General features: G+C 45.4%; 4 protein-coding genes and 1 pseudogene across 6 annotated transcripts; 1 reads left to right on the top strand and 4 right to left on the bottom strand.

Annotated features, from left to right (window-relative positions):
- The first annotated feature begins 22,255 nt into the window (after nucleotides 1–22,255).
- Nucleotides 22,256–25,533, top strand: LOC136475872 (ALA-interacting subunit 3-like). Its single transcript, XM_066473516.1, has 8 exons — nucleotides 22,256–22,755; nucleotides 23,286–23,344; nucleotides 23,437–23,511; nucleotides 23,592–23,705; nucleotides 23,882–23,952; nucleotides 24,078–24,378; nucleotides 24,756–25,045; nucleotides 25,172–25,533. The coding sequence occupies exons 1-8, from the start codon at nucleotides 22,671–22,673 to the stop codon at nucleotides 25,224–25,226; spliced, it is 1,050 nt and encodes a 349-aa protein (XP_066329613.1). The 5' UTR covers nucleotides 22,256–22,670; the 3' UTR covers nucleotides 25,227–25,533.
- On the bottom strand, nucleotides 25,486–30,327 carry LOC136475871 (uncharacterized; annotated as a pseudogene).
- Nucleotides 30,328–30,504: 177 nt separating this feature from the next.
- On the bottom strand, nucleotides 30,505–31,358 carry LOC136475876 (uncharacterized). The gene has a single exon (XM_066473521.1). The coding sequence runs from the start codon at nucleotides 31,327–31,329 to the stop codon at nucleotides 30,979–30,981; it is 351 nt and encodes a 116-aa protein (XP_066329618.1). The 5' UTR covers nucleotides 31,330–31,358; the 3' UTR covers nucleotides 30,505–30,978.
- Nucleotides 31,359–31,455: 97 nt separating this feature from the next.
- Nucleotides 31,456–45,107, bottom strand: LOC136475873 (uncharacterized). Of its 3 annotated transcripts, XM_066473518.1 has the most exons (5): nucleotides 44,847–45,107; nucleotides 44,573–44,639; nucleotides 44,034–44,362; nucleotides 35,692–36,585; nucleotides 35,335–35,584 (listed from the first exon to the last, which is right to left on the bottom strand). In XM_066473518.1, the coding sequence occupies exons 1-4, from the start codon at nucleotides 45,105–45,107 to the stop codon at nucleotides 36,568–36,570; spliced, it is 675 nt and encodes a 224-aa protein (XP_066329615.1). In that variant the 3' UTR covers nucleotides 35,335–35,584; nucleotides 35,692–36,567. The 3 variants fall into 3 exon arrangements, with proteins under 3 accessions (XP_066329616.1, XP_066329615.1, XP_066329614.1); XM_066473519.1 differs by lacking the exons at nucleotides 35,335–35,584; nucleotides 35,692–36,585 and adding an exon at nucleotides 31,456–31,641; XM_066473517.1 differs by lacking the exons at nucleotides 44,034–44,362; nucleotides 44,573–44,639; nucleotides 44,847–45,107 and having other exon boundaries at nucleotides 35,692–36,722.
- Nucleotides 45,108–45,152: 45 nt separating this feature from the next.
- Nucleotides 45,153–49,413, bottom strand: LOC136475875 (choline-phosphate cytidylyltransferase 1-like). Its single transcript, XM_066473520.1, has 8 exons — nucleotides 49,093–49,413; nucleotides 46,779–46,892; nucleotides 46,595–46,690; nucleotides 46,330–46,372; nucleotides 46,049–46,204; nucleotides 45,852–45,932; nucleotides 45,649–45,747; nucleotides 45,153–45,553 (listed from the first exon to the last, which is right to left on the bottom strand). Exons 1-8 carry the CDS (start codon nucleotides 49,323–49,325, stop codon nucleotides 45,407–45,409), a joined length of 969 nt encoding a protein of 322 aa, XP_066329617.1. The 5' UTR covers nucleotides 49,326–49,413; the 3' UTR covers nucleotides 45,153–45,406.
- Between the last annotated feature and the right edge of the window lie 5,379 nt (nucleotides 49,414–54,792).

Below are 54,792 nucleotides of genomic sequence, written 5' to 3'. Positions count from 1 at the left end.
AGTGAACCCAAGTACTTAATTTATTTTGGATTGCCAATAAGTGACAAGTACAACCTTGATAAGACAACCTCCAAATGAGTGTGAAGAAGCTTAGAAAAGGTTCAAACCGGACTTGGAAGCTTAGGCAAATCAATTTAGTTCAAGTCATACTAGAAGCTCATGATAATGATAAGAGTACAAGAAAAAGACAACAATACAAATGGATATCTAGTTTGTTTCAAGTGGTATCTAGACTCAATTGATTCTTCAAGTGGTATTTACAAGTGGTGTCTAGATCAACTTATAAGTGATATCCTATAAGTGGTACTCATGAAGATAGCAAGTGTTCAAGAAATGATTATGATTAACAAATCCTACAAGTGGTTCCATGATAATTGCTACAAGTTGTATGTCTCGATTATCACATTGCTACAAGTAGTAGAATTCATCAAGTGGTATCTAGTATGTCAAAATAGTGGTTCCACAAGTGATCCTCAACTTTAAGTGATCTTCAAGTGAAGCAAGTTCCCTCACATACAATAGCTCAAGTTTATCAAGTGAATGACCCATGCTATGACATAGGAGGAGATGCCCCACCGATTGGTATCTGTTGACGATCACTAAATGCCTATTTTGACCATCAACATTGCACCAACATGGGAGAAAACAATACCACAAGTAGTGATTTATGTTTATAATTCACATATTTTCACTTGTACTTGGAAGATTGTGTATGCAGGGGCAAAAATGGTCAACACACATCAATACAAGGCTTCTAGAAGGTATTCCACGTAGCAGGGGGCCATGGCCCACGTGGTGGGGCTAGTTGGCCCCACCTAGGCATCGCCTAGCACTCCTTGGTCCCCTGCAACATCACTGATCCACCCAAAATGCAAGAAACACACTCCCAAGTTTTGTCCACCATTGATTCCAACTCGGTGCATGATCAAGGGTCCGAATGAAGCATCACATGGATTGTGGGAGTCACCATGCATATGACGGTGCTCAAATGGACAAAATATCATGCATACCCACACTCTACATCACTTGGGGGGCCACCACACTAGAGGAGGGCCCACTCCACAGTGGGCCACCGGCCGGTGTGGGTGAGGCACCGCCCAAAGCCCCACTTTTGCTCCACCGCCTCTCCTTTGGACAGCATGCAAAGAAGCACAAGTGTGAGCCATCCCAAGCGTTGGTTAAGTCAGTTTCAAGGCGGTTTGATCCAAGGGCAAGGAGAGGGTGTCACACAGATCACTGACATGGCGATGGAGTAGCCCCTACTCCACCTTAAGGCTATAAATAGGACCCTCACACCTCACTTGTAACACACACCATAAGAGGAGCTCTCTCTACTTTCTCAAGATGTAGAAATAGAATAGTGAGTTGGGAGCTAGGGAGAGTTGAGCTATGCTCGGGTTTCGGAGGAGTCTTCAGAGGTCTGGTATGCTCTTGTATCTTTCCTTTGTAAGATTCTTGCTTTAATATATTTATCTTCTCTATTTACTTGTATGCCTTTCATGTTTATCTAGTTCATGCCTTAGTTGTTTAGCTAATTATGGTTAGTATAGTTGTATCTCACCTTAGCATGGGATCTCTGCTAGCATCGAGTGCTCTAATTATAGATCATGACTAGAGTAGTAGTCATTAGCGTAGACATAGTGTCTAGGCTAGTGTTTACCTGAGTTTGCGCCTAATCCCACGAATACTTGTGGTAGCCCTAGAGGTGACAGCTCTGTAAGGCCTTTGCAATCCACCATGTTTGGATTGGTGTTTTTGTAGAGCTTTTTGGCAGCCTTCCCCTGACCGCTCTTTCTCACCTCATTCAAGGGTTGGAAAGGTACTATTGCTCCAAAGTGTTATTGTGTGATCACTATGTTTTACCCACTCCTAAGTTATCCTCTCTGATGTGTACTAGAATAAAACCATAGTCATAGAGAAGTGTATAGGAACCTTATACTCCCCCATTGTCCTCTCACCATTGAATTCTCCTGTGTGTGTCATTATCCATAACTCTTATCGAATATCACTTAACCTCACTTTAGTCTAGTTAGTATACTAGTTAGTAGATACATGATGGTTAACTATCACCTTCTTTACCATTGCTTTCCTGTGCACAAATACGATACCCTAGAATACTCCTAGGTGAAAGCTACATTGGTATCTATGCGCTTACGGATTTCTCTATGTGCGTTAGTAAATACCAACAGCATCAAGGTCAAAGATCCTACATAAGGTATCTCAAGGGCTAAAAGTGGTGTCATTCTATCAGTGTTTTGTAAACTAGACTAGTAAATTTATATGATTGTCGTGCTGCTCTAGGAAGATGATGGTAGCATCCAAAAGACACAAGGATTTATATTGGTTTAGGCTAAAGCCCTACGTCTAGTCTCAAAGATGATCGAGTGCATGTTCTTCGCTTGAATGCTCTAAAGTTCTTACAATGGGGGGTGCAAGAATGGTGGAAGAGGAAGAAGAGCTAGAGCTAGGAGATGGGCTACCCAAAGAGAGGCTTCAGGAGCCCTACTATGAAGGAGAATGAGTGCAAAATGGTAGAGGATCTGAATCTATGTGGAGAGGGTACCCTAGCTGCCCTTATATAGAGTTCTGGGCTAGGACATGTATAGAGAAGGAGGTTCTCTCGACCGATGGGTCATGAGCCTGAGGGAGGTCCTAGCTAACTTGGCTTGCAAGCTACGCCTCTTGTGGTGCACGTCCGGGTGTGGTTGTCATCACGGTCCTATGGCCACGTTGTGGCATGGTGTGGCGTGGTGCTAGTATGCTGGCTGTGGCAGCACTGTTGACACGGTGGAGGTTCACCAGCCGTCCTGTGCGATTTGGTCGCTGTCATGGTCTTCATCATCGCCTCCTAGTTTCCTAGGGTGTCGTACTAGAGTTGGTAGCCACCCACAGGTCATCGGTTGCCTTGTTGGCCGGGGGAGCCAAGGGCCATGATCTCAATCATTGGGGTCATGTCTCCCACTAGTCTAGTTGGCCTCTAAGTCAAGGCCCTCATCGTGGATCCCATCCCGTAGTTGGTGGAGTCATACTTTCATCTTGTTGGACCGTATTTGGATGGTGGGCTCTTGAGCTCCGTGCGACTAAGGCAGAGGGAAGAGGTTGTGCGCCTCTCGAGCGTCGTGCGGCTAAGGCAGAAGGAAGGGGTCGTGGCTGACCCCGGCCTTAGCGGCTACCCTAGTTCACTTGGCTTAGATGGGCCTCGGTCATTTGGGCCTTCGCTAGCTAGTGTATTATGGGCCATGTGGACTGCTAACCAATTGGTGCCTTGAGACACCCCGGGATTATGACCCTGACAGTAGCCCCTGAGCATTTTTATGACCGTGAAGTGATCGTGAAAGTGTTGAGATGTGTGGCATTTGAGTGCGGGTTTGTAGTCATGGCTTGCTCGAGCTTCATTGCTCAACCCCGTGTGGATTGGTGCGTTCAATGCGGTACGTGGCCATTATGTTTGGCCTTGTTAGGGCGTCCTGGCGACACGGTATGTGACCAGTGAGCCTTGCCATGCCAGTGTGCCGTGTTTCGGGGTTCGTGACCTAGGTGGGACCGAGTGGTCTTGTTGACCCTGTATGTGACCGGTGAGCCTTGTCATGCCAGTGTGCCGTGTTTTGGGGTTCGTGACCTAGGCGGGACCGAGTGGTCTTGTCGACCCTATTGTGGTCCTGCCTTTGGGAAGGTCTTAGTTTCCTCGTCCCCCTACGGGCATCTGACTTTGGCTGTGGCTTCCCGTGTTGCGTCATGCGGTGCGGGGACCACCCTTGGTCTGATAAATAGATGCCTCCTTACCATTCAAACCTCCTTAAGCTATTCCTACAAACTTGGCTTTAGCCTAGGATGATTTTGAGAAAAAATAGGGGGGAGAGAAAATCTAAAGGGAGCCTTGGGGCTCCAATCGTGTGACCCACTTGGGATAGTTTGCGGTGGCTGGAGACCAGCATTGCCCCCCTAACAACTGGTGCTAGAAGGCAATTTATGAACTAGGGACTGAGAAGCAGTGTGGCCACCGTGTCGGGTCATACATGACATTGGTTTGCTACCCCGTCGCCACTTCTTGCTTCAAACCTTGGTGGTTCATGTGCTTGAAATGTGCGACGTCCAGAGGCATTTTTTGCTTCACCTCAAGTTTTGCGTGTGGTCCGGCATCGTGTTGGGATCCTACTAAAGGTTCTCTCGACGTATGCTTGGGACTACTCATGGAGCTAGGGGAGGGCGGAGTAGCGTGGCCCTGTCATGCTATCCGTGTCGAACAAATCAGGATGATGTCCCATTCACGCTTCGTTTGCCGGTGATAGCCGAGCTCCCTTTGTTGCCGAACGGATGGTAGCAGTCCCCCGGCATGTGATCCCCACGCTCGTGCCGTTTGCTGAGGAGTAGGTGGGGCTTGTGTTGCCCATGCTTCCTTCATGTTGTTCAGCCTCGGGTTGTCAGTTGGCATCACCATTGAGGTGACGCCTGCCCTTGGTATTTTAATGGCTTGGCTGCTCTTGTATCCATAAAATTTTAGGCTTTCCCTTATGGTTGCAACAGGCCCCTAAGCCATGGGTTCAGGGTTGTACTTCTGGTTTGGGTTGCCGCAAGGGTCGTTATGTCCTAACATTGCAAGGAATTTTTCCCCGACCTCTTTTTGCGCGGTTGAGAGGGTTTTCGTGATCGTGTGTTGGATTGTAGGTCTTGGACCTTTTATTTTCTCCACGTGACCGAGCCATGATCACACTTTGGGCCCCACATCGCTTCATGAGGAAGCATCTGTGGTGCTACCCAGGCCATCTACTTTGTTGATCTCTCCTAAAGTGGTCATAGACCTCTGTCGGTTTGTGTCTTCGAAGCTAGCCTTTGGTCTTTAGACCTAGAGATGCCGGGAGGAGTTTTGGTTGTGGCTTGGCCTCAACCCTTTTAGTGGGTCACGGGGACCCAACTCCTATTTTTCTCGGCATCCCCACCAACCTCGAGAGGTCGTGATGCCCAGTCATGGGTAGCTTTGGTTTCACCCCACGTGGGGAGAGGCATGTCCATCGTAACCACGCGGTCGGAGCGGTGCGCCTTGTCAGGGTCGATGGGTAATCCGAGCGGGACCCGATATCCTCCACAATTTACATGGAGTTCAGCTATGCCTCGTCGAGAGATGTCCTATAAATCGTCGATCATCAAGCCTATTGGTCCTAGACTGCCTTCGCAGTGGCCAGAGGGCAAGATGTCTCCCCCCAGAGGAGGTCAACCCGGGCGACTTTGAAGTGAACGACTCAAACACAGAGAGAGATGGTCATGTGTCTCCGTACCACCAATTAGAGCTGCTGGGGCCCATCTCCTCTCTGCCCCTATCCCTTTTGTGACCTCGAACCCTTCTAAGGATCGGCCAAAGATTGGGTTTCCTAAGCACGACGCGGGGTCATGGTTGTGGCAGGTCATTCTGCGCACGATCTCAGGGGGCGGTTGGCCTTACCGGTCACATCATGGCATAATGGTGCCCACTCACAAGCAGTCATGTGCCACAGAATGTAGGCGCATAAATTGAAATGATATGGAAAGAGTGGAGATGTGCGCACCTTACTTGGTTCACGCCACTGCATGGGCATCCGTCATTCCGCCTTCCCTCTGATCGCTTCATCTGCTCTATGGGGTTTTCCAGACGATTAGTAAATGTGAATGAATGTGTGTGTGCCTTGAGTATCCTTAGTGGTTATAAATACACACGGAGTGGTACGACGGGGAGGCGTTCATTCTGGGTCGCCTGCTCTGCCGCTTCCTCGTTCTTGCTCTCGTGTGTCCAGAGTTCCTTCTTCGCCAGCTAGAATGGATCATGGCAAACGGCCATTGGATGAGTCACCGGGCGCCGACTGGGCACCGCCTCTTTGTCCTTTCCTACGCGATCAAGGGTAAGTGCATTCGGATGATGTTCAAATTTGAGGGTTCAACCTGTATCAACTATGAGTGTCTATAGGGCTGCCTCCCACACCATGTCTGGAGGGGTCGTCGGTGTTGCTTGCACTATGACCCCGCCCACAGGGGGGTTAAGCTCATCATCATCCTCCTTGGATGATCGGTGTGAGTTCCACGAGCTTGTCCACAGGACGGACAAGGCCTGCCGGCGCTACTCCGCCACCACCCATGAGGTGAGCTAGCTAGAGTGCTGTCTTAACACCATTAGGGTGGCCCACAAGGCCTCGAAGAGGGGGACCGCCGCCATGTAGGCGGCAGCCACTGACGTCTAGGCCCGCATAGTGGGTAAGGGTGTTTCTTTGTCTTGTTGTCCCATTCGTTGCTTGCCATTCTTGATCTTCCTGTCTTCTTGTTAGCAGCATTGGAGGAGTAGCTAGAGGCCTCCCGTCATGAGACGGAGGAGGCTTGCCTTTGGGAGGTTCTCCTGATGGAGGACCACGAACGCACGGTGGTGGCCGGAATTCGGTAGGGAGCTAGCGTCGCCCTATAGCTTCGCACCGCCAGGGCTTCCGTCAGGTGGCGCCCGGGTTCCTAGATCATGCTAGACAGGTGGAGCGAACAGAACTAGTTAGCGGCTTTGCCGCTGCCATGTCCGCCGTCGTGGCCAATGTAAACGTAAAGGACATCCTCCGCGGTGGTGGCTAGGGACCTTATGTTGTGCCTAGGGTCTTTTAGTAAATAACTGTTCTTAGCTTGTATCTCGCGCTTCTTTTCCTTTCGTGTGCTCACCAATGATTCGATCATTTGAATGTCGTAGTCACGCAACCCTACCTGGGGATTGATCCACGAGGCTTGGCCTAGTGTGACTCCATTTTTTGTGACTGAGGTGTCATAGGACAGATCTAGTGGCAGCGTGCCTTCCGTCGTCCTCTTTCCTTTAGGTCATGACGATCTCTCCTCCGGTGAACATCGGTATGTGGTATGTTGTGGCATAGCCCTGTGAGTGAACCGTGTTGACTGGCACATGCTGATCGACACGGGCCACTTGGGGTTGCATGTGTCGTCAGAGTGCCGCCTAGACGTGTGCTCGCTGAGGCGTGTTGTGATCTCTGGGCACAAGGATGTTTCATTGATTGTTATGTACAAAATCTTAGTTGGCTAAGAGTGGCTTTGATGTGAAGACTAAGTGTCTGCGCCACCGGTCATGGCCTTCGTCATTCACGGTGCTTGACATGGCGAGGCCTAGAGCGCGTGGCTCGTTGAATCGAGGAATGCACTGTGTCGCGTGCCCTCTAGTGCACATCGATCGCTGTTGGTATTTATTAACATGTCACTTGTTTAAAGTAGTCACCCTATGTTGTTTACATTCCTTAGCAACTTTTACTAAGTTGCCATCCCTAGTGTTGGTGCCAGAAATGCTTGTTGGTACTACCCAGTATTACTACTAGAGTAGTTCTTTATTAATTTATGTGACTAGGAAGAATATACAGATATATACATATGAATGAAAGGAATCTACAAGCACACGGATAATATACCATTATAGCACTTTACCCGAGAGTATTCCAGGTACCGTTATTTATATTTTTACCACAAGGAAGGTCTGGCACGGACATGTATTGATAACTTATATTATTGATGGAGAAGTAAACCAGAACCAATATTCTACTCACAATAGGGGTAAGTCATAGGATAAATTATGTATATGATAAGTATGGATGAATGATAAAATCACTCAGAGTACTCCTTTCTATGGCATTAGCATGGTTAAGTAGAATATTAGAGGAATAATTCCTAAGTCATTCTTAATTACAAGTCTAAGCATACATTGATTAGTACAATTACACCTAGTAATCATGGCTAAGGTCATCTTTATATCCACACATAAGGGATATTACTAAGGAAGATTAAGAACAGAGCTTGTTCGTCCTTCGTAACTGGACCCTACTTGCACCTATATTCGGAGAGTGGACTACAAAAGACTCAACGGGAGTGTCACATCCATGATCTACCACATGACCCGAAATATAGGGTGTATTCGTAGGTAAACAGCGTATAAGCACCATGCTTACACAATGTCGACCACTCACCCCATGTACACCAGAGTGAGTGCTATACAAACTTATGCATAAACATAATGATAAAACTAGCTATACTAAGTATATAATCAAAGTAGACGATGAACATCATAACTAAGAACATGAGTATTGTGAATACCAATGTTGTCATAATAATTGTAGCAAACATATAAAAGTAATGGAGATACAAAAGAGAGAGGGTATAAAGATTATACCAAACCATGCTCTTGACAAGATCAGGAATCCAAGCGAAGCCTACTTGCCTCCCTCTAGACCTAGCCTAACTAGCTATGCCCTAGAATATGGTGGAGCTCTAAGGATGATTAGGGTTTCTATCTTATCAAATGACTTATGCAATGCCTGGGGGAGGGGGGATAGGGCTAGTATATATAGGCCGAAGCATCAATCCTGAGCCCCCAGATCAAACCGACTTGAATAAACGGCATAGATATAATCTAGGAGGCAGGTGGAGAACCAACATAGCAAAGGGGGGCTGATAGGTGGGCCCTAGAGGGTCAGCCATCCTACAGGTGGGGCCGGACCGGACAACACCTAGCAGCGTCTCACCCTCTAGCTTCGGCTGTGGAGTCCTCTCAAGTCTTCTGAAAACTTTTTAGGGTTGTTTTCGCTGTGGATAAGCGCGATTAAATCTGACATCTTGGTCCACCTTGACAGTTTTCTAGATAAACCCATGTAGAAAATATAGATTCACCAAAACTCATAGGAATTTGTTAGTTTAAACCCCTAGACCTTCGTTGGTGATTATATTTATGCCCTTATGCATGTTATATTGACAGGTTTATAATGGTTGTTAACTACCATCAACAATCGCTTCATCCTCAAGCCGCATCCTCACCTTCCTCTTCACGATCTGCTGGTCAAGGTTGCAGAACGCGACCTCCACATGCTCCCCTACTACATAGGGAAGTCATGTTCAGGTTCAGCCCTCGGGGGTTGGCACACGGTTATCACGATGTCGTAATTTTCCCATTCGCAAAGGTGGGCCTACTGGAGGTTGCCTCCTATAGTGATGATTCCATGAGGACTAGGCACATTGAGCTTTAGGTAGGTGTAGTTGAGGACGGCCATGAACTTGGCGTAGCATGGTCAACCCAGGATGACGTGATAGGCGCCAGGGAAATTCGCTATTTCGAAGGTGACATTTCCCTATAGAAATTGGCTTGACCTCTGAACATCATAGGTAAGTTGACCTACCCAAGGGAATGACCTGAATCCCAAGTATGACTCCGTGAAATGGAGCACCGGATGGTCGTATCGCTGCTCATGACAACCCCATGGCGTCATATGTTTCGGTGTAGAGGAGGTTGAGGACGCTCCAACCATCCATGAGGACATGATATAGGTGGGTCTTGCCGATGATTAGGTCCATGACAAGGGGAAAGCATCCCGATTGTGGAATGTGGTTGGGGTGATCCTTTCTATCAAAAGTGATCATGATTTTTGACCATTTCAGGTAAGCCGGGATGGCTTTGCCTAGGGCATCCGCATTGACCTCCCTAGCCATGAGCTTCTACCGACGTTTGGACTCATATGCCCCTGGTCTGCCGAAGATCATGAGGCACCCTTTTGGGTTGGGATACACATCCCCCTTCTCCTCATTGCCTGTGGGCTCGGATGGCGCCTCCATGCTGATAGCCTTGTAATCGCCACTAAAGTAGCGCTTGATGAGGTCACACTTCTCAAGGGTGTGCTTGACTGGGTAGCCATGATTGCGGTATGACATCTTAACTATCTTGTCAAAGCTGATGTGGTTGAGCCTGCCAGTCTTCTGCTTATGGACCCTATCGGCCGCCACGACAAACTCGATGTCATGGTGCCTCTAGTTGTCCTTCTTGCCCTTTACCCATCTCCTATGGTCCTTAGCCTCATCCACGAGTTTAGCTTGAGCCTTACCCTTGTATTTGCATAAGATTGCATGGATGGCCTCCTCGCTGGAGACATGGTTTGTTGTGAGGTCGAGCAACTCCCACGCCGTCCGTGGTTTGCAACATCCGAGCTCATGGATGAGTGCTTCATTGGATGTGCCAGAGATGAAAGCTCCAATCATGTCCGTATCCACGATATCGGGAAGCTCATTGCACTACTTGGAAAAGCAACGGATGTACTCACGTAGAGTCTCTCCCGCTTTTTGTTTGTAGGCTTTGAGATCCCAAGAATTTTTAGGACGCATGTACGTGCCCTAAAAGTTCCTTACGAAGATGCATTTAAAGTCTGCCCATGAGTGGATGTTGTTCGTGAGGAGATGCTCGAGCCATGCTCGAGCACTTTCCACAAGGTAAAGTGACAAGTATTGGATGATGAAGAGATCGTCGTCCACCCCGCTTGCTCGACAAGCAAGGCAGAAGTCTTCCAACCATACGGCGGGGTTGGTGTCTTCGGAGTACTTGACGATATTCGATGGTGCGTCGAAGCATGTCGGGAATGGTGTCTGATGGATCCTTTTTGCAAACGCCTATGGTCCGTAAGCGTCCGGGCTCAGGCTACGTTGAGCTTCCCAAACCTTGGGATGTCGGTCATGGTTGTCTAGGTCACTGTCACCATAGTGTAGTCGATCTTTGCCTACCTAGTCTGGCCTAGGGCACCTTGCGCTCTAGGCTAGTCAGGCATTGAGGTTTCTGACATAGAGGCTGCGCGCTAGGGAAGGTTCCCGCCTACGCGCCATGCCACTGTCATATGGCCGGAGCTCGCTTAGCATGTGGTGCCCCTCGGGGGGCCTACATGCTAAGGAGATGTGTACGAAGCTAGCCTCGAGATGCCACCGCTCCATGGAGCTTTGAGCCTACTGCGCCACCATAGTTTCTAGTAGGTCTCACAGCTGGCCCGTCAATGTCGGCGAACTCGAGGCTTCCAAAGTAGATGCGGCCACCAGGGGCCGCGCCATGAGCAAGTCTGATGTAAGTGCAGGGAGCCATCGCTTCCTTCTTAGCAACGAGAGTGTGCGACTGTTGATGAGGACATCACTTCTTCAGAGGTACCCGCTAATCCTCCAACCGTCATGCAAGGTCCAATGACCCGGGCTCGAAAGCGACAACTCAATTTAGAGGTGAGCTCGTTCTTAAGCGATACTTTTCATACTTTTGAGAATAGACTACTACCTAATGATGTTATCTTGCTTAGGAACATTGGAGAGGGTCATGAAGGACTTAGAGTAAGTGGTGGAGGTGATGATGACCAGCAAGGACGTTCAACACAAGCCGGAGGCCCAGTCCAACAAGAATTCGAGTCTGCCTCGGCCTCCAGGACTAGTCTGCCTTAAACTGGTCACCTAGGACGCATCCAGACTCCGTTTTCGACGATCCACATATGGATGGAAAACTAATTTGATAAGGAAGCCAATCCAAGTGGTATCATGTCAAAAGCTCTTCGTAATCAATAGGAATCATCGAAACAAGTCAGCGTCCAGAATCTACCAGGGTGCTGTGACACCGTCTTTTGGTCCGTTGGACCGTGTATCGTGTTTGGGCTCATTAGGGGGCGCATCTAGGGTAGGCGACGACCCTAAGACCTTTATAATCATACGCCGCCGTCGTCATTAGGTTTTGGGTTTTGCTTAGATTATTCTATCAAGAACAGTTTCATCGTTTATCGGTTTGTGAGACCCCAACTTCATGAGATAATCATTCATCTGCAATTTGGTTGCATTCTTTCTTGTTCTTGCTTGTGTTCTTTATTACGCAGGCAGGGATTAGCCTTCTTGGTGAGGTCAACCTGGTCCGTGACTTGGTTGATAACCAGAGGAGCTGTGGTGCTAAGATTGCAGGGTTCGATCTTTCGATCTAAAGCCGGATCGGTGTGTCATTCTCCGCCACAACGATAGTTACCATCACATGACGAAAGATCGGGATCCCCATCTCCATTAACTGTCACCTACCTGGCGCGCCAACTATCGGTGTTTTGTAAACTAGACTAGTAAATTTATACGATTGTTGTGCTGCTCTAGGAAGACGATGACAGTATCCAAAAGACACGAGGATTTATATTAGTTCAGGCCAGAGCCCTACGTCCAGTCTCAGAGATGATCGAGTGCATATTCCTTGCTTGAATGCTCTGAAGTTCTTACAATGGGAGGTGCAAGAATGGTAGAAGAGGAAGAAGAGCTAGAGCTAAGAGATGGGCTACCTAAAGGGAGGCTTCAGGAGCCCTGCTATGAAGGAGAATGAGTGAAAATGGTAGAGGATCTGAATCTGTCTGGAGAGGGTGCCCTGGCTACCCTTATATAGAGTTCAGGTCCAGGGCATGTATAGATAAGGAGGTTCTCCTGACAGAAGGGTCATGAACCTAAGGAAGGTCTTAGCTAACTTGGCTTGCAAGCTACGCCATCTTATGGTGCACGATCGAGGGTGGTTGTCGTCATGGTCCTGTGGCCAGGTCGTGGCATGGTGTGGTGTGGTGATACCTTGCCGACTGTGGCGGCACTATAGGCATGGTGGAGGTTCGCCAGTCATCCTATGCGACTTGGTCTCTTCCATGGTCTTCGTCATCATCTCCATGTTTCCTAGGGCATCGTACAGGAGTTGATAGCTGCCCCCAGGTTGTCGGTTGCCTTGTTGGTTGAGGGAGCTGAGGGCCATGATCCCAATTGTTGGGGTCGTGGCTCCCGCCAGTCTGGTTAGCCTCTAAGTCAAAGCCCTCATCGTGGATCTCATCCCATAGTGGGTGGAGTCGTACCTTCGTCTTATCGAACTGGACAGTGGGCTCCATACCGGTCGTCACCATCGTGTGGCGTTGTCTTGTCTATGCAGTGTGGCATAGGGATGGCATCTGACCAGACCAAAGTGATCAGTGTCCCCTTGGTCCTTGCGGGGTTAATACGGCATGCTTATTCTTATTAGAGTAGGCACGCTTGGCTAGGCTTGGCCTCTCCCCGTTCCTCCCAGGGGTCGTGACAGGGAAGAGGTCGTGTGCCTCTCGAGCACCGTGCGTCTAAGGTAGAAGGAAGGGGTTGTGGCTAACCTCGGCCTTAGCATCCGGCCTGGTTCACTTGGCTTAGTAAGGCCTCAGTCGTTTGGGCTTTCACTGGCTGGTGTATTGCGGGCCGCATGGCCTGCTAACTAATCGATGCATTGAGACACCCTGGGGTTATGACCCTAACACATTCCAACATACAAGTGGTGTCCATAAAAAATGTAAGATTCAAGTATCAACCATCTACCCCAATGCAATCCTTTATATCAATAAGAAGCACACCTTTTATGGAAATTGATAACAAAGGAGGAGAAGTTGGAACAAAGATATGCAAATGCATCATGGGGAGAAGTAGAAGTTGGACATGGACAAAGAGAGAGCAACATTGAGGAATGGAGAAGGATCAAAACTCTTGGACAAGACAAGCACACAAGTAGGGGGAGCAAGCTCATGAACTTGATTGGATGCATTTGATATGTGCATATTCATGTGCTTGCTTGCATTTGCATAAGTTTTAAATTTTGATATGCATGCTTGTGTGGTGTGTGCTAGTTATAGAACTTGAATGATGATTTGATAACTAGCATGCATAGGATGATAGCTAGACTTGTGTTTTTACAAGTGGTACTAGAACCTTGCTTATAATGTTCATCTCATGGGGTTTCTAGTGTATTTGTTGCCTAGCTACTCATGGTGCTAAGGATGGTGTTATAAGTGCAACTCTAATTGATATCATGCTTCAAAGGTTATTCTATACACCTTAGCATCACTTAGTAGTGGTAACACTCCCACAATTTTCATATTTATGCATGTGTGCAAGCTTGAAACCAAACCATTTAAGCACACATGTAGCGGGAGTAATCACTACCAAATCAGGTTTTATGGTGCTTATCCAAATCTTGACATAGAGCTTAAATGTTTGATAAGTAGCATGAAATCCAAATCAAGTTAGCAATTTACACTTGTGTGAAGTGCTAGCTTGAAATGAGCTTAATTTCCATATCTTTATAGAGTTGTCAACAATTACCAAAAAGGGGGAGATTGAAAGGTCCTTGTTTGGTTTTGTTAACTGAGTGACAACCTAGGTGGACTAATGTGTTTAAATGTGAGATACACATGTGATTAGTCCATAGGTACACTTATGTGAGCAACTCATGCCATGATGGTGAAGATAGCTTGGATTTGTTGCAAAGCTCACACATGTGATGAAGGAGCTCATTACATATGAGACATGACATTGAGTCATGTGACTAAGGTAGAGAGATCAAGACAAGACTTGGCTTGATGGATTGGTTGCAAGTGTGAACGGCAAATTGAGTGATGACTTGGCACCAATGGACCGAAGCAACTGTGAAGAGCAAGTGAAGTCAAGATTGATGAACCAATAAGGTCACGTGATGATATGAAGTGGATCATATCATTTGTGATTGGTTGGTGCATGTGTTGCATCAACGTTGAAGGAGATGGAATGGAATGTGCAAGGCAAAGGTATAACCTATAGGGCACTTCATTTCACCGGTCTAAATTGAGTAGAGAAGTGCTTGACCAGATTTAGGATAGATAGCCATACTATAAAGAGGGGAAATCTTTTAGTTGCAACGGTTATCTAGTGCCACAAAGTGTGAGTCTCATTTGCATATGCATTGCGCTTAGTGACGTGGTGAGGTACAAGAGAAAAGCCTTTCAAAATGATTAAGAAATGCTAACTCACACAACTGACTTGTTAGAACACTTGGTGGAGTTGAGCACATTTGTAAAGGCCTTAAAATGAAGTTTGGTGGGCTGTTTCTGTGTTCCTTGGAATTTCCAAGCTTTTCTCGGAATGTCTGAGAGGGTTGGAATATCCAAAGAAATTTCTGACCAGCCTTCTCTATTTGGTTTACGATTTTCGACTTGGATATTCTGAACATGCTTGGATATTCCAAACCTAGATGAACGCGCCTGGATATTCTAAACCTGGACTAACACGCCTAGATATTCTGAACCTGGACAAATGGGCCTGGATATTTTGAATCTAGACGAACACGCTTGGATATTCTGAGGCAGGATGAACGTGCTTGGATATTCCAAGGCGGGAGCTCCTCAACGGTTGGGAGGACCGTTGGCTGAGGGGACACTCCAAAATATCCAAGCCAATATCCAAGTCATGCTTGGATATTCCAAGGTGGGAGTTGGCTGGGCTGCTGGTTAAAGGGGGCATCTCCCCTTTCCCCGTTCACTCTTTTGGCTCATTTGCAACATTTGGTGATCCTTTGAGCTAGGGTTCTTCTTCCTCCTCTCTCCTCTCTCTCTCCCATGGTTGGTGCCAAAATTCCTATGAGAGATTAAGTACCATATGTGGGCAAGGTAGTGAGATTTAAGATCCACCTCCTCCCTTCTTCTCCCTCTCTAAGCTTAGTGCTAATTTGTGAGAGAGGTTGAGAGACCTAGTGTGGCAGAACCTCCTAAATTATAGGGTCCACATGCACCTGTCACTGTCCAATGACTTCTGATGACTATGCATATGTTCCCGATAACTTAAGAAGACTGTCGGGTGTCCTCGAGGAACCCTGAATCATCCATGTTGTTCGAGCAGGATCCTATTATAGAGTCATTATAGTATTACAATAGTTTATTCAAATAGATACATCAGAGTAATATAGCGGAAGTCTTACAATAACTTAATTTACAAAACAGTAGTTTCAAACCTTATAAACTAAGTTCGATTAATATTCCAAACCATAGTAGTGGAGTGGCGTTATAACGTAATACAAAACACGCAATTAAACTGCCCTGCCCAAGGGCCACAAATTTACTTATCATCATCGGATCGAACAACCGTCATGCAACACGGCCCAAAACAGACCTGCTCGTGAGGCTCACCTGCAACAAGTGTCAACGAACCCTGAGTACAAAAGTACTCAACAAGACTTAACTGAAATAAAAAAAATTGATAGAACTCAGGAATGCAGGCTCAGGGATTCAAGGTATGGCTTTAGCAATAATCAAAGTTCTTTTGTGTAAAAGCTCTTTAACGAAATTCTTTATTTTAACATGTAAAACTTTATAAGATCATATACAAAGCTGACACGATCCGTATTGAGATCATGAAACTTCATATCCAACACCTTCTCAAATTTCAGTTATTAAACTATGATGATGAACAGAGGAGTGAGTCTCCATAACCGAGGAGCAACGACGATTCGAACCGATTATAACCTAGCTGGGAATTCTAGACCACACGACATATGTAGGTCCCCGACCTACATATACCAACCTACCCTCAGATCCTCTAAAACAAGAACGGGTCCGTACCACCCGAGAATACAGTACTCCACCAATCTAGCCCATTGCCATGTGGGTACACGCTATTCCCGCCATCTCTCCACTCCCAGTGCGCGAGTAGCCATTCTCGTAATAGAATCGCCAAGTTAAGGCTTATCGGAGTATGTGGTTAGTACTATAAAGTCTCACCGCACACAGTTCAACAATGGTACGGACCTTAACCGACTCAGGCGGAAAGAACCCGCTCACAAGACATTACCAGGTCTTGTGGCTCACACACACCGAGTCCGCCTGGTCTAGATTTATTACTCTACATTCCCATATCACATGATAACATAAGTAACCAAAGTTCCATTTAAAACTCGCAGGTGACAGGTAATCACCCGACCTTTATTTATCTAAGCATGACTAAGCATAACTAGCCATATACGAATTAAAACGGTTAACAAGGTAGATAAGGAAAACAAGGTTGGTCATGCATCAATTAGGTTTTCACTTAACTCCTAATCACTTAATGCAGTATATGAAAGCAAAAGCGAAATCAATTTGTAAAACACAAGGTAGGGTTTAAATGCATCCGGGGCTTGCCTTGGTCGGCAGAAAAGGTTAGTTCCACAGAGAGATTATGGAGTTAGACTTGACAGCATCACCATTGATGGATGAACCTTCTCCAACACTTGATCAACGCGAGCACCATTGAACGATGACACTCATCCGAAGATTAGTCAACGCGAACCTTCTCACTCACGTATGCACTACACGTAAATAAATAATGCATGCTTTAGCATGATGGATTGTATGACATGATGCATGGAGGTGCATTGGTGAAAGAATAAAAGATTAACTAACTTGAATACAACTTTCCTTCATGGTACAGTTACAAGTCAAAACTAACTAAACCTTTTTTATAAACCCAACTACTTACTTTAAGTACCAAGAATCATCTTATGCTAATGACCCAAGGTCATCACTCAATCAAAATTTCAAACAAAACCTAAGTCATCAAGGTTTACTATTTAACTAACATCACACAACTAACTATAGAGAGCAAGCACATCAAGCATGACACAAGTTTAACAAGGTCACAAGCATCATAACTTGACCATCAACAAGGGCATAAGCCACACTTAGCAACACATGGAGTAAACAACCATAACTAGCATATGTCTATTTCTGGATCGGAAACAATAGGTTCATGTTTGGATCATAACTAGAGTTATACAAATCCAATAGCCATGCAACAAGACATTCTGGAAAGCTTATGAAATTTTCTACAACTCATCTTTAATCATCTTAGCATGATTCTCAAGTTAACTAAGTCAGATATACCCATTTACATAAACTGGTCCCCAAATGACAGAGAGCAGCCATTTCTGAAACCCAACTTTAAACAGGCATAACTCACAAACTACTTAGCCAAATACCACCAAATTTTAACAGCAGCTAGATACATGGATTATCTACAACTTTGTTATTAACAAGTTTCACAACAAAGTGCATTATCATGAAGAACTTTGCTAAGTTCCTAGATCTATCCATAAACCACATCGGCAAGAAAATAATTATTAACTTATATTGCAAACACATAATTGGGCAAAACCAACTTCACCAACATTTCACACATGACTAAAGAATACCAGAAAGCATGGTGCTCACCTCTAAATAAATTTTCTTAAAGCATTTCTTAATTTATTTAGACATCAAGGTGTATTTATGAACATATACCAAAAATGCACAATAACTTCTACAAAAATTATAGTAGCTTACATATCCTCTCAATAGTCTACTGTACAAATTTCATACCATTTGCATAAGTATAGCTGCCTCTATGAAAAAGACAATTTGCTATTGCAAGAAATCATGTGAGAGCGAGATAAACCAAAAACTCACTCATACTTCATCCAATACTCATGAAATTTTTACCACACATCAACTATCACATGAGTAGCATGCCACAAAAATTTCACTTCATTTGGAGCCCTAGATCTACAGTTATGGAAAATAACAAATTCAACTAGCATTACAACCTTACTGCACAAATCTATTTTTGCAGCTAAAACTTTAAACTAAAACATGCCATATTATAGATCTACTGCATAGACAATTTCACAAGGATTCCAAAAAGTCCTCATTTGCTATTTTACGAATTTCCTATGAATTACTATGAATTTTCAAAGTTCCAGCCGATTTCAAAGCAAACAGGTCCTAAAGGCACTATTCATATGAGTCTGCAGTTCACAGAAAAGCCCCTCACAATTCTCGAATTTGAAGACGAAGTCCCTGGTCACAATTTTGAAGAACAGAGGACGCCGGAGAAGCTCGATTTCTAGTCGGATGATGCTCGCAGGCGGCGAAGGAGAGGTGCTGGAGCAAGCAAGGACCTGTGCACACCCGTGTGTGGACGAATTGTTGCCAGAGATGGCCGGTGAAGGGCTGCCCACGTGCACCGGTGATCAACAGCGGCAGACATGGCGGTAGGCTACGTTCCGACGTGTCATGTGGACAAGACGAGCAACCGGTTTGCTTGTGAGCATCACGACACAGAGGTAAGCGCAAAACAAGAGAAAGAAAGGAGCGAGAGGAGCCGGAGTAGGCCGGCCACGGCAGAGGCGAGCTCGACGGCCATGACGGATGGCCGCGGCGTGAACGACGACGGTGTCGTTCCAGCATTCTCTGAGCGGTAGAGATAAAACGAATAAGTTAACGAGCAACACGGTATCACGGAGAGCTCAGAACCATACTCGGGAGGAGGAGATAGGCACCAGAGCGCTCTGGCCACGGAGAGGTGGAGCTCGGCGGCCATGGCGGCGGTGTTCTGAGCTGAGAGAGAAAAATAGAGAGACGGCGTCGGTGTTTGGCTTTAAAGCTCGACCACGGACACGAAGACGACACATAGCAGCTTCTCCAAGCTAGCACGGAGCCGAAGGCAGCCACGGCGACGACCAGAACGCAGTAGAAGCTCGCCGTCGGTGAGTTGGCTTCCGCGGTTACTGTTCATCGAAATTACAGAATTGCCACTCGCTTAATTTCCCAATTTACTCCAAATTTTATATGGTAACTCAAAAATATCCAAAAATAAAAGTTGTTCAAAAACAAAAGTTCTACAACTTTGCTTTTATAACCACCCCCTAATTCGATCTACATTTTGAAATGCAAATTTGAATTCAAAAGGGGACACTTTAAGTACATTTCGCCTTTTCAAATTACTTCAAATTTTTTTCTAAACAACTTTGAAAACTCCAAAAACAAACTTTGTCTAACTTGACAAGCTCTACACTTTTTCTTTTAGGCTCAACCCCCAAATGTTCTTAGATTTTGAAATGGGTTTTCCAGGGTAAACTTTAAATGCTGGAAATTCGGGTTTTCGGAAATCCAATTAAACACAAATGTTTTGAAATTGATTCATCCATACAAGTCAACACATATTATCATAAAACATTATTCACACCAAGCATTGCAACAAAAATTATTAAATTTTATTAAGGAAGAATTTGAATTGTTTAATAGATTCCCACATTAAAATTCACAAAGTTTCTTAATCACTATTATTTCATGTAACATATAACACACTTCATAACAACATTTACATGCTATAAATTAAACATGAAATGCATTCATGAGTTGATACATGATGATTATACATAATGATGGCATGATCACCTTTTAAGTACTTTATAACATCAAGGATGTTACACCTAGTGTGTGCATTTTGGGATTTGCATTTTGTGGCACTAAGAAATCTCTGTGATAGGGGATTTTTTGTTACTCTTGGTGATTGCCATCACCTAGATGGCTTGGTGGATTGTGGTCTCTGTTGTGAAGCCCACGTGGTGAATGTGCGGTGCTCCAAAGAGGTGTTTGTGAGGGGTATTGTGCTTACCCTGTGGGAGATCACGAAGAGCAACTCTAGTAGAGCGAGACATGAAGGGGGATAAGTGGTCCGGCCAAGTCAAAGTGCTAGAGCTTGTCGTAAGCACTCCACGTGGAAGAGTGTGACTTGCGGGTCACCACTAGCAAGAGGACCGACGACAACCTTGGAGCTTGTCTTAACGGGGACTAGCTTGGTGGCAACTAAGTGAACCTTGAGATAAAAATCACCGTGTCAACCTTGTTCATCCCGTTGGTTTGCCGTCCCCTTACACAAGCTTGTATTTACTTATTCATATATTGTGTTTGTGTAGTTGTTCATGTAGTTAGTTAGCTTGTGTAGCTTGCTAGTTACCTTCTTGCTTGTGTATCTTAGAAGTAGCTCCCTTGTGTAGCTAGTTTACTTTGGTAGTAAATTAGTTGCTCTCTTACGTGACTAATTGGCTTGAGTAGCCTTGTTAGTCACATTGCTTAGTTTGTGTAGCTAAGTAATTTGAGCTCTCTCATTTGACTTGTGTAGCCTTGTTATTGAGTTTTGCTAGTGAGCTTATGAGCTTTGTGTTTTTACTTACTAGATTGTGTAGAAGCTCACCGGTTGCTTGAAGTACTAGTGGCATATGTTTGTATGACCTTGCTCCTAGAATTGTTTAGGTGTGCTCTAGCTAGCCTGGCACCTTAGTTGCATGATTAGGATGTTTTTAAGGTGCTTGAGAACATAGATAGAGGGGTGTAGTCTTGGCTAGACCGATAGTTTTAATTTCGCATTTGTTTCGACAACCGGCGCGATTAATTTTAGAAAAGACTATTCATCCCCCTCTAGTCCGCCATCTCGACTCTACAGTTGGGTGTGCTTGTGTGATCATATCGTATATGTCGTCATTTATCACCACTTGGATGTTTCATTATTTGTTTTGCATCCTTGTTCTAAGTATATTCCAATTACTATGCATGATATACTGCAAAGTAAACAATAATCATCCGAAGCATAACAGAGTGAGGGATTTACATCCAAAAACATTACGGAAAAAAGTTCTGCTAAATTGAATTCTTTCATGCAACCTGATCAAAATATACCCTAAAAGTGTGTGATGGCTTTTATCTTTTCATGCATGCCATCGAAATTATCTAGTGTAATGTACTTATAACCTCTCCATGTATTGGGATTCTCTTGTTTAGTTCTAAACAAATTACCAAACCAACGTAAAACATTGGCCCTGTTAGTTTCGCTGAAATTTGGTTTTTTGCTGATGTTTATGTTGATTTGTTATGAGAGGAAAACACTGTCCGTTCGCTGAAAAATACTCTACTGCTGAAGTAGTACTGCAGAACAGGACCATTGTTTCTGTGAAAGGCAATGTAAAAGACGATGAGACACAGTAGCTTTGCTCTTGGGAATTTCATTGAGAACTTGAATGAAATGTATAACAATACGGCTACAGGAAGACATGTGCAAATTATTATATTTACACGTGATTTCAAGGACATAGGAGAAAAATATGAGTCTTTGATATGGAAAGGTGCGAGCACATTCTAGATGGAAAAAAACACAATCTCATAAAAAAGATTACGGCAATAATTTGCTACCATGGCATTGAAAAAGCTAGTTTGTGTGTTCTGATGGTTCCGTTACATTCACACCTCTAATTCCAACTATCTTCTTCGCTTTCTATGTCAACATTCCACAGGTATTATTCCACGTCGTGACATCTCTTTGACACCGTACACGTTGGTGCAATCCTAACTGCTGCCATCTTTATTCATCCTTTCTCGCTCTTCTCAACATCTTTTTTTTTTTGGTGGTGAAATCTCTTCTCAACATCTTCTTGTGTGCATCTATCAAACATTTGTATTGCATCCCATCCTAAACTCGTCAGGGCAGTCTTCACATGATGAACAATGCACAATCATAACGGGCCCGTTCGGCTGGTAGATTTTTAGCTGAAACTGGCTGAAAATACTATTCTGGCTGAATTATTATGAGAGAAAAATACTGTTCCGGTTGAAGAAAAAAAACCGAACCAGCTGAATATGAGGTAAGCTGAACGGGTAAGTACTAAAAAAAAAAAACTCATAAATACTAGATGGATAACACAATCGTGAGTTTCGCCTATGCTATGCATGCAAGTTGCAGCTAGTCTCACAAAATTGTGAGGACAGCTAATCGCCCAACTACTCCATCCAACCCAGCAGCCGTTCCAACTTCTATTCATTCTATTCTAGATAGACGCTGTTTCTCCTTAGAAAATTTGTAATACACGAAAAAAAAAAACACACAGCACAATTCCGTTGACTAATTCGACTCCTCCCTGGCCTCGGTCAGTTGGTCATCTCCGCCGTCTCAACGCGGGGGGCACGACCACCACCACGACGGCCACCACCCTCCTCTTGTATAGCCAAACCGCTCCCCCTCCTCATCCTCCTTCCTTGTAACCTTCGCAAGAGGAGCAGCAAGGTCCCAGCTTTTTCCCGTGTTCTTCTACTTCTTTCCCCGCCTCGCCTTCGTTCCGCCCGCCACCAAATCTCCCGAGGCAGCGGAGTCCGGGGACGCCGTTCTTTTTCGTTGTGCTTCCTTGGGTTATTGCTGCCGGCGGCCGGCGATTTTGGCGAGGTCCGTTTGGGCGGCAGGTAGGTAGAGGCGGTTTTTTCTTGGCGGCTGGTGGGATGGATAGCCACGCCGCCGGGTCGAGCTCCGGCGGATCCGGGGATGGCGCCGCGCAGCCAAGGAGGAACTCCCGGAAGCCCAAGTGTGAGATCTTCTTCCTGAATATGATCTTGCTGATGTTGTCTCTATTTTTACTTTTTTAGGCTTCAATCAAGGATATATCTCTATGTTTCGTTTCTGTTTTCCTTGGGGTTTAAAACCTCTCCTTTTGGGTATTTTTAGGCTGGCTGTTTGTTAGTTTTGTGCTTGAATTTAAGTTTAATAACCTTGTGAGGTTTGATTTCAAATAAGTGCTGAAATCTGATGTTCTGTTTGTACTATATTTTTATCTCTTTGGGATAATAATATGGTAGAGAAACTTTGAGTAAATGTTTTTTGCTTTGTTCATACATGATATTCCTATGGATGCTGTGTAGTGTAGTGTTAGAACCAGAGCTGGGGTTTCAAAAGATCAACAAAATACTGCAATTTGTTTAACTGACGATCCTGCTTTTCAGATATTCATTTTCCAAAAGACCAGATATTCATATTAGCTTTGCTGGTTTTCCTTCAAAAACACACTAGCTTTGCTGGAATTAAGGGATTTCTAACGTTGTCCTTCTGTTTGCAACCAGATTCCAAGTTTACGCAGCAGGAGCTTCCAGCTTGCAAGCCGATTCTTACTCCAAAATGGGTAAGCTCAATAGTACAAATTTCCCTTGGTGTCATCAGCTTTCCTACATCAAACCCCACAAATGGTTGTGCTTAACTTCTTATGTTACACAGGTTATTTCAGTATTTGTTCTTGTTGGTGTGATTTTTGTCCCAATTGGTATTGTTTCGCTGCGAGCTTCACAACAAGTATGCCCAATATCCTGTCTGCTTGGTTTGAAATATAAGCTCTGTCATTTTGTTTATGTTGGTTGTTTTCTCTGCTGCAGGTTGTCGAGATTGTTGATCGGTATGATGATGCATGTGTCCCTGCTGGTGTGACTGACAAGCTTGCTTACATCCGGAATGATAGTATACCAAAAGCCTGCACAAGGAATCTGACGGTAATGGAATTATCCGCATGTCTTCTTCTAACCTGAAATTTTGGGAATGGAAAAACTATAATAGAAACAGCATTGACTAGTGATGGTGTGTGAGATGTCAGTTACTTTACAAGTATGCATCTTGGCATAAGATCAAATGAATAATTGGCTGAAATATTTGATTACATGGTCTTCAGATTACAAAGGATATGAAACAGCCGATTTTCGTGTATTATCAGCTGGATAACTTTTACCAGAATCATAGGAGGTATGTAATCTTTAGCCAAAGCTCTCTCTCTCTCTCTCTTATTGTTTTAAACTTTGTCAGTGAGATGTTTTCTTGCTCTTAAGATGTATTTTTCCGTACTTAACTGAAACATTCATCACATTCAGGTATGTCAAGAGCCGTAATGATGTACAGCTAAGAGATAAAAGTAAGGCGAGTGAGACTGATAATTGTGATCCTGAGGCCAAAACGGTAGATGGAAAGCCAATTGTGCCCTGTGGGCTTATTGCATGGAGCCTGTTCAATGATACATATAACCTCATCCGCAACAATGAAACCTTGAGTGTGGATAAGAAAGACATCTCTTGGAAGAGTGACAGAGACCACAAATTTGGGAGTCATGTCTTCCCAATGAACTTTCAGAAAGGACCTCTTCAAGGTGGAAAAATACTTGATTCAAAAATCCCGGTATGTTCATGAATCTTGCTTTGTATCATCCATTTTTTTTGCATAATGGTGGCCACCTAATAGGGAAATTATGCTTTTAGCATACAGTAGTTATCAAGTTTAAAGATCAAATGACTCCCAATGAATTTTCTCTTAGATCAATGTTTTCAAGTCGTCCGATTAATCGTCCTAATCGGTCCCTGCTAACTGATTAGGGGTACCGTCGACTTGTACAGGTCGTCCTATTAATCGCGATTAATCGTCCTAGTCGGTCCCATGGCGACTAGGTTCGACTGGACGACTTGAAAACATTGCTTAGATTGATTAAGATAAGTTGTTTTGATCATTTTGGATACCTTTGGCCTCCGAAGTCACTAACTCGTTTTTCTTCTGAGCAGTTGAGCGAACAAGAGGACCTTATTGTTTGGATGCGAACTGCAGCACTTCCAACATTCAGAAAGCTGTATGGTAGGATATATGTTGATCTCAAGGAAAACGATACAATTACAGTCCAATTGGAGAACAACTACAACACCTATAGCTTTAGTGGCAAGAAGAAGTTGGTGCTTTCTACAGCAACCTGGATTGGTGGAAAGAATGATTTTCTGGGCCTTGCATACCTCACTGTTGGTGGAATCTGCTTCTTCTTGGCATTTGCATTCACCTTGTTATACTTGATAAAACCAAGGTTAGTGATTTTCTGGTTCTCATAGATTGCAATTACATCAAGATGAACATGCTATAAGACATATCTGGTTACATCATTTCTTGCTGCGTTGAAGTACTAATATGATTTTCTTCTGGTCACCCACAGGAAAATGGGAGATAACAGCTACTTGTCATGGAACAGAGCCACTTTAGGTCGCTGATATGCTTTGGAAGCTAAATGTTACACAGGCAACACCAAACAGTTCAGATTATGGTCCAAATGTATCTTTGTACCAAATAGAAATTTTATTTGTGATCGTTGGTGTAGAATTTTATGGTCCAATTTTATTTGAGCTTACCCCAACTTGCTTGAGACTGAAAGGCTATGTTGTTGTTGGTGGTGGTGGTGTAGAATATATATACAAAGTAGGCATGCGTGTACAAGTGACAACTTTGGATCCACTTGTTCACAGATTGTACATTACATTGAAACAAATAGCTTTATTTTCTACAAAATTGTATAATCAGAAGTCAGAAGTGAATGTCAGTTACATGCTTTGTTTTTCCTCATAGAACAACTAAATCTATCCTGCATGACTAAGCTATGAGATGAACTTGGAGCTCTTCAGAAGTGATCAGTCCTCGAAGGCTTGTCAGCCTGCTAAGGCCCTGTTTAGATTCCAAAAATTTTCACCCTAAAATGTCACATCGAATCTTACGGCACATGCATGGAGTACTAAATGTAGATGAAAAAAAAAAACTAATTGCACAGTTGGGTGAGAAATCGCAAGACGGAACTTTCGAACCTAATTAGTCCATAATTAGACACTAATTACCAAATACAAACGAAAGTGCTACAGTAGCCGAAACCAAAAAAAAATTTGCCATCTAAACGGGCGCCCTAACTACTAACTTGACTCTGCTTTTAACTCTTATTTTTCATGCCACGCGCAGCAAGTAATTGCTGAGATACTGACCCTCAGGGTACGCAGGGTCGATGGGGTGATCACAGGCTGCCCCAGCTTGACGTAAGACCGTAACCTTACGGCCAGCCATTGATGCAGCACCCTAAAAGCAGTAGCAAGAGGAAGTTATGAGCATCTATGTGGGCAAACCAACACAAAATTGTCAATATGGATGCGAAGAACATAAAAGAGCCATTGCTCTGATTTATTTTAGTCAACGGACACCTTTCTTTTATTTGGTAAGAGAACCTTTTTTTTTTACTTTCACAGATGCAAAATAGTTTGACACTTTGACATACTAGAAATAAGTAAACAGGTGGCAAGATGTATGTTGAGTAGTTATGCTATGAGTAAGTTCCAGAACATTGTGATACCTGAATGGTTTTGAGGAACATGCCACTTTGGGTCATAGCTCCAGAACAAGAGCATGTCATGAGTAACCCCCCTGGCTTCACCACTTGCATTGCAAGCGTGTTCAAGCTTCTATACATACCGGAATCACTTTGTAGCACCTGCAAGTACAAGAGGTGTCGATCAACAAAACCAATGAAAAGGGATATTAAGAGAATCAAGATCATTTGGCTTGGTAAGCTCTAAGAATGAAGGCACTGCCATAATTTCATCTGCAAGGGGTACAACATAACCCATTTATCCCATACAATACAACACCTGATTAGATAATATTAGTGTGAGTAAATATGTGCCAGCTGCCTGAAATTAGGACAAAGGATTGGCTGCAGCTCATGGCATACATGCCAAGGATGGGGGCTTGCTTAAGAATAAGAAAGAGGAATCTTATGGAAATAGCATGGAATAAGGTCTGATCCTATTCATGGGGGTAAATATCCCATTCCAAAAATCAAAACAATCGGGACTTTTCGGGGAAATAAAATAGGGACTTTTTTTTGGATTGGCACGACATAAATGCAGCAAAAAAAAAAAAACTACGAAAGAGGCAAATTGGAGTAGATTCAGGTGTGAGTCATGAACTAATAATTCATAAACACTAAAAATATAGCATGCTTCAGCGTTCGCATGCACAGATAAAACATAGATTCATTTCAAGTCAAACTAGAAGTTAACAAGTAAATCTTCCAGGCCCAGAGGACGCAATTATGTATACCTTCTTTCGCGGCGCCAACTTTGGAGGGTCAAGGATTACCAAGTCCCACAGCTCATTTTCTGAGATAGCTCCTTTCATGAATGTAGTTGCATCTCCTTTTACAAATGAGATTTTCCCATGGTTTAGCTCATTGAGAACGATATTCTCATTGGCAAGGTCTAGTGCCAATCCTGATGAATCAATGCCTGAAAATGATTACACTGATTGAAATATTTTGTACCGGAAATCCAGCAGAGTATTATAGGAAGGAGACTACCAAAAAATATATCATAGTGTGAAACTTTCAAACAGACGATGCTATCCCGCCAAAATTCAATTGTAAATAACTTGAAAAGCACTTGAAAGATGTTTATCAGCTTAAAGTATTTTACCAATGACATTATTAGCACCACCCTTAGCTGCGTTAAGAGCAAAGCCACCACTGTAGCAGCAAAGGTCAAGGACCCTTTGATCCTTTGAAAGTAATGATATGAAAGAGCGGTTTTCCCGTTGATCTGCATAAAACCCTGTCTTCTGACCCTCTAATGAGACTAAGTAGACAATGCCATTCTCCATGACCTGAAAACAAAACAATACCATGGGTGATACAACATCGCAGAAACAATATATTGTACAACCTCAAAAGTCAAACTAATTGCAAAAGGTAACAGCGCACACTTGTCCCCCCCCCCCCCCCCATCCCAACACGTAGGAGAGCTGTGTATCATTATATTAAAGAAGGAAAAAGGGTAAAGAAACCTGGTTACACCCACACCCACACACCCATTGGATCACAAAATTACATACACGCCTTTTCCTTACAAATACCAACGACCTAGCCACTAGGAACGAGGGCCAACAAGAAGGAGATCCCTCGCGCTCCAGCCATTGCCCAAAGCTGGCCCTCCTCAGCAAGCAGCAAAGCAGTAGCCATATTGGCAGCAAAGCCGTAAGAGACACATTGGTTCCTATGTTTCGCATCAGTCTCATTACCATCTTGCCAGCTCAATGAGTGTGGTAAGGTATTACAACTACAATGAGGGAACTAAACCTAAAACATGAATTATCAAGACCAATTGATACTGAATCATAAACTTGTCTAAGTCAACAGGTCCACCTTAACAGTTGAGCATGGTGAAGCAGGCTCCTTATGCTCTGATATATCCAATCCTTCTTCTTTCAAAATATCTGCCGATGGCCTCCACTTTATATGGCCGATGCCATTAACTTTGCTAACAAGAAATTGTATTTCTTGCCTGTATTTCTCAACCCAAGCAGCAGATGAAGCAATGACAGCAACATCAGCAAAGATGTCCACTATTAGACCAGACAATCTGCAACTCAAAATTAGTGAGAAGAAATTTCAGATGTGTTTCCAAGAAAACTGAGTCAAGATCAATATAAAGCCCTCGTATTCCTAAGAAAATATAGCAAAACTAATACTTTGATGCTGAACAGCACGGTCCTCAAGCAGGAGCACTCAAGGACACCAACAAGGCAGTAACAACATATTCTTTATCTAAAGATTTTAGCCTATGATAGTTATTGCGCTATTACTCTACAAAACTAAGAATACATTCTACAAATTATACTTCTTTGGTGACTTGAACAAGGTCCCAACTTCCCATTGTAACTAAATTTAACACACACCTGTCTCCTTCACTGTTGATGAGGCGATAAGCATTTGTGTCAGCAGAAGGGAGACCCAAACTGCGCCGCAAATCAACAGCAGATGAAATCCTTGCTTCAAGCAGCCTTTCCATATTTAGTGCGCATGTGGGATCTCTGGAAAGAAAGAAGGTAAGTAATAAGTCAGCTAGAACTGCTAAAATGTAGGTGATTGTAAAAACAGGTACCTATGTCACCTTCTTGCCTCTTCTTCTAGCTTGCATCAACCGAACACAAAACATAGACACAGAGTTATAGAGACCCCATCCAATAGGTTTCTCTGTCCCATCAGCTACCAGAACAACATCACCAGATTTCGGAGGAGGTCGACCGATTATCCTATCAACAGCACCGCTGTACACCATTGGGCTTCCATCTCGGAATATTTGGGTCTTCCCCTTCTTTAAAACGACCTTTGCCAAACCTAAACAAGGAAGCGTGTTTAAAGATAGTCTTTACTTCAATTTAAGTAACAACAGACAGCTATTAACCCAATCAAAAAGATGTTTGGTTTTACAGTGCACCAATTTCTGAATGAGATGAGCTCTAGCCGGACGTTGGAGGAGGCTGACCTTTGTAAAATGATTTAGAATAACTTATTGCCAAGTTTTAGGCTGCTGGTATCATTGTTCCTTAATCTTGCGTCAAATAACAGTGATGTGAAATGTATATGCAGCCCAGGAGCACAGCAGTTTAGAGCTAAATGTCTAGAAAAAAAGGACGGATTTGAAGAAATCCCGGTCTCCGGTGATTAAGAGAAGCAATCTTAGCAACGGCAGTTCTCAGTTCTCACATGAGCGAACCTTTTATTGACAAATGCTCTCTATATATGCTGAAGCTACAAACAGGCGCCTCGCCCCTGCACACATAGACCTAGCACCTAGTGGCTGGCGTGACGCAATTTCGCTGCTGCGTTAACACTGCAAGCAACGCACTCTTCCCTTGGGGGCGTTTCAGCAAACAGGAAGACATCACCATGGCCGTTTCCCGTTGCGTTAGCGGGCACACCACGCAATCTTCTTCCTGGAACGCCGCCTTCAATATGGGCGGTCCAACTCCACTCGCCGCCGCGCGCCACTCAATGAGGTGAAGGGGGGCAAAACGGAGGCGCCAGCTCTAAGCAACAACACGGGATGAAGATGGAGAGGGGAGCACTGTTCGACAGTATGCGGAGAGATGTGGCAAAAGAAAGGGGTGACCTCTGCGCTCGGCGGCGAGCTCTTCCAGGGCGGACGAAGAGGAGGAAGAGGAGGAAGCGGAGGCGACGGTGGAGGCGGCGGAGGCTGCGGAGGAGGCTCGCCTGGCTAGGCGGGCCCTGACGAGCGCAGGCACCGACGCCGGCGCCGTGCCGCCGCAAGCGCGAAGGCGCAGCATCGCCGCGTGCTTGAGTTTTCGCTGCCCAGTGGCTGCAGTCTTGCAGATGGGATATCTGCCCGCCCGACTGGCCCCGCTGCGATTGGTGGGCCCTTTCCTTGGCCCCGCTGCGATTGGTGGGCACCGCGGTCTCTTGAGAATTTGGATGGTTTTCCAATTCGCAGCTCTCTTTTTTACCCTCTATTTCTTTGTAAAGTTGTAGTTATGAACAAACTTTAATCACAGTTTAATAAAGCTGAAAATATGAATTTTCAAAGTTTTATGTCCACCTTTTTTATTTTGTGAAACAAGTAAACAACCATTATAACTCTTTTTTTTTCTTTGAATTCTCCAGGATGCTGCAAAATGGACTGAATAGAACTGAAGAAAGATCAACGAATTGGAACTGGAAAATTTTGGTAGATCGAGATTTTAGCAAAGCACAAAGTTTCTAGCGAAATTTTTTTTGGTCCATCTGGGATATATACGATAATTTACGAAATTTGTCACAGAAACTCCGTCCGAAATCGACGGAGAATGTCATGTTTCCTCAATATATTCACACACACGTTAAATCCCTCGTTCCATTTTATATTTTGTTGATAAGGTCCCTCAGTTCCACAATTGAGGCAAGGGTAGCAGGCACAAGTTGGCAAGTTCGTAGCCCAATGTTGCATTGTTTGCTCTTGCCCATTCTAGAGCCTGAAATTCTGAATCTCTGAATGAAGTGCTCATCTCGATTACACGGCGAGTCGGCGACGTTGTGCGTTCGATCCGCGGGAATGGCGATCGATCCATGTCAGGCACTTAGGGAAGTGAGGTCGGACGTCCAGATGCTCCATTTGTCTCTTCCCTGTCAGGAGTTCAGGACTCGGTCATGTCGTGTCACCGGGCCGTGACAGGCTGATCCGCGGCTTCCTCCCTGTGACTGTGACCCCCGGGGAGCCACTCCTGAGCGGCGACCAGGTCCGGGAGCACGAGCGCGCCGGACCTCCGCCAGCACTCCGCATCGGCGGTCAGGAACCGGTCCAGCAGCAGCGCGTGCATTCCGAGGCTCCGCGAGGGGGCGTAGTCCTTGCGCAGGCTGTCGCCGATGTGGAGCGCCTCCCCGGGCGCCACGCTTCCGCTCCCGGCCCCGGCGGCCGCCTGCTGCAGCGCAGCCTCGTAGATCCTCGGGTCGGGCTTCTCCACGCCGACGACGCCCGAGAACACCCCGAAGTCCCGCTCCGACCCCATGGGTTCATTTGGATTGCAAAGACGCGGTCATTGTCAGTGCTCGTCGTCGGCGCGACCGTGCAAGGATGGATGGATCAATGGCGGCAGTGCTGGAGGGAGGCTGACCTGGTTGAGCCCCAGTGCCGGCAGGACGACGTCCCTGTACCGGTGCTCGGCGTTGCTGACGATACCGACGACAAGGCCCTCCTTCCGCAGCCACCTGAGGAAGCGCTGCGCGTCCGGGAACACCGCGTACGGCGCGGCGGACCCGAACGTGGAGTAGATCCGCCGGAATATCCTCTCGAACGTCTCGTCGTCCTAACCGTAGCCGGCCTGCTATGCCACGACACCCCCGTGTCAGATTAGGTTTTCTTAGGAACGTTCATCGGATCAGGATTCTTAGCACAGTAATAGATCATTCGGATTTCACAGAGAGAGATTGAGAGATAGGTGATAAGTGGTAAACCGTCAAACGCCGTAGTTGTTGAAGCTCCGGCCGGGGTTTTGTTGACGGACGCTATCTGCGCGCCGGCAGCGACGGTCGGTGGAGAGTGAGTCGGCGCTGTGGCGTCCTCGGCGGCGATGTGAACGTCGGGTGGCGTTGTCGGCGTCGGTGGCACTTCCCGTCGCTGGCAGCGCCCCTACTTTCGATCGGGTCTAGGGTTTAGGATGTCGGTGGGGTGACTGGCGGCGCGGTGAACCTCGTGTCGCGAGCCCCGGCCCCCACCTTCCTTTATAGCGCTGTGCGACGGGGGCCCACCAACCATGTAGGGTTGGGCGTCCCCGATCAGGGCGCGAGGACAAGGCCCAGTTAGGCCGTTGGGCCTAACTGGTGGGAGATCAATACTAACATTCTCCCCCTTGATCTCTCATCTATTCTTCGTTCTTTAATTTCATACTCAAAACTTTCAATTCATATTTTTCTTGCTTCCATCCTATTTCATCACAGATTAGTGCATAGAACTGTCCCATCGTCACAGCAATTAGTGCCGTTAGACTAACAGCCACAATACAATTCTCCATTTTAAAATGTAAATTTTCCTTGGGCCCTTCGTATGTTCGGGAATCATAGGCTTTCCCTTAAACCCATGCCGGCTACGTGTTCTCTGAACACGTTGGGTGGTAAGCCCTTTGTGAGCGGATCCGCGAGCATTTTCTCTATACTTATATGCTCAAGATTTATTATATGATCCCGAACTTTATCTTTCACAACATAGTACTTTATGTCAATGTGTTTGGCAGCACCACTTGACCTATTGTTGTGAGCGTACTGTACCGCTGGATTGTTATCACAATACAATCGTAGTGGTTCATTTATATCATCAATCACTTTCAATCCGGGTATGAATTTTTTCAGCCAGTTCACCTGCCCCGTTGCCTCATAGCATGCTACAAACTCGGCATACATTGTCGAGGATGTAGTTACGGTTTGTTTGGAGCTTTTCCACGATATAGCCCCTCCTGCGAGAGTAAATACATATCCTGACGCGGATTTTCTTTCGTCTCCCGCATAATCAGAATCTGAATACCCCTCTATCTGCAGGGAATCAGATCTTCTATACGTAAGCATGAGGCCTTTCGTACCCTGCAAATAACGCAGGACTTTCTTCACTAATTTCCAATGTTCAATTCCTGGATTCTTTTGATATCTGCCAAGTAACCCGGTAACAAAAGCTAAGTCAGGGCGTGTACACACTTGAGCATATTGTAAACTTCCAACAGCCGAAGCATACGGTACCGCTTTCATTCGGTCAATTTCATATTGGTTCTTGGGACACTGATGTTCCTCAAATCTATCGCCCTTGACTATAGGAGTAGGTGAAGGACTGCACGCATGCATACTAAATTTCTTCAGGACCTTTTCTATGTATGCCTTTTGCGATAATCCTAGAACCCCTTTTCTCCTGTCTCGGTGAATCTCTATTCCTAAAACGAACGAGGCCTCACCGAGATCTTTCATATCAAAATTCGAGGACAAAAATTTCTTCGTTTCCATTAGTAGATTGATATCACTGCTAGCAAGCAAGATATCATCCACATACAAAATTAGGAATATGTACTTTCCATTCCTGAACTTTGCATAAACGCAATTGTCCTCAACATTTTCTTCAAACCCAAAAACTTTTATCGTTCTATCAAACTTCAAATACCACTGTCTTGAGGCTTGCTTTAATCCATAAATTAATTTCTTTAGGCGGCATCCCATATTTTCCTTTTCTTTTACGACAAAACCTTTCGGTTGTGCCATATAAACATTTTCTTCCAAATCCCTATTTAGGAAAGCCGTCTTTACATCCATTTGATATAACTCCAAGTCATAGTGGGCTACAAGTGCCATTATAATTCTGAAGGAATCTTTACATGAGACTGGAGAAAACGTCTCATTGTAATCAATCTCTTTTCTTTGCGTGAAGCCTTTCGCCACGAGTCGCGCTTTAAATCTTTCTATATTCCCTTGGGAGTCATATTTCATTTTGTAGACCCATTTACAGCCTACTGTTTTGGCTCCTTTAGGAATATTTTCTAAGTCCCAAACTTTATTGGTACTCATTGATTTCAATTCATCTTCCATGGCCTTAAGCCACTTTGATGAGTGGTCGCTTCTCATGGCTTCTTCAAATGAGGTGGGATCGTCCCCCATCTGACATTCTTCAGTTTCATAAACTTTATAGTCATCAGTAATAGCTGATCTTCTTATTCTTTGAGACCTTCTAGGTGCCTTCGGCACTTATTCCACATTGGGCTGTTGTAGTTCTTCCTCATGTGCAACATTTGGTTCTATAGTTTCCTCAAGGATAGGTTCCTCAAGGACAGGTTCCTCATGTTCATTCATTGTCGCCACGGGAGAACTTGCAATAGGTGTTGGCACTACAGTGTCCTGCACTGTCGGTGCAACAGCAGCAGGTAGCGTGAAGAATGGTTCTTCAACCATCGGAGTGGATACATGTACCCACTTCTCCTGTAGGCTGATTTCTCGTGCTACCACGCTCCCTCTGATCATGTTATCCTCCAAGAACACAGTATGTCTTGTTTCTACAATCTTCGTATGTCTGTCAGGACAATAGAAGCGATATCCTTTTGATCTTTCTAGATAGCCAATAAAATGGCAGCTGACTGTCTTAGAGTCTAACTTTCCTATGTTCGGGTTAAACACTTTTGCCTCAGCTGGACAGCCCCACACAAGCAAATGGTTAAGTGAGGGTTCCCTTTCTGTCCATAATTCATACGGTGTTTTAGGCACCGATTTACTTGGTACTCGATTAAGTATGTGAATGGCGGTTTTTAGTGCCTCCATCCATAAACTAATCGGTAATGTGGAGTAACTCATCATGCTTCTTACCATATCCATTAAGGTACGGTTACGTCTTTCAGCCACTCCATTCTACTGAGGCTCCCCCGGTGTGGAGTACTGAGCAACTATGCCATTTTCCTGTAGGAACCTTGCAAATGGTCCAGGAATTTGGCCATATGGGGTATGTCGCCCATAGTACTCTCCACCTCGGTCTGATCGTACTATCTTTATTTTCTTATTGTGCTGATTTTCAACTTCAGCTTTAAATATTTTGAATTTATCCAATGCTTCCAATCTTTCTTTAATTGGATAAATATTGCCATAACGAGAGTAGTCGTCTGTGAATGTTATAAATGAGTCATAACCATCCACACTTTTCACAGGAAAAGGACCACATATATCTGTGTGGATTATTTCTAAAATTCCTGTGCTTCGTTTGGCATCTTTCTTAATTTTCTTGACATACTTTCCTTTAATGCAATCAATACATTGTTCTAAATCTAAAAATTCTAAGTGCAGGAGAATTGATTCCTTAACCAATCATTCCATTCTCCCCCTCGAAATATGGCCCAAGCGACAATGTCATAATTTCGAAGAGACAGTATCAATTCTCTTCCGCTTCTTAGTTACATCCGTAGATGGGGAATCATTCACATCCTCATCACATACATTGTTCGCATTCTCAGCAAGAGATAATAAATAAAGCTTGTCTTGTCGGAAGGCAAGACCAACACATTTATTATTAACCAGTATCTTACACTTGCCATCACCAAAATGGCAATCAATTCCATCATCATCAAGTTTCGAAACACTTATTAAATTTCTACGCAAAGAGGGAACATAAAGTACTTCTTTAAGTCTAAGTACAAAACCATTATTCAATTCTAAAGAAAAATCTTTAATGGCTTCAACATTGGCTTGCAGTCCATTTGCAACTTTAATCGTTCTTTCTCCTCTTTGCAAGGTTCTCGTCCCACTTAACCCCTATAAAGAATTTGCAACATGAGTAGTTGCTCCTGAATCAACCCACCAAGTGGATTTATCATAACATAAATACAGAGATTTATCTACAAATGTAATAAATTCATCACCTTTCTTTAGCAGAGATTTTAGGAAGTCTGGACAATCCCTCTTGTAGTGTCCTTTCTTGAAGCAGTGCTTGCACTGATCTTTTTCAGCTCCACCATACTGCTGATTCTCAGAATCCTGGGGTTTCTTTCCCTGTGAACTGGAGGAAGAGGACTTATCCCACTTAGGTTTCCCTTGTGGTTTAGAATTCTTGCCATTAAAGTTCTCTCTTTTGTTGTCCTTCACAAAATGAGCAGATTCACCTTGTGAGGACTTTATCCTCTCCTCTTCTTGAGCACACATTGAGATGAGTCTTTCTATGCCCCATCTTTCAGGCTGCATATTATAGTTCACAATGAAGGTGTCATATTCTTTCGGCAAAGAAGCAAAAATCAAATGAATTAGGAAATCCTCCTCCTTCAAATTCATTTCTTTTAGCTTAGATGCCGTAGTGTTCATCTTCAAAATGTGCTCTCTTATGCTACCACCAGTGAATTTCTCATTCACAAGCTTCTTAATCAGTGAACTTGCTGTGGCCTTGGTAGATCCAGTAAACTGACTCTTGATTTTCTCAAGATATTCTTTAGCAGTAGCACATTCAGGGATTGAGCCCCTTATCTGTTCTTCTATGGTGGCTTTGGCTACCAACAGGCATTTGTGGTTGGAGAGAGTCCATTGCCTATGTTCAAGGTCATATTTCATTCTTATTTCAGCATGATCACGCTTCCGAGAAGCGAAATCAGCGTCAGATTCATTGTCACCTCTCACCGGGTCCTCTGGCTCAGTAGGACACGGTGAGGTGATGGCAAAATCGACCTCTCCCAACGCAAGTTCCAATTCATATTTCTCCCGCCACACACGGTGATTGGTTCCGTTGAGTGTCGGGATGTTGGCAATGTTCACAATGTATTTGCCTCCTGAAATCACACCAGAGTAAGTAAGAAACATTTATACATAAAATTCATGCTTTTAACTCAACGTTGGTCAAATTAAAACTTATAATTCATCCATGCAAAATATTTTACATCACCGTTGGACAGAAGTAAAATTAATGCACAATTTCTCATGGATCAAAAATTATAATATTTGTTATTAACAACGTTGGTCAGAAAATAACAATATCATAATTGCATCAAAATTATCAGAAATTCATTTCTCTTAAAAAATTAAATTATCCCGTTGGTTCAAATTTAATCAAAGAGAACAATAATTATCATGCACAGCGGAAACATTAATAATCTTTTCATGTTATTATTTTCCAGAAGCACTAAAAGATTTATTGTTTTCTGGGCAAAATATCATTGGATAAAATTTGCACAGAAAATTGTATCAAAACATTCAAATTCATCAAAATATGCATTCAAAATTGTTTCTGGAAAATAATAAGAAAAAAATTTCTTGTTCTTCTTTCATTTTTCAGCCCAGCGCGGCCCAAGACGCGCTGAACCGGCTCGGCCCGGCTTGCCTCGCGCGCACAGGCCACACCCAGGCCGCAACCTGGGCCTGGGCCGGCAAAGCGCCGCGCGCGCCTCCTCCCGCCTGGGCCGGCGAGTTGGCCCAGCGTATCGCGGCCGTTCGTGTCGATCCGATGGCCGAGCGGCTGTTTCGCGCTGATCAAAACGTCGCCGCGGCCGACGCCCTAGAAACCCTAGGCATTCGGCTCTTCCCCTCTCTCTCTCCTCGCTGCTTGCCTCTTCTCAGCCGCAGCGGAGACGGTCACCGCCGAGCAGCCGCGAGCGAGGAAAACCGGAGCGGGCTTTGGCGCCGTCGCTGGCCCCCTCGCCGGCGCGCGTGCTCCCCAACGGGTGAGCACGCCGCCGTTGAGCGGCCTAGCCGCGACGCTTTCTTGGCCGAGCCCGGGCGCATCGGCTCGGTTTCTTCTCCAGCGCCGGCGAAAAAGCCGGTGCGCTTCTTCTTCTTCTTCCGCGCCGGTGGTAGTTTATCCCCGACAAACGGCGTGTTCTTTCTTTTCTCGTTCTTCCCCGTCCCCTTTCTTCCCCATTCCGACGCACGGGGATTAGGGTTAGGGTTTGGGAATGGGGTTTTTTACTGTGTTCTTTTGGCTTGTTCATCTAAATGGGATTAGGGTTAGGGTTTCAGTGTGCCGCCTCTTGTTCTTTTCCCCTTCCCCTTTCGGATTTGATTTCTTTCTTCTTTCTTTTCTTCTCACTCGTTCACCCGAAAAGGGGATCTAGGGTTAGGGTTCGGTTGAACCCGATTTCCCCGATCCGTGTTTACCTTTTGTGTGATTCGAGATCTAGATGGTAGGGTTCCTTTTCTTTCTTCTCGGATTGAACCGATTAGTGATGGGATTCTTTCTAGGGTTAGGTCTTAGAGTTCGGTTTTTTCTGTTTTCTTTCCCGATCCGCATCATATTGGTTTGATTTCTTGTCGAACCTTGGCTCTGATGCCATTGTCAGATTAGGTTTTCTTAGGTATGTTCATCGGATCAGGATTCTTACACAGTAATAGATCATTCGGATTTCACAGAGAGAGATTGAGAGATAGGTGATAAGTGGCAAACCGTCAAACGCCGTAGTTGTTAAAGCTCCGGCCGGGGTTTCATTGACGGACGCCATCTGCGCGCCGGCAGCGACGGTCGGTGGAGAGTGAGTCGGCGCTGTGGCGTCCTCGGCGGCGATGTGAACGTCGGGTGGCGTTGCTGGCGTCGGTGGCACTTCCCGTCGCTGGCAGCGCCCCTACTTTCGATCAGGTCTAGGGTTTAGGATGTCGGTGGGGTGACTGGCGGCGCGGTGAACCTCGTGTCGCGAGCCCCGGCCCCCACTTTCCTTTATAGCGCTGTGCGACGGGGGCCCACCAACCATGTAGGGTTGGGCGCCCCCGATCAGGGCGCGAGGACAAGGCCCAGTTAGGCCGTTGGGCCTAACTGGTGGGAGATCAATACTAACACCCCGCACACCAAAGAGCAAGCTGTTAGTTTGATCTCCACCAGCCCCTTGGATCAGCACTTGATTGAAGGCATCCAACCACTCCATAGTTGGTGGACCCTCGTCGCACAGCACTGTAAAGGAAGGTGGGGGTTGGGGCTGTATCTACGAGGTTGACCTGAGCCACCATAACCCACCCACGGTGAAACGCTAACCGATTAAGAGACGGTGCTGCCAGCGACGAGAAGCTGCCACCGACCTCACTGTCGCTTCTGCATCACTACTACGCTAGACTCCACCACGCCGAGCTGCCACGACACCGGCGTCCACGTCGCTGCAGTGCTATGGACCCAACTACGCTAGGGCGAAGTACAGAAATAAGTTTCTCCATCGAAGTAAGAGCAGTTTATCCCCTGATCTACGTTTTAGAGGTACTGTGATGCTTTCAATGGTACCAGAGCCAGGTTTTTCTAGTGAGTAGATCTAGATCGGGGTAGTAGCAGTTTAGAACAGATGAGAGAGATCCAATTCGGATCGAAATAGAGGGTTCCTAACTCTAACCCTAGAAGGGGAAGAACAACAAAAGAAAGGGAGCCCAATTCAGATCGACCCAGACTGAACCCTAACCCTAGAAAACCAAGGACGAAAAGGGGAGGACCTACCAGGGCTTCTCCACCGCCATCGCACCGTCGCTGCACGGAAAGAAAGTTCCGACGTCGTGTGGGTAGTCAAGCCGCCGCTCATCGACGTGAGGGCTCGAAAGGCGGGGAAGATGAACGGTATGTCCGACCAAACCCGAACCCTAAAACCCTAACCCTAATCGGTAAGAGGATGGCGTGAAGAGAGGGACCTACCTAGACCTCGCCGTTGTCACCACCGCCACCGCGTGGGTTGTTCACCGAGATCTCGCCGGTCCGATGCACGATCTTCGCCTCGGGCTCAGGCCTAAGGGCACCACCGTGGTGCCGCTCGACGGTGCTGTGCGCGGCTCCGGCTGCACGCATGCACCAGCAAGGGGTGCATCCCCGCGTCGCGTCCACTTTGAGCTCTCGGCTGCGCTCTGTCGCTCGTGGGACTTAGAGAGAGAAAGGGCGAAGAGAGAGAGGCAGGGGACAAGAATGGGTTAGGGTTTCGGGTGCTGACCGCTGCGTTGCCATTTTGATCCACCGAGAAGGCCGCATGACCGTCGATCTAGATCGGACGATGCAGAACGATCGAGCCAACAACCGGCCCAGGCGGGAGCGCACGGCTGCGCAGCATTGCCGGCCCAGGCCCAGGTTGTGGCCTGGGTGCGGGCAACGCGCGTGCAAGGAAGCTAGGCCGGGCGACTTTTGGCGTCTTAGGCCGAGAACCAATCAAGATTGAATCTGGTTTTTTCTTTTTTTTTCTTTTCCATTAAATGTTTATTTCTGGAAAATGAAAAATGACTCAAAGAAAATAGTAGAAAAGTGAATTTTCCTATGGGTAAAATTCATAAATTATGTTTAAGTTTATGATGCAAAGTTTAAAGTTAATTATCTTCTAATTAAATTCAAACTAATAGGAGAATTTAATTTGAAGAGCAGTTGTATTTAATAAATTATGATTATGTTGATCCTCTAATTAAATTGGAACCAACGGAAAAAATTAATTAGAGGAGTAGTCCATTTTTTGTTTAAGTCATATTATGGTATTGTCATTTTCTGACCAACGTTGATGATGACAATATTATAATGAGTTCAAGTTTTGAATTTTAAATCTCTGATAAATTTCACACCAACATGGTCAACTTTTTAGAGAGTAGATAAGGACCAAGAAATATTCCTAGACTAATAGAATGAATTTTATTAACATGTTTCCACTGCAATGAAATAGACTATCTTCTAATTAAATTCGAACAAACAGGAGAATTTAATTTTAAAGAGTAGTTGTATGTCTTTCAAGTTAATTTATGAGTTTTATGCATTAATTCTATTTTTTTGCCCAACGGTGATGTAGAATTGATGCAGAAGCATATTGTATGTTTTATTTTTTAACCGACGAGATCACTCGGCTGCATACCAAGGGGCTGCAATGCTGGGGTATGTGAATGAAAAGGCTTGAGTCAAGCCAGGACAGTTTTTGCTAGCTTACTAATTTTCTGATTAAATTAGAACAAACGGGAAGATTTAATTGGAAAATAAAGTTTAAGTGAATGATTTAGTCGTCGTGACTAAGTTTTCGTATAGATGTATCCCGCATAGGGAGAAGTTTTGGCATAGTAATTATGCTAGTCCATCTAGCATGGCGGGAGAAATTTTGTGATGATTCACATGTTTTGCATCCCGCATAGCGAGAGAAGTTAGGGTAGCTCTTATGTTGTCCTAGTATTGACCTTGGCACAATAGAAATGCATAGTCATGGTCAATACTAACCAAAAGATAAGAAAAGATGCAAGTGTGACTTACAAAAATATCGCTAATGAAAGACCTCGTTGAGTTCCTAAAGTGAATTAAGGAAAATGTACTCCTAAACGGATTAAGAAATAACTTTGTTTACATGACACAATCATATGAATGAAGTAAGTTATAAGTATCTCATCGTTTATAGGCTTTCTGAATAGTTATCAAAATTATGGCAGTAAAGTCCATGCCATGTTTCAAGGGGGGGAAAATATAATGATCAATTAAGAAAGATACTCTTCATTAAGAGTAAGATAAAGATTAATTAAGATGAATGCGACCGTTGGAGGAGTACAACTGTCACAACGTTGATACCCCTAAGCAGAGAAATAGCTAAATTCGTGGACTTTTTTAAAAGTTTTGACAGAAAAATAACGTAGTTAGTCTCAAAGATGTTAAGGTGGTGCTTAAAGCGCCATATGAGATTTTAACAGATTAAACCCAAAATAAGATATTTGAAGAAACACTATCTTTAGAAAAAGATGGAAAGATCTGGGAGAGCATGGTATGTAGAGATGTGTAGAGACCTAAGACTTGAAGAGAAGAGGGACTGTGTGCCCACTCCAGTGACTCAAGGTAACAAGTTTTTCAATACCTGTTAATGTTGTATGACCAATACAACACCTGTTGTTAGCTCTTCGAATAAGATGAATAATGTAAATAAGGATGTTGTTATATAGGAGCCTGTAGAATCAATTGTCGCTTGGCAATGAAGAGCAACAACAGCCCCATATGAAAGTGCCAGTAGCTAAGGCCCTAGAAGGTTTTAAGGAATTAGTAAACCTGTTTTCTGATGACTATGAAGTTTATGGAGGATGATCCCACCTCATTTGAAGAAGCCATGAGAAGCGTTTACTCGTTTAAATGGCAAGAAGCTATGAAAGCTAAAATGAATTCGATGAATACCAATGATGTTTGGGACTTAGAAGTAATTCCTAATGAAGCCAAAACAGTAGGCTGTTAATGGGCCTACAAGACAAAATGTGACTCTAAACGAAATGTAGAAAGATATAAAGCACGACTTGTGGCAATATGCTTCAAGCAGAGAGAATGAATAGATTACAATGAGAGTTTTCTCTACAGTCTTATGTAAGGATTCTTTTAGAATCATAATAGTGTTAATGGCACATTACGATTTAGAGTTACATCAGATGGATGTAAAGACGGCATTCCTCAACGGGAATTTATATGAAAACGATTATATGGCACAACCCAAAAGGTTTTGTCGTGGAAGAAAAGAACATATGGGATGTTGCCTGTAGAAATCAATTTATGGGTCAAAAGTAAGTCTCCAGACAGTAGTATTTGAAGTTGATGAAACAATAATAAGAAAATTTAGGTTTTAAAGAAAATAAGAAGGACAATAGCGTTTATACGAAGTTCAAGAATGAAAAATTCATTTTCCACATCCTATGAATAGATGACATTCTACTCACTAATAGTGATGTTAATCTATCATTGGAGAAGAAGTTTTGTCCTTAAGTTTCAATATGAATGATCTTGGTGAAGCCTCATTGGTTCTAGGACTATCGCAAAGACATACTTAGAAAAGATTCTAAAGAAATAAAGTATGCATGCGAGGAAACCTACGTCTGCTCCTATAGTCGAGGGTAATAGATTTGTGAACTTTAAATGTTTCAGAAACCGATATGAGATCGATCAAAAGAATATGGTCCCATATGCTTCAGTTGTTGGAAGCTTGCTAAGTGTATAAGTACAAGTAAGAACTTACCCTGACATAGTTTAAGTATCCGAGATATTTTAGTAGAAGTCCAGTTCAGATATAGATCACTGGAATTGAGTTGAGAATGTCTTACAATTTTGCAAAGTATTATAGGCCTCATGCTGAGTAAGAAAGAATAAGAACTCTCAAATAATTGAGGGTGCAAAAGTTAAGTCTTGGCGAGATGTGTAGTGAAATCAACAGCAGTTGCTAACACTCGCAGTTGGAGTATTATTGTGGAAAAGCTCCAAAGAAACAGTTGTGGTGTTATCAGTGATGTATACCATAGTATAGCTTGTCATGAGGCTCAAGGAACAGGCAAAAGGAGGTTAGGGAAATTTGTATCTAAATTTAATAATGGTAGACAACAGCACTAACCATTTGAAGTAGGTTAACTTCTAAGACAACAAGTCAAGTGTGGTGCCAAACACATTGACACTAAGGTATATGTTGTAAAGGAGAAAATCTAGAATTATGTTGAAAGCATTGAGCACATAAGTACCGAGTGAGTACTTGCGGATCTGCTTACCAAAGGCTAACCACCCAGTGCGTCTAGAGAATACATAGTCAATATGGGTTTATGGAAAAGCCTATGATTTCTGGATACTAAGGGCCTAGTTGAGTATCTGTTTCAAAACAGAGAGGTACGTTATAGCTGTTTAATCTAATGGCAACAGACCGTGACGATGAGGTACGCTCTATGCACTGATCTGTGATGGAATGGGAACAAGATAAAGTAAGTTAAGTTTAAGGAATAAGGTGAGATCAAGGGGTAGAATGTTAGTTTGATCTCCACCAATTGGGTCCTTGGATCAGCGTCCTGATCGGAGCCGTCCAACCACTCCATGGTTGGTGGGCCTCCGTCACACAACATTATAAAGGGAGGTGGGGGCCGGGGCTCTATCTACGAGGTTGACCTGAGCCGTTGTAATCCACCCACAGTGAAATGCTAACCGATCAAGAGACGGTGCTGCCAGCGACGGGAAGCCTCCACCGACCTCACCACTGTCTCTACATCACCACTACGTTGGACTCCACCGCGCCGAGCTGCCATGACACCGGCGTCACGTCGCTGCGGCGCCATGGACCTAACTACGCTAGGGCGAAGTACATCGCTGCGGCGCCATGGACCCAACTACGCTAGGGCGAAGTACAGGAATAAGTTTCTCCATCTAAGTAAGAGCAGTTTATCTCCTGATCTACGTTTTAGAGATACCGTGATGCTTTCACAAGCAATTAATTTGCAGCAAGATCATATATTTCTATATATCGTCTGACATGTCAAAGAATTGCATGAAGATCGGTGGTGAGATCAGATGTTACAAGGTGCTTACCCTGACGAAGGAGTCCCTGACGCACGTCTTCCACCAGTCGGCGGTGGGCATGGCGGCGGCGTGGCCGAAGCAGGGGTGCCTCCTGCTCATGTCGGCGTAGGCGAGCTTGAAGCCCTCGTGCACGCGCCCGTAGTCTGGGCACGGCATCCCGGCGGACTTGGCCGCCATGCAGTAGTAGTCGCCGAGCTGGCCCCTGTACGCGATCAGGGTGCCCGTCACGTCAACGGTCACCAGCCGCAGCCTCGACAGGAGCGACGACATGCTTGGCGATCGACTCCTCTTCCTCTCTGCTACCACCGATCTTTGCTTCAGCGGCCTGCAGCTGGAATCTGCTTGTTCACCATCGACTCATCGTCAAGAAATCATAATGCCATTGCCACATGATAAATAAACGGAAGGAATGCCGTACCAGGAGCAACATTTATCTAGTGGGGAAAGTAGAGCAAAATCATATGTGGGTATATATACGTTTGTAGCTCTTGGCTCAAGCTGTCCTGAGCCACAGGGCAAAACGGGAACAAGAAAGAAGCTACTGCTACCTCTATGAACTAAACTGAAGCAACCACGTATCCTCTTCTCTGTATTGATTTCGAGCAAGTGATCTGTCTGGGGAAGGAAGAGCAAACTTGTTCAAGCAGTCCAAGCAAGGATATTTAATTAGAAGGCTAAAATCATTCCTTGCTCAAGAGAAAAAGCAAGTTAAGTCCTAAGTATCCATCAACCCTTGTTCGACAAGAAAAAGAAAATGAAGGCAACAGAGCAATTAGGATGGAGTAAGGCAACAGGCCAACAGAACAATTACACCTTAATTACCCGAAACAACTGACTTTGCAAGAACCCAAACAAGGGGCGCCGGAAATCGAAGATGCAAGCAGCCCGGCATTTCCCTTTCCGGACTGAGAGTCCAAGGCATCCGTGTCCCATGACCATGGAAGGTACCAAGGAATCCAAGGCGCTTTTGTTTGTCCAACACAAACAAAATTCCAAAATATTCCTCGTGTTGGAAACGACTCTGAATTCTGTTCTCGGCGACCTGGATGGTGACCTTGTGAGACGATGAATGCATTCATACATGTCAGGGGAAGGAAAAAAGACGAGATTTCAGCAATTTAACCACCTCGACTTCAACTTTATAGCCGTATATGTTCTAACCCAATGGTAACAATCGAAATATGTATCCTGATGCAAGCCTTTCCACAGCTTTTACAACCACGCGTTGCCTGAACAAACATCAAAGAAAAGCTAAAAGCATGGCAACCTGACCTACCTTTGACCGTATAAAGACCACCAACCAGAGAGGGGCGCATGACACGGCACACGGACTGACGAGACGATTTGCAACTACTGAAACCTTGAGTGTATGTACAGAGGTGCTATTCCTTGACGTCTTCAAAGACTTTGTCCTCGTCGTCTCCATTGGCTTCATCAGAATCGTAGCTGTCGTACTGTAGGAGGCTGCTAAAGTCGCTGGATTGTGCCTTGATGAGCCTCTCCTGGATCCTCTCCTTGATGGCTGTCCCCTGAGGAAGTTTTGGAAACAACAATAGATGAATGAGCAGTGGAATCCTAACAAAAGCATACGCTCTATGCTAAGGATGGTCAGAGGGTAACTCACCATTGAGTGGCACCCTTCCTCAAACTTCTCTAAGAAACCAGCCACCCAGCGGTCTGCATTTTCCACCCACTCTTCCTGGAGTTTTGCAACCGTGTTCCACTGTAAACAGACAGGAGTATTTCAGAAAGCTAATCAGCACAAGAGTACGTTCCCTGTTAAAATCGTATGATGGGGGTAAAAAACATGATGATAGATGCAAATACCTTCTCCCCTACTTTTTCTTGGTGCTGTTTCACTTTGTCACGCAGGTTTTTAAGTCCCATGTTAACTCGCAGTCGTTTTTCCTGTTAAGACATATAAGGGTCAGTTGGACAAGCACAACAAAACAATACTACCAGACTAATATCAAACAATGCAATTATTGGATATTTGGATATAGCTTTGGGTTTGTATCACATGCCTTGACATAACTAACACCAAGATCCTTTCTAGTGTAGCCCCTGGCCAGATTCCGCATAACATACTCATTATAATCTTTCACAATCCGCATTATAATATCCGATGTTGATATCCCATCAGTGCGCTGAGTCTCCTTAAACTTACCAAGTTTTTTTACCTGATAAAGCAACGTTGTCATTAGTTATTGTCACAAAACCACAGATCAAAATATTATTTAATAATTGATACTGTTAGTATCGAGATTATAAATTTATTTCTTAATCTGGACCTTAAACAACTCACATGTTCATAAACATCTTTACCAGCTCCACTAGCATCAGCATACCTGTTTTGGTTCAAATAGGAAAAATAGGGTACAGATTAACCAAATATACTTAGATTTCAAACCCAGCATCGTGTAGACCAAAGCCTTTGAATATAATATGAACTCTAAAATGGTGAAAAATGCATTGCAATAATGATGGCCATATGTATCATCTCAGGCAGTTCCTTGGAAATATTTACTGCGTAATGAAGCCATCAAATCTTTTTTAGAAAGAGTGCTTACGGCAGAGAATCATGAGCAACAAAATCAATGTTATGCCTATCCAAGAACTCTTCTGTCACCACCCATGGAGCATCTGGAATGACTTCATCAACCCACCTGGAATGCAGAATAATATATAAGGTACAATTATGGCACTAATAAGAGTATAAAACATAAGTACAACAAAGCATGAGAGAGCGGTTACTTGCAATGACGAAGTGACTCATATCGCTCATCCTCAGTCATTACAGTTCTTCCTTTGAATTTGTGTGTCAACTCATCATTGCAGCATCCAACAAGAAGATATGTGTTTGGAAACCTGCAGATTTGAAAGTACTTATTCAGTAGGAGAGAATGTTTTAATAGTGCTTAAGCACAGATGTTAACAAAGGCCAATGGCAGTTCAAAGTTATATGCACAGCACAGATGTGAACAAGGCAAATGGCAGTTAAAAGTTATATGCACAGCACAGATGTTAACAAGGCCAATGGCAGTTCAAAGTTAGATGCACTCATTTCACTAAATAAGAACAAAAAAAGGGCTGTTTCGTGTTACACTAGATTAAGGTAATACTGTCACTACGAAGTAACCTTTAAAGATCTAAATAACGCTTCACACTTAAGAAACTGATAAAGGCCAGTAGGCCACATGGCTGCCTATGAAAGGTACTGCAGGAACCCGAATGGATTTGTTTGTTCCTCTCCCTGCACGCCACAAGTACCTAAAGTTCTGATACATGGATAAATTTGAGGAAAAGATTGAATTTAATAAAGATAACATAATTGCAAGAGTAACTTTGCCAGATTAAATCTTTTTGCAGAAAACGGAATTAATTACCAGAATTACTCCACTGCAAGTGACTGATTTTTCACTTGTGCATCAGTCACCCGCCCATGCACGCCCCCAACTCACGCGCATGCCCACACGCGCCCGCCCGCAAGTGTCTTCTACGTCCCTCCCTCCCTCCCTCCCTCTCTCTCTCTCTCTCCCCGGCGCCTGGCGAGATCCTCGGCGGCGAGCCACAGCGAGCTGCTTCCCGGCGAGCCCCGAAGAGCTCCTTCTCGCGCCCCACCCGTGCCATGGATGGCGGCTTCAGGCGGATCCGGCAGCGGCCATGGTGGATCCGGCGAGGTACGCCCTCCTCCTCCTCCTCCTCTTCCACCTCCTCCTCCCGTGTTAGGGTTCCGGCGAGCCTCTCCCTTCTTCCCAAACTCCGGCGGCCGTAGAAGGAAAGGGTGTTGGGGTAGGAAGGCCGGCCAGGCGGTGGGGAGACCGGCGGGCGGTTTAGGGACCCTGACGGTGGAGGCGGCCGAGCCAGGTAGGGGTGGTGGAGCTCCGGCGAAGCCCTAACGCGCCGCGGCGGGGCAGTGGGCGGCGGCGGGGGCGAGGACGAGAGCGCGGCCGACGGCGAGGAAGAAGAGGACCAGGCGGGCGAGTGCGAAGACCAGGCAGGTCGGGATGTTGAAGACGACTACCGCACGTTGGATTAGGATCCAACGGCTCTCACCGTCGCCTGATGGATATGCAATGTTTCAGGCGACTGTGCCTGAGACACACCCATTAATTACGCATGCTACTTATAGTTACTCTTACTCAAATTCGTATGGACCCACTATGGTAGGTATAGCCAAATAGGGAAAGTGGAATTCATCAGAAACCACAAATCGATTCAGACAGACTGGCAAATTTCCATAGAACAGACTCATTTCACTACATCATGAATGAGTGCTACTGATATCTCAAAGAATAAAAACCAGGAAGCGGACTCCATTCTGCTGCCCATCTCAATAATTAGAAGATGTTCAAGCATCCTAGCTACAAAACAATGCATGACAATTTTTACCCAAGCAAGACAATCATAGTAGCCTCTGAGTGAAAAAAAGTTCAATTACCCAAGCACTCTGAACTCTGAAGCAACACAACAGGCTAAAGGGAAGTGCATGAATGATTCCGAATCGGACTACACTAAGGACTAAGGAGGAAATAGATGCTTTAAGACGAAACGATCCAGTCATATCACATCAGGTAGGAGTATAAGATACTAAGAATGGACCTGCAATTCTCACCAAACAACTCATCTAATTGCCCAAAAAGGATTACTAAAGCAATATTGCACATCAAACAGCCAACTAAGCCGCAGACAACACTAAATCGGATTTCAATCAACTACAGCAATATTTACACAAATGGGCATCGCTCGTGGTAATTTACTATTTTACTCACAGAAAGCCATTCTGGAACTGCTAAACGCGTGGGACAATTCATCACAAAATTGCCACAAAGAGAAGAAGGGGAAGTAACGACAACTCAACGCCAATCTCGCACCGAACTGCCTAATGAAGCGCGATCCAGACGCTACCGCAAGCGCTGCTAACGCAGCGACCATTGCACGCTAGCACGCAACGGCGCCCGGCCCCATACCAGCGCGAGGGGCAGATCGAGGCAGTTCAATTCGACCGGAGACGGCAGGCCCAGTAGGCGGAGGAGGAGGAAGCAGGGGGTGGGGGCGGTGTTCTCACAGCTTCTTGGCCTGCTCGAGCGACTTGGCGTGGCCGAAGTGAAAGAGGTCGTAGATGCCGTCGGCGTAGACCCGGATCGGCCTGTCCGTGGGCACGCCCCCCTCGCCGGCGCCAATGGTGGCGGCGTGGTCGACTTCGGCGACGTCCCCTTCGGCCTCCTTCCAGTCCTCCTCCTCCTCCTGCGAGGACTCCGGCCTCGCCCGCGCCGCCTCGGCCTTCGCAAAGTCGGCCATGTGAGGGAGGGGGAAGGGGAGGGGGACGGGGAGGGGGGCCGAGAAGCTTCGGAAAGGGAAAGGGGAGCGGAGCGCATCGGACTTGAGAACCTCCACCGAGCTGAGGGAAACGGCTGGAGGGTACATGTAGGTTTCGGGCCCGATCGTCTGTGTCACTGTGAGGTGGGTCCAGAGGTGACGCTGCGGGCCCGGATGTGACCCTTTGGGCCCAGGTCAGGCCCTTGTGACCTTGTCGTCGGTAGGTAGTGTCATTCATATTTTTTCCTTGCGAGGTCAGATCACCATGGTGCACCATGATGCGAGGACATCATACATGTGCATCACAAATAATCTATGAAGAATAATGGTCCTGGGGCATTGCTTTTATCAGAAATAAAAAACGGTTACCCAGCCAAGTGAACAATTTTATATAACATATGTAAACATGCAACTACTGGAATTCGATTTTTTTAGGGCTCGTTTGGATCTTTGAAATTGAATTCATTCTAATAATTATAATTTAGTCATAGATTAATTAAGCTAATATAGTTTTTATAGAATATATTTGTATATTATTGTTAGCCATACAATGGACATACTTTATATATTGCATTTCTATTGTAGGAAAGTGAATTGAAGAGTGTGTTATAAGTTGGAGAGTATAAATATAGCATGGTGATCTATGAAATCCATTTCCATATCTCACATTATAAATTTGAGATAGGCTTATTTGTGAGCTTGAGAAGGTTGTGGAATATCAAATTCCAAGCAAAATAGCCTAATCCATTAAGTAGATTCCAATTCCTCAAAAATGAAGTGATCCAAATGGCCCCTAGAGAACTCAAATAGTTAAATAGTGGATGAATAAGCAATCTTAACATCTATTGATCTGGTTTCTATAAACATTAGTGTCGGTGCAGAAAGTGACCAACACGTAAATATTTATAGTTTTACCGTACGTTGTGATCGGAGGTGGCCTGGCACTCAATGACACGGGGTTATACTGATTCAGGCAACGTGCCCTACGTCCAGTTTGAGTCGGTCGGTGACTTTATTTCTGAGCCCAGGTGCTCGAAGTTTGCTGTGGGGTTACAAACGGAAGGGAGAAATATGGGGGTACAATAGGTCCGGTCGAACTCTGGTCTGAAGGGCTGAGAGTCATGGGAGCCCCACTATATGCTAAGTGTTCGAGCGTATGCTCGGTATAACTTTAGAGTGTCTAAAGTTACAGAGGGTGAATCAATGTAGCTGAACTGATCTATCTTTTTGTTGGGATAGAGCGCATCCCCTTTAATAGATGAAGAGAATGACCTTACAAGTGAGAGGGAGAGAGTACGTATGCTAAAGTCTTGCTGCCCACGTCGGCGAGTACAGCATGATGGTAGGCGCCAACAATATTGTTTGATGTCAGATGCATGTGGGAGGTTGCGTCGTCTTCTTTTGGTATGGCAGATGTCGATACCTACCATACTGTTAATGCCGAGAGGCATACAAGGGGTTTTACCAAGTTCACCTGGTACGGTAAATGCTGACGCCCACAATACTGTTTGATGCCCAGAGGCATATGGAGGGAGCCTTACCGTGTTTGACCGGTATGAGTGTTGATGGCGCCCACAATACTGTAGGAAAAATATCGGCGCCTACAACACTGCTTGGGTTCTGTCATGTCAGGGAGGTCGCAGGGTACTGTCCTGCAGGTGTACAGGGTACGTTCCTAGGTATTGCGGTTTAACTTGGGTGCCCTGCCTTACTTTCTCCGTCTGTTTCCTGATCCTTACCGAGCAGGCGTCTCTGGTCGGTTGGTCCTAGTCGGCTCTGATTACGCCAGTTGGAGAAGAGCAGTGGACAGGGGTTTGGCACATTCCCAGTCGGAGACGCAGGTCAGAGTCGGAAATGGTGTTTGGCTAGGCCTTCCGATCGGAGAGGCCATCCAAAGGTGGGCCGGTGTCGGAAGCGAGTGCTGTTCCTTCTTTGTGAGGCCTTCCGGTCGGAGAGGCGGGCTGGAGTTAGAAGCGGGCGTCGTTCCTCCGCCAGACCTTTCGGTCGGAGATTGGATTGTCCTTCTGGCCGGTCGTTTAGGTGCTTTGGGCCGGCCCATGAGTTGCGCGTTGCTCACAACGTTTGTATGTTGGGCCGAGCCTTTGTTGGGAAGCCGGTCCATGAGGGACCTTGGGTTTATAAACCCAATAGGATCCCCCGGGTGATTTGGGTAGAATAGTCTAGGGGATTTTTGTCTTGACGGTGGGTGCGTGCGAGCGCACCCATGGGTGTAGCCCTCGAGCCCCCGAACGATTCAAGCGGAATCATCTAGGGGTTTTTCATGTTGCCAGCGGGGGAAGTTTCGTTTCATCAGCGGGTGCACGCAAGCGCACCTACAGGTGTAGCCCCCGAGCCCCCAGACGATTCAGGCCGAATCGCTTGGGGGTTTTTATCAGCGGGTGTATGTGCGTGCATTTTAGCCGAGACAGAGTCGTCAACCAAGGTGTCGTGCACAGCTAAGGCAATTTTTTAGGGATCGGGCAAGACAGAGCTCGCGTATCCTGGCGTCAGGCATAGCTGAGGGGTCAGTCAAGGCGGACTTGAGGACCCGTCATGCGCTTCCGATGCAGTTAGTTTAGGGATCGAGCGAGACGGGGCTCGTGGATCCTTGTGTCGGTGCAACCCGCGCTGCCGAGGCAGTTAGTTTAGGGATCGGGCGAGACGGAGCTCATGGATCCTGGCGTCGGTGTAGCCCACACAGCCGAGGCAGTTAGTTTAGGGATCGGGTGAGACAGAGCTCGTGGATCCTTGCGTTGGTGCAGCCCACGCAGCCGAGGCAGTTAGTTTAGGGATCAGGTGAGACGGAGCTCGCGGATCCTGATGTCGGTGTAGCCCGCGCATCCGATTCAGTTTCAGGTGTCTTGAGCCCCTAAGCCCTTTTGGGGCTTGATAGGGGTCAGTTTGAGTTTTATGCATTACCCCATCCTCGATTTCTCACAACCGGAGGGGCTGAACTAACGTCGCTTGCCCGATGGCTCGGGCTCAAGTGACGTGCCCGGTGAGCTCACTAACGAATATGATCAAGTGAAATTCGGGTCCGTCATTCATGACCGGGTCGACATAGCCCTCTTGTGACATTTCACTACTCCTTAACCTGCAACCCGGCAGATGCCTAGGTCATTCCAGAGACTGACCCGGGTGGCCCGCTGACCTCCCCTTGATGGAGATTCTGTGGGTTTGGCAGAGGTTTAGGATCGAATGAGAAGGTTGAGATAACCCTGTCCGCTTCAGGGCAGATTGGGCGAGGGCCGCACGGGGCTCATCTACGTTTTCTCCCCTGGCTCTATTTGACACAAGGTGGCCTCAAGCCCTTCATGGGCCAGCCTTCGAATCCTGGTCGGTCGTTGCTCATGTTGAATGAGGCAACTGCCGCTTCGTGATGCCACACCGAGCGTTGTGATGCATTTGACTGCATACGCAATGCTTTAGCCCCTGAGCCCTCAGGTGATTCAGGGTAGAATCGTCCGAGGGGCGTGGGTGAATGGAATGAATGCGTGTATGGATGTATGAATGATTTATGTAAAGAAAGAGCGAGGGTCGGTAATGTTTACCTTGATGACTCGAGTGACGGGGTTCAAGGAGCTCCAATCAGAAATGTTCGACCGGGATCTGTGCTCGTCGTTCATGATGGAGTCGGCATGGCCTACATGGGGCATCCCTTTGCTCCTTACCTATCTCTTGGCATTTTCCTGTGTTGTTTGATTGACTTAGGAAGCCCGATGGTCTCTCCTAGTGGAGATCCCGTTGTTTGGGTTTTTCCAAGTCCCACCTGGAAAGGCGGAGAGCCGCCTACGCGTGGTGGCGCTTTGTTTTTCATGCCCGGTCATGTGGTAGTGGTGGGCCATACCCAGGCCATGTCCTATCTGACCAGACGTCGTTCTGTCGGTCAGTGTGCGTCCCATCGGTTAGGGTGCATCCTGTCGTTTCCTATCCGCGTTGAATGGGGGAAGGTAGAGGGTTTCTCGCCCCAATCCTTTCACCTTTCCTTAACTAATCTGCCTCTTCTTTAAACAGGGGAAGGGAGAAGGAAAGGAGAACTCATAGACCCATTTGTGATTTCAGGGCGCGATGTCGAGTTGGAGGTCCCCCAACGTAGATGAGATGGCGCTGGCCGCCTTCACCGAGAAGGGGCTGGTTCCGCCAAAGGAGGTGGCACACTAGAGGGTGCCGTACATCGTTAGCTTTGTAATCGTCTGCGAGGCTTTCGTCGAGATGGGGCCGCTCATGGAATCCTTCTGGCGAGTCTTCTCTGGGCGAGCCTTGTCAGAGAGGAAGATGCTCGGGACTACGCCAGTGGGAGGTTTTGCCCTTGCAGCTGCTCAGGTTGGCCAATTCATAAAGTTTGATGAGATATCTTCTAGCCACATCGGCCATATCTTGGTGGGCAGCATCCCTGCCTAGGAGCTGCCTTGACTGCATGAGAAGGACAGGAGCTCCATGCTCTTCTACTTAGCATTTATGGGTACAACACCATTGAGGTACCCGTTGCACTCGCCAAAGTCAAGGAAGCAGAACCGGGTGGGGCCCTTGAGGTACCCGTTGCGCTCGCCGACGTCGAGGGAGTGGAACTAGGCAGGGGCCTTGCGGCGGTGGTTATGTCTGGCGGTGAGTGTCGTGGCCTCTCCTTTGGCGTCAGCCGATGCTATCGAGCGGCCACAGTAATATTTGGAGTAGAACTAGTCAGAAAATGTAATCGTTGAGTTCATGGGTGAGCCCTCGTATGAATAGTTTTTGTATCAATGAATACATTAGTTCTATTTTTGTGATAGAATCACTATCTGTTCCTTGTTTTTTATCCTAGCATAGCTTTTGTTTTTATCCTTTCTTTTTTGCAACTGCCTGTTCGTTCCATAGGTTGTAGCTTTTAAGAACCTAGGCATGGCTCGCGGGGCTTGGCTGCTTGTAATCGTAGGTCGTGGCGGGGTGCGTTCGGTTGGAAGTGAGAACATAGTCACATAGGGTAATCAAAGGAATGGAATGCACTTTCGTTTGGTGATAAAGTTTTTACCATGTGATAATAAAAAAGAGAGGTAGTATTTAGTTTTGTACCCTCATGGAGCCCCTGAGCGACCTGGGCTAAAAGTGTTCGGGCTGGGGAGCTTTATAGGAGCATGTGTTGAATAAAAGCGGTAAGACCGAATTTAGGGGAAAACGACGTAGCTATTCGATGTTCTAAGTGTTGGTGAAAATGTTGCCGTTGTCATCCTTCAGTCGATAGGCGCCCGGTCGGATCACCTCGATCACCGTATAGGATCCTTCCCATGGTGGAGAGAGTTTGTATTTTTCCTTCATTGATTGGGTCCTCCGGAGTACAAGATCACCGACTTTGAGGATCCTCCTATGGCAGAACCGCCTGAAATAACACGCTTACGGAGGTGCTCGTCTTCCACCAGACACTAAGCACCCCAAAAGCAAGCTACAGCGGGCAGTATCCGTTGGCACACCCCAA

The sequence above is a fragment of the Miscanthus floridulus genome, chromosome 8, assembly GCF_019320115.1.
Source record: "Miscanthus floridulus cultivar M001 chromosome 8, ASM1932011v1, whole genome shotgun sequence".
Taxonomy (NCBI): Eukaryota; Viridiplantae; Streptophyta; class Magnoliopsida; order Poales; family Poaceae; genus Miscanthus; species Miscanthus floridulus.
This window is presented reverse-complemented; position numbering and strand designations above follow the sequence as displayed.

What these genes read in the sequence shown, in the direction of transcription:
- LOC136475873 (XM_066473517.1), bottom strand. Translation starts at nt 36,616, where the DNA reads ATGTTTCTTACTTACTCTGGTGTGATTTCAGGAGGCAAATACATTGTG. An exon ending in AAAATCTCTGCTAAAGAAAG is followed by an intron (nt 35,585 to 35,691) that starts GTGATGAATTTA and finishes AATTCTTTATAG; the next exon opens with GGGTTAAGTGGGACGAGAAC.
- LOC136475872 (XM_066473516.1), top strand. Translation starts at nt 22,671, where the DNA reads ATGGATAGCCACGCCGCCGGGTCGAGCTCCGGCGGATCCGGGGATGGC. An exon ending in CGATTCTTACTCCAAAATGG is followed by an intron (nt 23,345 to 23,436) that starts GTAAGCTCAATA and finishes TATGTTACACAG; the next exon opens with GTTATTTCAGTATTTGTTCT. An exon ending in TTATACTTGATAAAACCAAG is followed by an intron (nt 25,046 to 25,171) that starts GTTAGTGATTTT and finishes GGTCACCCACAG; the next exon opens with GAAAATGGGAGATAACAGCT.
- LOC136475875 (XM_066473520.1), bottom strand. Translation starts at nt 49,325, where the DNA reads ATGGCCGACTTTGCGAAGGCCGAGGCGGCGCGGGCGAGGCCGGAGTCC. An exon ending in AAGAAAAAGTAGGGGAGAAG is followed by an intron (nt 45,748 to 45,851) that starts GTATTTGCATCT and finishes GTCTGTTTACAG; the next exon opens with TGGAACACGGTTGCAAAACT. An exon ending in AGGAAGGGTGCCACTCAATG is followed by an intron (nt 45,554 to 45,648) that starts GTGAGTTACCCT and finishes AAACTTCCTCAG; the next exon opens with GGGACAGCCATCAAGGAGAG.
- LOC136475876 (XM_066473521.1), bottom strand. Translation starts at nt 31,329, where the DNA reads ATGGGGTCGGAGCGGGACTTCGGGGTGTTCTCGGGCGTCGTCGGCGTG.